The sequence below is a fragment of the Zingiber officinale genome, chromosome 2B, assembly GCF_018446385.1.
Source record: "Zingiber officinale cultivar Zhangliang chromosome 2B, Zo_v1.1, whole genome shotgun sequence".
Classification (NCBI taxonomy): domain Eukaryota; kingdom Viridiplantae; phylum Streptophyta; class Magnoliopsida; order Zingiberales; family Zingiberaceae; genus Zingiber; species Zingiber officinale.
In genome coordinates this window covers 110,317,501-110,389,589 of record NC_055989.1, presented here as the reverse complement: position 1 = coordinate 110,389,589, position 72,089 = coordinate 110,317,501, and the positions used below count along the sequence as shown (strand labels likewise).

At 37.4% G+C, this 72,089-nt stretch overlaps 1 protein-coding gene across 1 annotated transcript; it reads left to right on the top strand.

The window, feature by feature from the left end:
• Window positions 1-37,455: 37,455 nt before the first annotated feature.
• On the top strand, window positions 37,456-52,600 carry LOC122046778 (nuclear pore complex protein NUP155-like). The gene is made up of 13 exons (XM_042607640.1): window positions 37,456-37,728; window positions 40,596-40,765; window positions 43,420-43,546; window positions 44,348-44,610; window positions 44,726-46,331; window positions 46,399-46,611; window positions 46,841-47,097; window positions 47,651-48,062; window positions 49,505-49,698; window positions 49,804-50,161; window positions 51,144-51,362; window positions 51,511-51,839; window positions 52,230-52,600. The coding sequence occupies exons 1-13, from the start codon at window positions 37,570-37,572 to the stop codon at window positions 52,348-52,350; spliced, it is 4,428 nt and encodes a 1,475-aa protein (XP_042463574.1). The 5' UTR covers window positions 37,456-37,569; the 3' UTR covers window positions 52,351-52,600.
• Window positions 52,601-72,089: the final 19,489 nt, after the last annotated feature.

The window sequence follows — 72,089 nt, the reverse complement described above, 5'->3', positions numbered from 1 at the left end:
ACGCAGGAAACCTTGCTGGCATCTATTATGAACAAAGTCAACTTGACATGGCAATTATGCATTACAAGCAAGCTATCAACTGTGATTCTACCTTTATTGAAGCTTACAATAATCTGGTAAGTTGATAATGGTCTAATATGTCAAAATGTGGTATCCTTCTTGATGGTGAGCCAGGTTAGTTAATGATCGACTTTCTTGCACATTAAAAGGGGAATGCTCTCAAAGACGCTGGACATTATAGGGTGACTTTTTAATTTTGATATTTTTATTCTCTTAAGTTTTTTTTCCTTGTTGAATAACTTCATTTTAATAATTTTTTCCAAGTCATCCTTTGCTTTACAACCTAACCATCCACAAGCATTGTCAAGCCTTGGCAACATATACATGGATTGGTAAGCTTTAGAAATGTTTGATGACAACTATGTGGATACTTTATTTTTGTTTCTTAATGAAACTTCTCTTCATGCAGCAACATGATGAGTGTTGCTGCATCATTCTATAAGGCAACTTTAGCAGTTACAACAGGGATATCTGTAACGCTCTAAAATTCTTGAAATAATTTTATAAATATCCTAGTATTTTTCTGAAATTTTAGGATATTTTTACAGAATTTTTAGAGTAGCAGAAGTAGCAAAAATAAATAGAATCGTAAAATAACCTACACGGAAATTGAACCCGAGACCTATTGGGTCCTACGCCTTGTGGTGAACTCTAGTAACCAAGTGAACCCAGCAGGGCCGTGATGAAAGAAGAGGGAACCAATTATATTTATATTTAAGTGGGCCGAATTAAGCACTTAATATAAATAGGAGACTTAAGTGGGGATTGATTAATTTTAGTCGTTAAATTCTTTTCCTCAAACCCTCACCCGCCGACCCCTCTTCTCTCCCTCATCCTCTCGGCGCCCAAGCCAAGGAAGACTAGGGTTCCATTCCAAGGGTTCCAAGAGCACCTTCCGGTGATAACTCCGGTACGAGGACGCTCTCCACTATAAGAGGAACACGTAGACGCGAGGAGATCGCCGAAGGGATCTTCTCCACTAGAAATCTAGCGATCAGATCGTAAGGAAATCTAGTGCAGGAAGTAAGAAACCCCTCACCTGCAGTATAAGTAGTTCTCGTGTGATTTCATGCTTTAGTTTAGTAGTATATGGATTTGTGGCACATAGGGTGTGCAACAGCGCACGCCAAGTGCCCGATAGTATGTTCAGCACCGTTAAAATGCGACTTAGGCATTTTAATAGTTAGCTAAATGCGATAGAAGCATTTATTTAGTATATGCAGCTTTACTACAGCTTATATGAGACTACAATCCAATAGGTGAGCTCCCACAGTCGCCTCTAGGTTCAGATAACCTAGCTCTAGGTTCAGATAACCTAAAAATAGCAAGATAAGAAAATTTAGCTATAACCAGTATTTTATTTTAGCAGTGACACTGTACTAGATCAGATATCCATTGGGTTGGGCTCCCACAGTCGTCCCTAGGTTTAGATAACCTAGTAAACCCTACTAAATTCGGGACTTGCAAACCCGGGTCAAGATAGGGATGCGCGCATAGCAAGTACAGTTGTCGGGCCCAAACAACAGCATGATTATTATTTTAATCTATTTATGAAAATAGTTTTCAAAACTTCACAAATAGTTATGTGAATTCAGTACAGCTCTAGCATTAGTTAGAATTAGCTCAGCTCAGTTTTGTATCAGTTTAGTTTCCTATTGATACAATATGATAGCTTATGTTAGAACTTGTTGCCATGACTAGTTTGTTTGTATGCCATGCTATGCTTTTACCTGTTCAGCATATATTTCAAATAACATGTTTTAAAAACATAAATTGCATCGTATGCATGTTTTAGTGAGGTAGATGGTTTCTTACTAAGCGTAAAGCTTACAGATACTTCTTTCCTTATACTGCAGATAAAGGTAAAGGAAAGATGGATTAGCGGAGGCTGGAGGTTAATGCGATGAAGATGTGTGTGGAAGGAACCTGGAATGAAGATCTTGGATAAATTAGCAAACTAAGACTTTAGTTTTATATAGTGTTATTTTCCGCATTTCTAGTGGTTTTAATGTCTTGAATCGTGAAAGACTTGCTTAGATTGTCAGTACTTATACTCATAATCCTAGTTATGTGTTATTGGTATGTTCCCAGCTAATATAGAACTCTTGTAGGTGAGTTTGACACGAAACAGTGCTGAAATCAGAGCTTTGCTGTGAAATCAGAAACCCCGATCGATCAGTGGATCGATTGGGGGCCCTCAATCGATCAGCGGATCGATTGGGAGCCTGGTTTCGCGAACAGTAAGCTTCTGGATCGATCAGCCGATCGATCCAGTAGCATTCTGTCGTGAACAGTAAGCTTCTGGATCGATCAGCCGATCGATCCAGTCGCATTCTGTCGTGAACAGAGAGTTTGGGGATCGATCGTTCGATCGATCGGGAAATCGCTCCCGCGAACAGAGAGCTCCGGAATCGATCACTGGATGGATTGGCCAGTCTGGATCGATCAGCCGATCGATCCAGAATATTCCCCCGAGCACAGTAGCAATCTGAATCGATCCTTGGATCGATTCAACAGCTTGCAATCGATCGAGTTCAATCTGGATCGATTGGGAAGTTGGGTTTCGACCAAGAGACCTTGTAATTCAGCTTCTTGACCATAGGGGATGTAGGATATGCCATGTATACCTTAGATTGCATCCCTTAGCACATGTAGTACCAAGAACTTAGATTAGCTTAGCAAGGTTTTAAATTGGTACAGTTTTCCGCACCTAGACTTAGTAATGGTCATGGATATAGCTTAGCACAGCATAATGTGATGGTCCGGCCTTACAGCCTAGCCAGTAGAAGGTGGGTCGTTACAATATCTGCGCCCTTCAACAACTTGGCTATTATATACAAGCAACAGGTAGAGTACTATATCTGCCTTTTTCATTGCTAGTTTGAGAGTTACTGCATATTGCCTCATTTAATGGAAGAAAGTCATATAATTTGTCTATCATCTTCTTTGCTGTCTTTGCCCCTAGTTGGAAATTGATAGTTCTCTTGTATTACACCAGGGAAATTATGCAGAAGCGATAGCCTGTTACAATGAAGTTCTTCGCAGACTGCTGCTGATGGTCTTGTCAATAGAGGGAACAAGATGGCATCATAGGTAGTACAATAAATAGTACAATAAATCACAGAAATCACAATGAAGTTCTTCTGGTTGGTAGCAGAAATCACAGAAAATAGGGGGCTTAGTGCAGGATATTCAGGATACCAAGATGGCATCAGAGGTAGTACAATAAATAGTATATCTCTTCATCAGAGGTAGCTTTGTTCTTCTATGCTTCCTTCACTGGATTTGTTGTGTAGTCATATTTCTTTGTTCAACCATTATCATACCTAGTAATTTGTTGTATGATGCTGTCGGTTCTTATCAATCTGTACACTTGAATTAGAAGGAGCAAATTATCTATGTTATATTCTAAGCAGCATATACTAAGTGTCATATATGAAAGTTTTAGATTCTATGTTATATTCGTTATCTTCCACAGCAGCCTTTAAAAACTCAGTATTCTATTTTATTTGATACATGTACACATTTGTTTTAGTTATTTGACATATGGTGGATTTATGTGTTTTTACAGTTTACAAATCTCAAGTACTCCAGAGTTGAAATTGATGAAGTGCGGTTCGAGTGGGCTGAATGAATGCTAGATTACATTTGAAGTGCGGTTCTACCTTGATGTGTTAAAAGAATGTTCTACCTTGATTTTGATATCTATTAGCTAGCTTTTGATGTAAAAAGAATGTTTGGGTATTTTATGGATATTATTGTAAGAATATTATTTATATAATTTGTGAATATTTGTGTATTTTATGGATATTATTGAATGAAGAATATTTGTATAATTTGTGAATATTTGTGTTTTTTTTTGTTATTGTCGGTTTTTCATTGTTTCGGAAATCAAATTTGTGTTGTAAAAAATATACATATTACATCGATTTTCCACCGCTGCAAAACCGGTGTTATTAACTAATATTACATCGGTCATTTACCGCTGCCAAAACTGGTGTTATTAACATACAATATTACATCGGTTTTACACCATTGATGAAACTGTGTCATTAAGTGATACTACACCGGTTAATAACCGATTCGAAGACCGGTGTCGTTAAGTGATACTACACCGGTTTTAACCCGATGTCTAAAATGACAGACTTTTAACATCGGCTTCATAGACATCGGTCGAAAATGAAATAGACACCGGTGGAAAACCGATGTCTATGAAGGTTTTTGTTGTAGTGATTCTAGGCTATGTTTATCAGTTATTTGTTAATCATTTTCTATAATGACGCCCAATTCTCGTGTTTCAGCTGATGCTCTTCTACCCACTTTCATGTACAAGAATACAACTATGACCAAGTCTTTTTTGAATAATCTTGGAGAAAAATGGCTACAGGCTCGTTGAGCTAATCCTACTACCTTTACTTTGGGTTTATTATCTAAGGAAGAACAAACAGCAGAAGCTATTGCTTCTATGGAAGAGGAAGAGGAACAACCTTTTATTACTATACTCAAGAAACCCAAGCTTACCGAGGAAGTTCCCTTTTGTGCTACTTTTGGTACTTTTGTGCAGACCCCTATTGCTCTTTCACCTATTTCTCTTGAGAGAGGTAAGACACCAATGCTCCCTACCCACATTATTTCTAATCTTTCTCTTAGAATGATAAGATCGGGTCTACTTATTCCTTCCTCTACTGCTATTGTTTCAGCTACTTCTGCTTCTTAGCTGGCTACTACCACTTCGGCTTCCTCTTAACCTCTTTCCCTGGCCTTATCTCCTTTGGCTTCTGGAGCCGGAGCTAGAAGAACACCTTGCAAGAGATCTTCTCTGAGTCCAGGACCATTAGCTATCCATGCTTCAACAACTGAATCAACTTTTATTGCTTTGCCACCTTCCGTCCCCTCTAGTTCTTCCTCTGTTATTCCCATTTCTACCACTTCTCCTCTCTCTCTTCATTCTTCTTCTACCCGGCCTTCCTCACCTTCTGTCCTCCCACCTTTATTTAGACAGGTTGTGGGTCTGCCTTCTCAACTGGGACAAGCTTCGGACCCTTCCAGTTACGATTTTTTGCAGCTACAAGGCCCATTGGCTGAATCTTGGCAGCATAGCCAAGAACTGCTAAGGGGCACTAGTATTTCCAACCGTGTTGACAGTCATAGTCGTCAAGCTATTGTCGTAAGTGTTTTTCATCATATATTGTTATAGTATCATTATTTCCTACTAACTGCACTTATTGTTTCAGTTTCTTGTCTCCAGTCTTCATCTAGACCAACTAATCATTGCTTTGGAAAGGGAAAATGGCAAGTTAAAAGCTCAAGTAGAGGCACTGAAAGTTAATCTTCCTCCTTCCCACATTAAGATTACTCAGTTGCAAGAGAAGATAGCTTTACAGGCTCAACAAATAGAGGCTATGAAAAAGGAACTGTAGCATGAGCGACAGTCATTGAAAAACAAAGAGCTCGAAAGAAAAACCCTAGAGTTGCGAGTGGATCGGTTAAATTCCAACCTCTAGGTGGAATCTTCTTTAAAAGACAAAGTCATCTCAGATATTTCTCATAAAAACATTGTCTTAGAGAAAGTGGAGAGGCTTCATAATGCCTTTCTTTCTGAGCAGGCTCAAGATTCAGCCTCAAGAGATTTTGCTATTTTACAAGAGCAAGAACCAAGAAAGGCTCAGGATGCTGAGATATCCTCACTCCAGAACGAGATAGAGTAGCTTAAATCAGAAAGAGATGCTTTCAAAGTCCAAGCTGCCAAACTACAAACTGAATTTCAAAGTTATAAGGAGCAGGAGGAGGATCGATGGGAGGGCAGGCGCTTAGCCTATCTAAGGTCCCCAATATTTACTAATGAATATGCCCGCCGGGTCATAGGGACTTTAAACCATTCTGTGACTGGAGTTATTCAACAATTGAGGGAAGGTGGTTATCTACCTCGCGAACCTGCCCTTAATTCATAAATCGTCGCAGACTTAACCTTGAATTACCCAAAGACTTGATAGGCGATTTTAAGTAAGCATGCTTATGTACTCAAAAAGACTTGTAAATAGAAGATTTGTAATTAAGTACTTGCAATATTTGTAAAAATTCGTACTTACCTATTTTCCGACCTTCATTATCTGGCTGCTGCTTCTTGAGAATAAGTACTATCTTACTCAAAAGATTTTCCTGTTGTGGTATCTTAATTGATCATATGACTCTGAACAATAAGGCTTTTCCGCAAACTCTTTGATCTCTATTTAGGCTTGACTGTATATAAGGAATTTCAAAGACCTCAGTGCTTCCGAGGAATGTGTAATCTCGAGTAACCTTATCTGAAAAACTCCATAGAATTTATGTATTCTTGGTCAGGTGCACAATTCTGAGAGATTTTAAATAAAGAACTTTATATAATTGTAACTTCTGATGGGGAATGTAATTTTGAAGGATGATGTATATAAATAATTCCCTCTGAACTTTGAATCATGGTCAGGAGTGTAATACTGAGTGATCTTTATAAAGAAATCTAGATGACTTTGAATCTAGACCGGGCATATAATCCCAAACAATTTAATGTGAAGAATTTCATCAACCTTTGGTTGGGAGTATAATCTCGGTCGATTTAATATGAGGAATTTCATCAACCTCTGGTTGAGCGTATGATCCCGCCCGATTTAATATGAAGAATTTCATCAACCTCTGGTCGAGCGTATAATCCCGCCCGATTTAATATGCAGAATTTCATCAACCTTTGGTCAAGCGTATAATCTCGACCAATTTAACATGAAGAATCAACCTTTGGGTTTTCGGTCGGGCGTGTAGTCCCGATCGATTTAATATGAAGATGTTCATCAACCTCTGAGTTTTCTGTCGGGCGTGTAATCCCGAATAGAGTCCTGTGCTCTATCACATTTTGATTAGGTACTCAATCATGTATGACTTTGTTAATGATAGTTTAAAGTCTCCGGTTCCTCCCAGGAAGGCCCGTCCGGGTTGCTTTAAGAGATTTCCCGATCAACTGTATTTACGATAGTTTAAAGTCTCCGGTTCCTCCCCAGAATACCCGTCTGGATTACTTCAAGAGATTTCCCGATCGACTGTGTCTTATGATAGTTTAAAGTCTCCGGTTCCTCCCATGAAGATCCGTCCGGGTTACTTCATGAGATTTCCCGATCGACTATGTTTTATGATAGTTTAAAGTCTCCGGTTCCTCCCATGAAGACCCCTCCGAGTTACTTCATGAGATTTCCCGATCGACTATGTTTTATGATAGTTTAAAGTCTCCGGTTCCTCCCATGAAGACCCGTCCGAGTTACTTCATGAGATTTCCCGATCGACTATGTTTTATGATAGTTTAAAGTCTCCCGTTCCTCCCATGAAGACCCGTCCGGGTTACTTCATGAGATTTCCTGATCGACTATGTTTATGATAGTTTAAAGTCTCCAGTTCCTCCCAAGAAAACCCGTTCGGGTTACTTCAAGAGATTTCCTGATCGACTGTGTTTTATGATAGTTTAAAGTCTCCGGTTCCTCCCATGAAGACCCGTCCGGGTTACTTCATGAGATTTCCTGATCGACTATATTCATGATAGTTTAAAGTCTCCAGTTCCTCCCAAGAGGACCCGTCCGGGTACTTCAAGAGATTTCCCGATCGACTATGTTTTATGATAGTTTAAAGTCTCCAGTTCCTCCCATGAAGACCCGTCCGGGTTATTTCATGAGATTTCCTGATCGACTATGTTTTATGATAGTTTAAAGTCTTCGGTTCCTCCCATGAAGACCCGTCCGGGTTACTTCATGAGATTTCCCGATCGACTATGTTTATGATAGTTTAAAGTCTCCGGTTCCTCCCAAGAAGACCACTCCGGGTTACTTCAAGAGATTTCCCGATCGACTGTGTTTTATGATAGTTTAAAGTCTCCAGTTCCTCCCATGAAGACTCGTCCGTGTTACTTCATGAGATTTCCCGATCGACTATATTCATGATAGTTTAAGGTCTCCGGTTCCTCCCAAGAGGACCCGTCCGGGTACTTCAAGAGATTTCCCGATCGACTATGTTTTGTGATAGTTTAAAGTCTTCGGTTCCTTCCATGAAGACCCGTCCGGGTTACTTCATGAGATTTCCCGATCGACTATATTTTGTGATAGTTTAAAGTCTTCGGTTCCTTTCATGAAGACTCGTCCGAGTTACTTCATGAGATTTCCCGATCGACTATATTTTGTGATGGTTTAAAGTCTTCGGTTTCTTCCATGAAGACACGTCCGGGTTACTTCATGAGATTTCCCGATCGACTATGTTTTGTGAAGGTTTAAAGTCTTCGGTTCCTTTCATGAAGACCCGTCCAGGTTACTTCATGAGATTTCCCGATCGACTATATTTTGTGATAGTTTAAAGTCTTCGGTTCCTTCCATGAAGACCCGTCCGGGTTACTTCATGAGATTTTTCGATCGACTATATTTTGTGATGGTTTAAAGTCTTCGGTTTCTTCCATGAAGACCCGTCCGGGTTACTTCATGAGATTTTACGATCGACTATTATTTGAGTAAAATTAAAATGATTGTACTAAACTTGTGATGGTTTTAACGTCTTTGAGATTCTTTAAGGAAGCCTGGTTTGCCATTCCCCAGAGCTCCTAATCGACGAACATTTGAGTGGAATAAGAATGTTTGCCCGATAATCACCATGTTGTTTAAGCCGTGCTTATTTTTCTGGCGATACTTTGTCTGCACTGCATTTGTAAAATTAAATGAAGTACAGAAATTTCGAACATACTTGTTATCTTTCAGCAAGATCGAATGGAGCAGACTTGCTCAAAGTAAACTCAATCTATTTTTCTGAATGCGTTACATTTCTCGTGATTAATCTGCTCGTTCAGAGATATTTATGTTTCTCGAACGATATAAACCCATTACGTCCGATAGGGCTGTAAATGATTTGCACTCCATGGACGTTCGAGAATTCTTCCTTCTATATCTTGGAGATAATATGAACCCGATGCAAGTTTTTCTACCACCTTGTAAGGTCCTCCCCATTGTGGTGCTAATTTGCTAACATCCCCAGCGGGCTTAACACGTTTCCATACTAGATCTCCCACTTGGAAAAATCTTGGGATGACTCTTCTGTTATAATTTTACCTCATTCATTGTCGATATGAGGTTAGACAAGTTGCAGCTTTATTTCTGATTTCCTCTATCAGATCCAGCTCTATAAGTCGTCTACTAGCATTGTCTTCATCGTATAATTGTCTTCTGTCAGATTCTACTACCACTTTAATAGGAATGACAGCTTCTCCCCCATAAACCAGTTGGAATGGAGTAATCCCTGTAGCTTCCGGGGTGTAGTACGATATGCCTAAAGAACACTGGGCAACTCATCTACCCAGCTGCCACTAACATGATCCAGTTTGGTTTTTAGGCCTCTTATAATTTCTCTATTAGTTACTTCTGCTTGCCCATTATTCTGTGGATATGCCACAGAAGTAAATGCTTGAGTAATGTCGTAGCTCTTGCACTAGTCTAACATTCTGTCTCCCTGAAATTGTCTTCTATTATCATAGACTAATTTATACGGAATACCAAATCTGCAAACAATATTTCTTCACGAGAATTTAATAACTGCATCTTCAGTAATTCGAGCAAGTGGTTCTGCTTTTACCCATTTGTAGAAATAATCCACTGCTACTAATAAAAATCTTCTTTGCGCAGTTGCTATGAAAAATGGACCAACTATATCCATGCCCCATTGATCGAAGGGGCGGGAGACTATAGAGGTTCTTAATAATTGTGTGGGGGTGGTGTGAGATATTCTGATGTTTCTGACAAGAAATACAAGTTCTAACAAATTTAGCAGCATCTTCATGTAAAGTAGGCCAGAAATATCCTGCTAATAAAATTTTACGAGCTAAAGATCTTCCTCCTATATGACTGCCACATGAGCCTTGATGAACCTCTTGCAAGATAAATTGTATATCTTCTGTCCCAATGCACTTAAACAAAGGTCTGGAGAAAGCTCTTTTATATAATTGTTCCCCTATCATAGTATACTGAGCATCCCTCTTCTTAAATACCCTTGCTTGTTCTGCATCGTTAGGAAGAATACCCAGCTGCAAATACAATATGATTTGTGCCCTCCAATCACCTTGTATCTCTGCGTCAGCCTGTCTTTCAATACAAGATACTAATAATGTCTGCTCCATTAGCCGATCCAGGTTCTATGGTATCATAGCAGAGGCCAATTTAGCTAATTCATCTGCTACTTGATTTTCATATCGAGGAATTTTTTTGTATATTTACTTCTTGAAACTGAGTCTTCAATTTATCAAATGCCTCAGCGTATAACTTGAGTCTATCATTATTGATTTCGAAGTTACCTGATAATTGTTAGGATGCTAACTGAGAATCAGAATAGATGATAACCTGAGCTGCTCCTACATGCCGAACAGCTTGTAATCCTGTTATCAATGCTTCATATTCTGCTTCATTATTAGTAACCCTATAATTTAGCCTAACAGAAAGTTGAAGCCTATCTTCCCTTGGAGATATAAGGAGAACACCAATTCTACTGCCTTGTCTAGTTGAAGATCCATCCACATAAACTTTCCAAGTATTTTATTCTTCAGGACCTTGAATTTCTATGATGAAATATGCTAAAGCCTGTGTCTTGATGGTTGAGCGAGGTTGGTATTGTATGTCATACTCACTAAGTTCGGTCGTTCATTTGATCAACCAACCAGACGCCTCTGGGTTAAGCAACACCCGCCTGAGAGTATTGTTGGTCAATACAATAATTGCATGTGCTAAAAAAATATGAGTGTAACCTCCGGGCAATTAACACTAATGCATATGCCAACTTTTCGAGTGTAGTATATCTACACTCAGTTTCTTTTAATAAATGGCTGAAAAAATACACAGGTTGTTGCTCTTTCCCTTCCTGTCTAACTAACACATAGCCTACAACATTTTCATTGGCTGACAGATATACACATAGGGTTTCTCCCACTACAGGCTTAGCTAATACAGGAAGGGTAAACAAATAGTTCTTTAATTCCTGGAAGGCTTTGTCACATTCTTCATCCCACTGAAATTTGTTAGCCTTCTGGAGTATTTTGAAGAAATGGAAGCTATGATCGGCCGACCTTGAAATGAATCTAGACAAGGCGATAATCCGGTCGGTGAGTCTTTGGGCTTCCCTCATGTTGCGTGGTGGCTCCATGTTTTGAAGTGCTTTGACCTTGCTTGGGTTGGCCTCTATTCCTCGCTCAGACACCATGTAACCCAAGAACTTTCCACCTTTTGCTCTAAACAAACATTTGCCCGGGTTCAGCTTGAGCCTATACTGCCTTAATGTTTTGCAAGTCTCCTCTACATCCTTGCATAGATCAGTAGCCTGAAGAGACTTAATTAAAATATCGTCAACATATACTTCCATATTTCTTCCAATCTGTTTCTGGAAGACCCTATTCATAAGCCTCTGATAAGTTGCTCCTGCATTTTTTAATCTAAACGACATAACATTATAACAATAAGTACCTTCAGATGTTACAAAACTGACCTTCTCTTGATCCTCCTTAGCTAGAGGGACTTGATGATAGCCTTGATAGACATCCAGCATAGAAATATATTCACATCCGGCCGTAGAATCCACTAATTGATCAATTCGAGGTAAAGGATAATAATCTTTTGGGCAACCTTTGTCGAGATCATGGAAATCAATGCATACCCGCCATTTATTTCCAGGTTTGGAGACCAGGACCACATTAGCTAGCCAGCTAGGGAATTGCACCTCCCTGATGTAGCCGGCTTCCATGAGTTTAGCTACTTCTTCCTTGATGATCTGATTTTGCTCTGCACTGAAATTCCTTTTTCTTTGCATGAGGTCGAGCATCAGGGAAGACATGTAAAGAATGTTCCATTATTGAAGGAGAAACGCTCGTGACTTCTTTAGGCGTCCAAGCAAAGACATCACATTTTTCTTTAGGCATTGAACCAGCTCGGTCTTCAGCGTAGGGTCAAGATCGGTTGTGACATAAGTAATAGCTTCAGGTCGACCGGTTTGTATCTGGACCTCTTCCTTTTCCTCGTAGATTAGCACAGGTGGCTTCTCCTGAATGACATTGACCTCCATTCTTTAGATTTTTCGGGCGACATTGGCTTCAGTCCTGACGATCTCCACATAGCATTTACGAGCCGTCTTCTGATCACCCCGTACTTCCCCGACCTGGTCATCAACAGGAAATTTAATTTTTTTGGAAAAAAGTACAGACGACCACCCTAAACTCATTCAGGGTCGGTCGACCAAATATCACATTATAGGTGGACGGGGCATCCACCACCATGAAGCAAGATCTTCTTGTCCTCATTAGGGACTCCTCCCCTAAAGATATGACCAACTTTATTTGGCCCAGCGGTTGTACTTCGTTACCAGTGAATCCATATAGAGGAGTCACTGTCTGTTGAAGTTCGTTCAGGTTAATCTGTAGCTGGTCAAAAGCTTTTTTGAAAATAATATTCACAGAACTACCAGTGTCTATAAAGGTACGAGAAATGGTATAGTTGGCTATCACAGCCTTAATTATTAATGCATCATCGTGGGGTATTTCCACCCCTTCAAGATCTCTGGGTCCGAAACTAATTTCTGGCTCTGCTGCTCTTTCCATGTTACATCCTATAGCATGGATCTCGAGTCTTCGTGCGTGCGCTTTTCTGGCCCTGTTGGAATCTCCATCAGTGGGCCCGCCTACGATCATGTTAATGCTTCCCCGGGCAGCATTGCTTCTATTCTCTTCTTGTCGGGCGGTTATGGCCTCAGGTTGAGTCTTCTCAAGCACTTGAGTTGTACCGACCGGGATTGGTAACACACCTTGTTGAGGCTCGACCGGGCGATATTCTAATTTGAGTGGACTTTGTTACTTGGGATATTGCTGCTGATAATAGTTTTTCCTCTGATATCGATCCCTATTTGCTTTTCTATTTTTAAAAACAAAGCAGTCTTCTGTATGATGACTGCTGGTCTTGTGATAAGTGCACCATCTCCTTGGTGCTTCTTGTTGCATCTCCACATGTTGTACCGCTTGCAGGCGATATTCTGGATAACGATGGGGCGGAGAGATTACTCGAGGTCCCCTTGGTGGAGGAACTGGAGCGGGAGCCTTCTCCTTGACGGGAGCAAAAGAAGTAGTATCTTCTTTTCTGCGTGCAGCCTGGGCTTCTTCAACATTAATGAATTCAGTAGCATGCTCAATTAATGAGTCAAAATTGGCAAGACGATTTCTCGCCAGATCTTTAAAGAAATCATTATCATTCAAGCCTTGAGAGAGCACTTACTAATATTTCAGTAGTAGCATTAGGTACATGAATAGCTACCTGATTGAATCTCTTGATGTTGTTGGTGCAACATCCCTCAGGTCAAGGTTGACCTGGTTGACCAAGCTGAATCTTGGTTTGAGTTTAGAGTTTAGATGTTTGACAATAAGATATTGATTGAAGAAGAGTCAAGTAGGTCAAGGGAGTGACCGGATACTTGACTGGGAAGTCCTAGTGAGTGAAGCTAGGCAGATGGAAAGTCCTAGTGAGTGAAGCTAGGCAGATGGAAAACCCTAGTGAGTGAAACTAGGTGGAAGTCCTAGTGAGTGAAGCTAGGCAGATGGAAAGTCCTAGTGAGTGAAGCTAGGCAGATGGAAAGTCCTAGTGAGTGAAGCTAGGCAGATGGAAAACCCTAGTGAGTGAAACTAGGTGGAAGTCCTAGTGAGTGAAGCTAGGCAGGGAAATCCTGGATGATGAAGCCAGGCAGTTGGGAAGTCCAAGTAGGTCAAAGGATTGACCGGATACTTGGCATGAGGAAATCCAGATGGGTCAAGGTTGACCAGACATCTGGTGGAAGTCCAAGTAGGTCAAGGAGGGCCGGATACTTGGCACGACTAGAAAAGTCCAAGTGGGTCAAAGGGATTGACAAGACACTTGGTGGGAAGTCCTAGCAGGTCAAAGGGTGACCGAATGCTAGGCATGATGTACCAACGGGTCATGGTTGACCGGTGTTGGTTTGGTAGGCTTGGGACTTGGTTTTGGGCAAAATCATGACCGGATCGATCGATGGATCGATCCAAGCCTTTCTGCGCGATAAGCATCCGGATCGATCCGTGGATCGATCCAGATGTCCCAATCGATCGATGGATCGATTGGGAGGCCGCGCGATAAGCGCCGGATCGATCCATGGATCGATCCAGCGTTTCGCGCATAGCAGCCTGGATCGATCCGTGAATCGATCCAAAGCCTCCCGATCGATTGGGAACATTCAAATCGGGATCCGACCGCTGGCGTCGATAAAGGCCGCAGCGCACGATTCCTTCGGTATCTCTTCTCCGATTCACTCGGATCTTTCGCCAACTTCTCCACAGCGCTCAAAAATGATCGCCAGTTCTTGAAGGATCTTGGAAGCTTTCCAAGTCAAGAGGCGGATCAAAGGCAAGAAGAGAAGCTAGGGTTAGGGTTTTCTGTACTCATTGTAAGCTTTGCGCTTGTATTTAGTTTCCCTTTCCTTTCTTCTTGTACTGAGAGTCTTGTGGGGCTTCTCCGCCCTCGGTAGTTACCGAAAAGGAGTGTTTTCATAGTGGAGGGTGCGTGCGTGGTGTGGATCCTTGGATTAGTCACCTCTTGTGAGGTGGATACCAAGTAAACCAACCTTGTTAGCGTTGTGTGTTTGTTTCTGTTATTTTCCGCTGCATATCCTTGAAGAAACAAGCCACGCCGAGCGACGAGCACGCGACGAACTATTCACCCCCCCCCTCTAGCTACTTTTGGTCCTAACAGATGTAAGCTCTGATGGACTCTTTAGATCCTTGTTTAATTGAGAATAAGCTCCAGGGGGTTTTATGATACCTCTTGTTGCTGGAAAAATGATACAAGAAAACCTTCTTGAAATCCTTAAACTTCCGAATAGAATTCTCAGGCAATCTCTTAAACCAGCGTTGAGCAGCTCCTCCGAGTGTTGTAAGGAACATCCGACACTTTACTCCATCGGAAAATTGTTGTAATAAAGCTATGTTCTCAAATTTCAACAAATGATCCTCTGGATCTGTAGTTCCAGTATACTCACCAATCTGAAGATTTTGATACCGTTTAGGAAGCGGATCATCCAGCACACTTTGAGAAAATGGAGAAATAACTCTTTTCGATGAGCTATCACTAGCTATCATTATCTTAGCTTTGCGCTTCTCTTTGGCTGGTGCCTCGCCAGAGGATTCCTGAAATACAGGTCTTCATCCTCCCTGTTCCAAAGGAGTGCGAAGGAAAGCTTGAGGATGCCTAGTCGGAGAAGCAGTCGCCGACGGGAAATATGCATGATCTTCTTCTTGCGGCTCCTTTCCCCTTCGGTGCTCAGTAGTCGAGATCACCGGATTATGAGCTACTAGCAGAGTAGCTCCAATATGAGATTGTTGTTGTTGCTGTTCTTGTAAAGCCTTCTGTACATGAGTGTTGATGAGGAAATCCAGATCTTCACGACTAATAGTGAGTAGGTTCGATTTTCCAGCGTCTTCCATCTTACAATCTCAGATTCAGGTGAAGATTCCCACAGACGGCACCAAATTTAATCCTGTCTGAGAAGCTGTACAAAATGAAAAACTGGGGAGAGAACCTACTACTGATGAAGAATAATACCTGTAGAATACCGATCCGAGAAACCCAAAACGGATCTAGGAGAATAGAGTCACGGAATGCCCTCCTCGTGCGAAGATCCAAAGACGAAAGGAAGGATTCAATGAAGAGAACCAGGATCTGGAGCTTCCAAAACTTCCTGCGCACAAGAGACCAACCAACACTATTGTCAGTGACCTAAGACCTGGGTGGGAATCCCTGACTAGGCCCTCCGACTCTCAAGTCAGTGATCTCTTTTACTGTGGACGAAGGAAGAAGATGAACAGTAACTGAAAATTAGGGTTTGTAAAGTGGGTTGTGAGTGTGAGCCTCCACTTACCTTGCTAACGGAGATGATTCCCCCTTTTATACCACTTCATATAACCTCCGTAGTCATGAAGTGGACCCTAGTTTGTTAGAGTTTGTTGTGAGATGACGTAAGCTGTGTACTTGTGGAAAATAGCTTTTAAGGAATCTTTTTTGTACCCCAGATGTACCGTCTTTGTTGTCTAGTACCTGCAGAAAAGTCTAGAAGCATTCTTCTCGTCAAATTAGTCAATCTGTCATATAATCACATAAGTTATTTAAGAATATTCTTGAAACATTCGTTCTCGCCCTGTCTTATATCGAGTTATATTTATCGCTCATGTTTGCTTACCCTGTCTGCACTACGTTGTGGACAACCCGATATTATACTATGATTTATATTGGACAGAATTAAGCCTAAATTATGTCCGGGCTGGTTATCATTATTGTTCAACGTAGGTCCTAATCGTCCAGTAATATACTGTAAATTTCGTAGAGCCTTGTATCTTTTCATACCCAAACGATCATATACACCCAACTAATACTAGTCTATGTTCAGATGTGCTAACTTAAATAGTCTTGTCTCATCTATCTGACCATGCTTACTCCCGGCCGATATTAGCCTACCTGCTTAGGGTATTATCCCGAGCGAGATTACTCTATCTTTCTCAAGGTATATCCCGACCGATATTACTCTATCTTTCTCAAAGTACATACCGATCGATATTAGCCTACCTTTCTTAATGTATGTCTCTACCGATATTACTTTATCCTTCTCAAGGTATATCCCGATCGATATTACTCTATCCTTCTCAAGGTATATCCCGACCGATATTACTCTATCCTTCTCAAGGTATATCTCGACCGATATTACTCTATCCTTCCCAAGGTATATCTCGACCAATATTACTTTATCATTCTCAAGGTATATCCCGACCGATATTACTCTGTCTTTCTCAAGGTATATCCCGACCGATATTACCCTATCCTTCTCAAGATATATCTCGACCGATATTACTTTATCCTTCTTAATTCTGCTATTTCCTTTCTTCCCACCGGGGATCTACTAAACCTAACCCATATCATCACCCAATCTAGGTTATCAATCATATTGCTCTTATGAGTGACTATGAGATGGTTGATTGAGTTTTATGTAATTTTAATTTTAAATTTTAGTTCGCTTAATTCCTTGGGGTTGAATTAATTAATTTAATTTAATTGATTTATTAAGTTAATTATTTAATTGATTTTGATTTATTAAGTTAATTATTTAATTGATTAGATTTATTAAGTTAATTGTTTAATTGATTTATTTTGAACTAATTTTTTTTATTTACCTAAGTCCACCTCACCCTTTTCTAAATTGTCAATCAAGGAACCTTATAGGTTTTTGTGAGATTGTTAATTTTATCTTTAATTTAGATTATCATCTAAGGATTGATTTACATTTGAATTAGATTAAGGTTTAACAGTTAGTCAATTAAATAGTTATTTCAACGATTGACTTTCAGACTGTGACGAGGCACTAGATCTTCTTATGTATGAGATCATCCACTACTTCTACCTCTCAAAGAAATTGAATATTTAATTTTCTTTCTGAAAATCCTAGGTCTAACTAGTCACGTGTGAATCAAGCCTAGGTCCTTATCTACCCTAGTCTAAGCATGTATAGTGAAAGTAGTAAAGCAAGCATCAAACAAATTTATCTAATGATAACAATGGTCTTTCTATTGGCTCCTCTTGGATCATAGTCTTGATAGGGTTTATCAAGGTAATGAATTTGATCCTTAGGGATCCAATATTGACCAAGTCCAACTTGATTAATCAAGTTATACTTGGGGACCAATGCTTGGATTGTTCTTCTATTTGTTATGTTGACAAGAGATAGGTATGATTTGAATTTATATTTAGTCTTGTATCCAAGTCCAAATCGATTGTATAAAGCCCTTTGTTTTCCAAGAATCAGATCAAGATTCTTAGAACCCAAGGTGAATCGTTCCAATGTTCCCTTAGTTCTTTGACTTGATCTTTTAGACTGAAATTTTCTTTCTCAAGTTGTTGAACTTGAGTTGAAGTTCCGGTTTGAATAGGTTCGGTCAAAGAGCTTGGGCTAGTCACTTCTTTAAAGGTTGTTACCTCCTTTTAGAGTGACTTGACTTGGATATTTGACTTGGCTAATTTTCGCATTAAATAATTAATTAAATTGTACAAGTTATCTACTTGAGAAGGTCTTACAGCGCTGTTTGGCCCTTCGAAAATGGATACAGATCCGTAGCTTCTCTCGAACTCGGCTTCAAATTCACTTTCAATATCAGACTCGTCAAGTTGTTCTTGTGCCGGGAGTGCGAGGAGACTTGTCTGCTCGAGGTCCTTGTCAGAGTCTTCTGATGAAGATTCGTCCCATGTTGAAGCGCATTCTTTTTCCGTTGCTTCTTTATTTCCTTCTGGTTTGGACAGTTTACTTTGATGTGTCCCTTTTTGTTACAGCCATAGCAGATTACTTCTGATTTGATTTTAGGACTTGGTTGCGTTATTTTTTATTAGATCACCTTTTTTATCTCCTTTTTGGTGAATCATTTCTTTTTCTTGTATAGTCTTCGGACTAGGTTTATGAGTTCGACAGTAATCTCATCATCGTCTTCTGAGTCCGGTTCATCTTCGGATTTGGGTTCAGTATAGCGCTTGAGCTTTAGTTCTCGTATTCTGCTTACACCTGCAATCAAAGCAATACCTTTCTCACCTGGCAATGCATTAGTCTATTCATGAAGTTCAAGTTCTGAAAAGAGTTCATCTAGTCTAATTAACGAAAGATCCTTGGATACTTTGTAGGCGTCTACCATTGATGCCCACAATGTATTCCCTAGAAAAGCGTTTAGTGTGTACCTTATTACGTCACGGTTCACCACTTTCTGTCCGATTGCGTGGAGTCTGTTCAGAAGATCTTGTATGCGAGCATGAAGCTAGCTCATTGACTCACTTGCCTATATTTTAATATTATATAATTTATTTAATCTTAAGTCTCGTTTACTTACCTTCATGTCGGAAGTACCCTCGTGTAGCTCGATTAATTTTTCCCACATCTCCTTTACACTGTTGAAAGGACCAACCTGGTTAAGCTCTTCTTTAGTTAGGCCGTGTTGGAGAGTCTGTGTTGCTTTTGCATTGGCTTCAATCTTCTTGTCGGTTGGTACGTCCCATTTGTCGCAGGGGACAAGGATGTCGTCTTCGATGGGAAATGTGAATCCTGTCTGGATTATTATCCACATTTCCACCTGCGTCTTGAGGTGGTATTCCATTCGGCCCTTCCAGTAGTCAAAATCTTCACCGGAGAAAAGAGATGGGTGAGCTGTGCTATAGCCTTCTTGATGGGCCATTAAAAAAGAATCTCGCACAAAAAAACAATAACAAATGTTCCAAAATTTGGTCTTGGATTAGTAGTGCGGGGAAAAAATAAATATAGCAATTCACTAATTTAAAAAAATATTAATAAAATATTAATAAAAAATATTATTACAAATTTTGGTAACTGTGATATTTTGCTAATACTAACCAATGGTGAAAATATGAAAAATAATTTTGGAGGAAAAAAATGAAAGGTGTAAGAATATTTAAAAAACAAAAACGATATATAATTTTCTTTCAAAAAGAACCCCTCTGCTCGATTGATGGTTTCACCAATTTAGAGCGACCTCACTCTTATACCAATTGTAGGATCGATGATGTGCTAGAAGGGGGGGTGTGAATAGCACTTGTGGCTAATTCGTTCGTCTCGGAAAAGTCAGAATAATGCAGCGAAATAACGCAATCGCTAACAAGTTTCTTTTACTTAGTTCGGAGCCTGTGACGACTCCTACTTCAAGGCCCACGATCGTTGATCGCTTTTTGTGGGTAATCACTAATAGTTTAGAAATCTTTTACAAGTAAGAAATTACAAGTACCAAAAAAACTAAGTATACCGACAATAAGGAATTAGGAAGATGTTCGTCGATTTGTTGGAACAACAGCTGAGCATTGTTTAGTCGTCTCAGCGTAGCGCACAGCTTCACCGATCATTACAAATTTAGTTGTCTGAAGTAGTTGGTCGAGACCCCTTTTATAGCCTCCTAAAACCTTATCCAGATCCTCTAATATCGGGATTAGGTTTGACTCAACCCGGATCGGTCGACTGATCCCTAGGTTTGGTGGACCGAACCTATTGAATCCTCCCGACCTTCCGTCCAGATGTAGCCTCTCCGGATATCGCCTTCATTCGGTCGACCATCTCATCATTCGGTCAACCAATTAACTGATGATCTTCGCCTCATCTAATCTGATCAACCTGACTCGACTAACTCTCTGTCTATCCTCGGTTTGGTCGACCGATCTCGAGGTTCGGTTGACCGATCCCTCGATCGAACCCAGTCTGATCTCTGAAAATTTGATCCTATTGTACTAGGGTTAGGTCGATCGATCCAGACATTGCATCGATCAATCAAGGCTAAGTCCGACCCTGCAAAACTTGTTAATTTCCTACAAAACAGAGTTAGACAAATCGTAATTAATATGTAAATAAATAACTTGACAACTTTCGGACTATCCGGTTCTGACTTCGGATTTCCTTCAAAAACCCTAGGTTGAACAGACGCCTATTGTTCCCTCGGCGGGGAACGCGTCCTCACTTACTCCTCTCAAGAGAAGTTATATGTCGCTAGACCGGTCCTCCAGACCGACTGGACTTTTGCTCAGTACTCGAGGCTTCAGGACTTTCTGCTGAACGCCTGCTCCACGACCCGTTCATTCTTTCACCTGGTCCGTGACCACCAGGATTTTCACCTAGATGCCCCTACTCTAGGGTTTTGCCCAAAGCGCTCGACCCGCCAAGACTTTCTGCCTAGGGTTACCACCCCCTAGGATTTTTTCACCTGCCTAACCATAATTAGGACTTTTACCTAAGAACACTTAGGACTTTCCTGTAAGCTCATTCAAACTTGTTAGACAACAAATAACCTTAATTTTGAACCCTTTGCCATTATCAAAACATAGGTTAGATTGTCTGATGCTTCCCGCACCAACATTACCTACATGTTATTCATAACTTCACTTGTTGCTCATAACATCACAATGAAAGTCTCATACCCTTCATTGTGCCCAAATGCTCATCCTAGAGCATACATAACAACCAAGGTTTAAAAACCTTCCATTTGGTTGTAAAAAAATCATGTCTTTAAGGAGTAGCTCTCCCTCAAAATATACTCTAAACTTCTATCATCGCACTAACAATGATTTGGAGTTCCTAAACCTTTAGGAAACCCAAATTTTGAAGTGTCAAGGTTCAATAATCAAATTGAATGTAAACATCATCCTAAACTTCAACTTAGTCTTCTTTAACAAATCATTTCTTGTTTCAACAATAAAACTATCCTTAAATGCTTATCTAAGCACTTCCTAGGATTAGGAATGGTTAACATGATTAAACATGACTTATTCAACTTAAATAAACTTATTTAAGATGAAAATAAGATCTTAAGCGCCTAAACAAAGCTCTTAATGGCTTAAGACCAACCGTAATCAATTGAAATTAGGATTCAATCGATTCCCGAGTGTTAATCAATTGATGCAATCGATTAAGACCTTTAATCAATTTCTTGAGCTACTGTGCTCACAGGAATTCGCCTAATCAATTGATCTGATTGACTAGATGTGGTAATCGACTAACTTAGTTGATTTCCATTTCTAATTTCTGAAATTTATTTCAATCAAATTTTAGAAATGCTCCAAAGATTCTATAAAATTATAAAAATTATGAAAATTCTTGTAGACATTATTTAAGACATATCCTATCATGGAAAAATAGTTTTGTATGAAAATACATCCCTTTTTTAAAGATTGACATAAAATTGGAAACTTTTGAAAACTTTAATATTTCTTTCAAGTTTGTGTCTAATTTTTTAATGGTGATTACGATCAACAAATAGTCTTCATCAAGGTTTTCTAAAATTATTTTGAAATGATTTTCAAAAGCAAAATTTTCAACCACACTCTTTGGGCTAAATGCACATGACTTGTACATTTACTTTCCCCATGATTGGATAACATATAACTATATCTTTTGTTGAACATAAACCTCAAAAGAATGCACTAAATCAACATCTTAGTTGTGTTCATCCTCCTAACATCTCACATGTATCTAATATATACTAAAACACATACAAGTCAAGTTATAGTCTTTGTGAGATATAAACTTTGGTTTTACCCTAATCTAAGGGTTCATGCATATCTATCTAGGCATTGTAAAATTGATCATTCACCTAGGATGTCACTTGTTAATAAATGTCATTGTCCTTAATTGCAAGAAACTTAAATAATGCATAAAAATGATTATGGCATACATCAAAATGAATAAGTTTCAAAAGAAAACTTACTATAACTATATGATGTATGTATGATATGATATGATATTTTTATATATATTTTTTTATAATAAATATGAACGTGAAATATGATGCACAGCATATGATGGGTAAACACTCATGACAATTTAGCATAAATAAACATTCTTAGATTATCTATCTAGGTATCTCTAAGTATTTGCTAAATTAAAATTAATCCTAAATTGCCCTCATCTCCCAAAGAGAATACCAAAATCCTAAGTTGGCATTTCTTTTACTTTTCCTATTTGTGTCAATTTTAATTAAATCCAACTCCTTAAATTTTGGTACATTTTATTCTTTAAAGGAGTAAACAATGAATCCTTCTCATTTTCAAGGAGTGCAACCACCTTGAAAATGTCCTCCAAGTGTCAACCTCACCAAGGTTGGGTTAACTACCCTTCTAATTAGAGTTGACACTCTCTAAACTCATCTAGGGTGTAGAGAACACACTCTTAGGAACCCAAAATCTATTAGTGCTCTTTGGGTATGCTAAGTACTCACTAGGGATAACTTCCCTAAGTACCTTCCTAATGACTAACCTTGGCCATGCTAGACTCCTCTGGGTCAACTCTAGGGATAACTTCCCTTGTGACCTTCTTAGTGACTTTTTTAGGCTTCTTAAAAGCCTTAGCCAAATTGGTCCCTTCAAGGGTAACTTTAGGGATAACCTTCCTTGTAGCCTTGACTTGACCACTAAACTTAGGGTTGGTTCCATAACCATATGGAACCCTATGACATGATGTCACATCCTTCTTGGCTTTAGGTTTGTATCCTAAACCTTTATGACCACTGGATGACTCTTACTTTCCTAAACCTAGATTTTTATTCTTGGACCCTTGTCCTTCATTTGTGATTTTTCTAAAGGTCCTTTCTATTTTATCAAGTCTTGACCTCAAAACTTGATTTTCACTCTTTAATTCCTCAAACTTTGATTTTTCATTAAAGTCTTGAGTTTTCTTAGCATGTATCTAAAATCCTTAGAATTATTACCTAATTTGTTATCTACCTTCCTAACCTTAGGTGAGATAGTCTTAGCATGATATGCTACATATTTTTTCTTAATTCTATCATGCTTTCTAAAGGTCCTTTCTAATTTATCAAGTCTTGACCTCAAAACTTGATTTTCATTCTTTAATTCCTCAAACTTTGATTTTTCATTAAAGTCTTGAGTTTTCTTTTTCTTAGGCATGTATCTAAAATCCTTAGAATTATTACCTAATTTGTTATCTACCTTCCTAACCTTAGGTGAGATAGTCTTAGCATGATATGCTACATATTTTTTCTTAATTCTATCATGCTTTCTAAAGGTCCTTTCTAATTTATCAAGTCTTGACCTCAAAACTTGATTTTCACTCTTTAATTCCTCAAACTTTGATTTTTCATTAAAGTCTTGAGTTTTCTTTTTCTTAGGCATGTATCTAAAATCCTTAGAATTATTACCTAATTTGTTATCTACCTTCCTAACCTTAGGTGAGATAGTCTTAGCATGATATGCTACATATTTTTTCTTAATTCTATCATGCTTTCTATTTTTATGATAAATTGTATATATTGAAATTATATAAATTATTTCTAACATGCTTTTTATCATTACTTAAAGGAATTGTATTAATAAAAGATACCATGGGTTTGCTCTTAAGAGCTCCCCCTTGACTTGCGCTTCCTCCTTTAAGTTTTGTTGATTTCCTCCCCTTAGGACATTGACTTCGATAGTATCCTTTTTGATTGTATAAGAAACACACGATGTGTTCCTTGCCTTGGCATACCATGGGGTCAACCTTCTTAGGCTTCTCCTTACCCTTTGGTACCACTTGGCCTTTCTTCTTGGCCAATTTGTGACACTTACTCTTGTAATGTTCTTTTTCCCTACACTCAAAATAAATGATATGATCTTTATTATTAACAATTAAAATTTCAATACCTTTACTTATAGGGGTGGAACTTTCTTCATTTGATCCGGATGAAGAGACTTCTTCTTGAACTAGTATTGATGATCCATGCTCCCCCTTAATCCTAGAGGTGGAGGTCTCTTCATCTTCATTCTCATACATGTGAAACAAGGAGTACACTCCTTTGCCTTTGTCTTCATGCTCTCTAGAGGATGGACTTTCTTCTTCTTCTTCGGATGTTGAGCATCTCTCAACTTCCGACTCCTCTTCTTCTTCCTCTTGATCCAATGAGTTGTCCTCTTTGGATTCTTCTTGATTTGGTGCAGTGGAGGATTCTTTATGGATTATTTTCAATTTGCTCCAAAGCTCCTTGACATCCTTAAATTCTCCTATCTTGCTCAAGATATTGCTAGGTAATAAATTGACCAATAGCTTGGTCATTTTATCATTAGCCTCACATCTTTGGATTTCTCTTGACTCCATTTGATCCTTTTGATAATCTTACCCCTGTCATTTGTTGGAGCTAGAAATCCTTCCATTAGAGCAAACCATTGCTCTATTTCCATCATGAAGAAATTTTTTATTCTTGATTTCCAAGAATTGATGAATGTCATTGTGAATGGTGGAGGCACCCTCGTGTCGAATCCGAGTCTATCTCGAAAATCCATCTTGAAGTTGAGCTTTTGAAATCTTTGACTTGTTGACTTTTATGCTTCAACTTCTTTTTCCTCTAGCTCGTTTCCCTTTCCGGAGATGAGTCCGGTGAAAAGCGACTTCGCTCTGATACTACTTGTTGGGTCACTTCGGACCTAGAGGGGGGGTGAATAGCTTCTCATGCTTTGTTGATGATGATGTGCAGCGGACAAACTTGATGCAAAGCTCTCGAATGCTAACAAGATAGATTTACTTGGTATTCACATCAAGAAGAGGTGACTAATCCAAGGATCCGACCATCATGCACACTTTCTACTATGAAACACTCCTTAGAAACAATCCGAAGGCAGAGAAGTCTCATACAAGCTCACACACAAAGAAATACAAGAAGAGGAAAATACAAGCTAATACAGAATGAATTCTTACAAGATTACAATCATGAAACCCTAGCTTGCTTCTTCTTCTTGCTTGGGAACACCTCTTGACCTTGGAAGTGCAGTAGTACTTGTCTCCAAGAAGCTTCAAGAATCGACGGTGATGACCTCTGAGCTTTGTGAAGAAAGTGGGAGCGGAGATCGGTTGAACAATACATGTGAACCCTTTTTATCAGGCGCACAACGGCTAGTTTTCAACCTTAAGCGATTACTCTAATCGCTTAAGGGTTCTTAATCAATTAGTCGAGTCAATTAAGAGCCTTTTTGTTTGTGCGAGAATAGACCATAAACGATTAAGCTTTCCTGCTTAATCGCTTACCGAACTCTCTGTACATTCATGAAATCCAGGCTTAATCGATTGTCGTAATCAATTAAGCATTTGTAATCGATTGACCAAATTCGATTACGAACCTCTTTGTGCATTTCGTGGAAACTGCTTAATCGATTACCTTAATCGATTAAGCTTTGGTAATCGACTAACCTAGTCGATTATCTAACCCTAACTTTCAAATCGAAGTCTAGGATTCCTTTACTCAGCATCTGGTCAATCGTGACCTGTTGGGACTTCTCATTACTTAGCATCTAGTCAACCTTGACTCGCTGGGACTTCTTCACTAAGTGTCTAGTCAATATTTTGACCTACATGGACTTTTCTCCTTATGTCAAGTACCTGGTCAATTCTTTGACTTACTTGGACTTTCATTTGTTTGACTTCACTCACCAGGACTTTCATCTGCCTAGCTTCACTCACTAGGGCTTTTCACCTGGCTTCACTCACCAAGATTTTTCCACTACCCGGGTTCACTCACCGAGACTTTCATCTGCCTATCTTTGTAGGATCGTAGACGTGCTAGAGGGGTGGTGAATAACACAATAACATGCGTTACTTTTTCACTCGCTTCAGAAAATACACAAAATACACAGCGAAATAAAGAATGAAAAGACAAGTAATGCTAACAAGCTTTCTTTTACTTAGTTCGGAGCTTGTGGCGACTCCTACTCCAAGGCCCGTGATCGTTAATCGCTTTCGTTGGACAATCACTATAGATTCAAAAATTGAGTACAAGTACAAATATGCAGCTTACAAGTATTGCTCAAAATTAAACTTGTTACTGACGACTTGGAGAAATAGAACTTCTAGCTTGATCGTCGTCGAAGTAGTGTTTAGATGTTTTCAGAGTGCGCACAAAAGCTCAAGTTATTCTTAAAGAATTATTGTCGAAGCACCTGGTCGAGCCCTCCTTTTATAGATGAGCTTGATCTAATCCAGATCCCATGATCTCGAGATCAGGTTTGACTCATCGTCGATCGGTCGACCGATCCTCCTAATCGGTCGACCGATCCCGCCTGAATCAGTCCGCTTTCCGATTCTTCTGCTCGGATATACTTTCTTCGTTCGTTTAACTAATCCCGTCATTCGGTCGATTGATCCCAGCACATCTGGTCTGATTAACTCGACTCGACCACGTCACTGCTTATCCCCGATTCGGTCGATCGATCCTAAGGTTTGGTCGACCGATCTCGAGGTTTGATCGACCGATCCCGAGGTCGAACTCGGTCCACTCGCTGGAACTCTACTATGTTTGCTTGGAGGTTCGATCGACCGATCCCCAAGTTCGGTCGACTGATCCAGGTCGAACATCAACAAGCAGAATCATTAGTCTTCCTACAAAATAGAGTTAACACATAGTAGATAATATGTAAATAAATAACTTTGACAACCTTCGAAATATCTGGTTCTGACTTTGAATTTCCTCCAGAAACCTTAGGTTAAACCGACGCCTACTGTTCTCTCACCGGGGAACACATTCTCACCTACTCATCTCAGGAGATATTACCTGTTGCCAGAAAGTGAGTCAGCTTTTAAAAAAAAACTTAGTTAAACTTAGCTTTTAAAAATAATTGCTTTGAAGCACACTTAGCTAATTTAGAAATGTTGGGAAAATACTTAGCTTTTTCTAAAAAATAACTTAACTAAATTTTAACTCTGAAAATAATTGTTTTGTCAAGTACTTAGCTTTCAAAAGAAGTTGATAAAAATTTATCTTTAATATTTTATCTTTATAGAGGTTTTGAAAAAGGCTTAGTCAAAAGTACATAGCTTAAAAAGGATTTTTGATTAAAGCTTAAAAAAAATTTGATAAAAACTAAGTTAAGTACTTAGCTTAAAAGGCTTTTGATAAAAATACTTTAGTTTTAAAAATATTTTGATAAACACTTAGCTTTAAAAATATTTTGATAAAAACTTAGCTTTAAAAATATTTTGATAAACACTTAGCTTTAAGGATATTTTGATAAAAATACTTAGCTAAGTAACGGATTTCTTCGAAAAATACTTTATCCAGAACTTAGTTTTTGTCTTTTCAAAAATAATTTATTTTATTTTCAAAAATAGTTTTTTTCTTTAAAATAAATTTGCTCCTTCAAAAGTATTTTGAACTTTTGAAAAGTTTAACTTTTAAAACCAATGTTAAATAAAAATTAATGTCTTAACCTTCCTTTCACTCCCCCTTAATTAATGTAAAAAAATGTTTAAGGGTCCTAAAGTCCAAGCATGTAAAATAAACATAAAAGTTATTATTTTCCTAATTTTTCATCTCACTCATTCTATGTTATCAAGTATGTTCAACTTATGAGTGTGTGTGAGATGAAATTAAGTTAAGTTGATTTTATCTTTAACTTTGAAAAATATTTATGATATAGAAGTATATTTCAAAAATAATTTTAAGTTAAATTTAGATTTAAAAATATTGAATTTGAGATTTAAAATATAAATTTGAATTTGAAGATTTCAAAATGTTGAACATAAAAGTATTTTAAATTTGAGTTTCAGAATAATTAAGTTTGAATTAGAAAATATAACATTTGAGTAATTAAATTTTAAATTTTAAAACTTTTTAAACAATATTTAAAAATAATTATGATTAAGATTTTAAAAATTAAATTATTTGAAAATAATTTACTTTGATTAAAGATTTTAGAATTAATTGAAATTAATTATACTTTTAAAATTAATTATGATTTAAAACTAATTAACTTTTTGAAATTAATTATGATTCAAAAATAATTATAATTTGAAAATAATTAACATTTTAAAATTAATTATGATTTTAAAATAATTAACATTTTAAAATTAATTATCATTAACATTTTGAGATTAATTGAAATTTTGTAATTAATTAAATTTTAAAATTAATTATGATTTTATAATTAATTATGAATTTTAATTGAGTTAGATTTAATTTAATTAACTTAAGTTTGGTTAACTACTTTAAACCTACGCCCATCTCACCCTTTTTTTTTTTTTTTTTGTAGATTTTCAATCAGAAAACCTTAATAATTTTGTAAGATGGTTGATTTACCTTTAGATTAGCATCTAAGGAATTGATTCACATTTGAGTTAGACTAAGATTTAATAGTCAGTTAATTAAATATCTATTTCAATAATTTGCTTCCAGGTTGTGGTGAAGCACTATGCTTTCTTTGGTATGTATCATTTATCACTTCTAGACAAAGTTTTTTAAAGGAATTAAATATTTAATTTCCCTTCTGAAATTTCTAAGTCTAACTAGTCAAGTGTTAATCAATTCTAGGTCCTTATCTACCCTAATCTAAGCATATATAATGAAAAAGCAGTAAAACAAACATCAAACAATTTTATCTAATGAGGATGGCCTTTCTTTTGGCTCCCCTAGATCATAACCTCGATAAGGTCTATCAAGGTAATGGATCTGATCATTGGGGATCCAATATTGACCATGCCCCACTTGATTAATCAAGTTAGACTTGGAGACCCATGCTTTGACTATTTTTCTATTTGTTCGGTTGACAAGAGATAAGTATGATTTGAATTTGTATTTAGTCTTGTATCAAAGTCCAGATCGATTGTATATGACCTTTTGCTTCCCAAGAATTAATCAAGATTCTTGGAACCCAAGGTGAAATGTTCTAATGTTCCCTTAAGTTCCTTGACTTGATCATTCAGACTGGAATTTTCTTTCTCAAGTTGTTGAACCTGAGTTGAAGTTCCAGTTTGAATAGGTCCAGTCAAGGAGCTTAGGCTAGTCACTTCCTTAAGGGATGTTACCTCTTTTTAAAGTGACTTGACTTGGATTTTTGACTTAGCTAATTTGTACATTAAATAGTTAATTAAATTATACAGTTTATCTACTTGAGAAGATCTTACAGCGGTGTTTGACCCTTCGGAAACGGATACGGATCCATGGCTTGTTTCTAACTTGGCTTCGGATTTGTTTTCGGTTTCAGACTCGTCGAGTTGTTCTCGGGCCGGAAGTGCAAGGAAATTTGTCTGCTCGAGGTCCTCGTTGGAGTGTTCTGATGAAGATTCGTCCCACATTGCTTGAAGCGCCTTCTTCTTCTATTGCTTCTTTGTTTCCTTTTGGTTTGGACAGTTTGTTTTAATGTGTCCCTTCTTGTTGCAACCATAGCAAGTTACTTCTGACTTGATTTTTGGGCTCGGTTGCATTGCTTTTGATTGGATCACCTTTTTGGTGAATCATTTATTCTTCTTATATAGCCTCTGGACTAGGTTCACAAGTTTGGCAGCAATCTCATCGTTGTCTTCTGAATCTGGTTCATCTTTGGATTCGGGTTCAGTATGGTGCTTGAGCTTTGGTTCCCGTGTTTTGCTTACACCTGCAACTAAAGCAATACCTTTCTCGACTAGAGGTGTATTAGTCTGTTCATGTAATTCAAACTCTGAGAATAATTCATCCAATCTAATTGAGGAAAGGTCCTTAGAGATCTTATAAGCATCTACCATTGATGCCCACAAGGTATTCCTAGGAAATGCATTTAATGCATAGCTTGATGACGTCGCGATTTTCCACATTCTGTCCGATTGCATGGAGGCTGTTGAGAAGGTCTTATATGCGAGCATGTAGTTGGCTCACTGACTCACCTTCCTGTATTTTTACATTATATAATTTATTTAAAATTAAATCCCTTTTACTTATCTTAGTATCGGAGGTGCCCTCATGCAGCTCGATCGATTTTTCCCACAACTCCTTTGCACTGTTGAAGGGACCAACCTGATTAAACTCTTCTTTGGTTAAGCCGCATTTAAGAGTTTGTGTTGCTTTTGCATTGGCTTCAATTTTCTTGCAAGTTGGTGCATCCCATTTGTCGCAAGGGACAAGTGCTCCGATGTTGTCGATTAGTAGGGAGAAGCTCGTTTGAATGATGATCCACATCTTTACATCTATCTTCAGATAGTACTCCCTTTTGTTCTTCTAGTAGCCAAAGTCTTCACTGGAGAAAAGAGGCGGACGAGCTGTGATGTAGGCTTCTTGGTGGGCCATTGTAGAAGAAAATCTCGTAAAAGAAAAAAAAAAGAAACAAATATCCCAAGACTTTGTCTTGAATTAGTAGTGTCGGAGAAAAATAAAATTGACAATTTACTAATTTCAAAATAATAATAATAATAATAATAATATATTAAAAATATTAATAAAATATTATTATAAATTTTAGTAATTTCGATATTTTGTTAATATTAACTAATGGTGAAAAGATGAGAATGACTGTTTCAAAATAATTTTAGAGGGAAAAAACAAAAGGCGTAAGAATCTATTTTAACGAAAAACGGTATATAGTTTGTTTTTCAAATAAGAACGTCCTCTGCTTGGTGGTTTCACCAATTCAGAACGGTCTTGCTCTGATACCAATTGTAGGATCGTAAACGTGCTAGAGGGAGGGGGTGAATAACACGCGTTGTTTTTTTTTCACTCGTTTCGGAAAACACACAGAATACGCAGTGGGATAAAGAATGAAAAGACAAGCAATGCTAACAAGCTTTCTTTTACTTGGTTTGGAGCCTGTGGAGACTCCTACTCCAAGGCCGGCAATCATTGATCGCTTTCTTTGGGCAATCACTATAGATTCGGAAATTGAGTACAAATACAAATATCCAGCTTACAAGTATTGCTCAAAATTAAATTTGTTACCGACGACTTGGAGAAATAGAACTTCTGGCTTGATCATCATCAGAGCAGCGTTTAGACATTTTCGGAGTGCGCACAAGAGCTCAAGTTGTTCTTTAAGAATTATTGTGGAAGCACTTGGTCGAGCCCTCCTTTTATAGCCGAGCTTGATTTGATCCAGATCTCCTGATCTCGGGATCATGTTTGACTCGCCGTCGATTGGTCGACCGATCCTCCTGATCGATCGACCGATCCCGTCTGAATCGGTCCGCCATCCGGTTCTTCTGCTTGGATATACTTTCTTCGTTCGGTTGACTGATCCCCAGCACATCTGGTTTGAACAACTTAGCTCGGCCATGTCACCGCTTATCCCCGATTCAGTCGACTAATCCTGAGGTTCGGTTGATCGATCCATCTGTCAAACCCGGTCCACTCGCTGAAACTCTACTATGTTTGCTTGGAGGTTCGGTAGATTGATCCCTAGGTTCGGTCGATCGATCTATGCCGAACATCAACCTGCAGAATCATTTGTCTTCCTGCAAAATAGAGTTAACACATAGTAGATAATATGTAAATAAATAACTTTGACAGTCTTCGGACTATCCAATTCTGACTTCGAATTTTCTCCGAAAACACTAGGTCAAATCGATGCCTACTGTTCCCTCACCGGAGAACGCGTCCTCACCTACTTCTCTCAGGAGAGATTACCTGTTATCAGATCGGTCCTCCAGACCGACTATACTTTTCGTCTAGGGTTACCACCCCCTAGGACCTAGGGTTACCACCTCCTAGGGTTTTCCATGACCTAGGGTTACTAACCTCTAGGACCTAGGGTTACCACCCCCTAGGGTTTTTCACAGCCTAGGGTTACCACCCCCTAGGACCTAAGGTTACCACCCCCTACGACCTAGGGTTACCACCCCCTAGGGTTTTCCACCTACCTAACCGCAGCTAGGACTTTCCATCACCTAGGGTTACTGCCCCCTATGACCTAGAGTTACCACCCCCTAGGGTTTTCCGCCTGCCTAGAATCCACTAGGACTTTTGCCAACTTAGGTCTTTCCTGCAAGCTCAATCAACCTATTAGACAACAAGACATCTTAACTTTTGAATCATTTGTTATTATCAAAACACAAGTTTGATCGTCTGGAGCTTCCTGCACTAACAAGCTTCACTCACTAAGGCTTTTCACCTAGCTTCACTTACAAGGATTTTCCCACTGCCTGACTTCACTCACCAGGACTTTCACACTGCCCCGCTTCACTCACTAGGACTTTCACACTGTCCGCTTATAACTCAGCCGAACGACTCAAGAGTCTAGAATATAGGTGCAAGAGCATGCTCGCTTACAACTTTGTTGAACGGCTCGAGAGTCTAGGATATAGGAGTGAGAGTATACTCGCTTGTAACTCGGTCGGATGGATTGAGAATTTGAAATATAGACGTGAGAACATGCTCGCTTATAACTCGACCAAACAGCATGAGAGTCTGGGGCAAAGGCACGAGAGCATGCTCGCTTTGCTTATAACTCGGTCGAACTGCTCAAAAGCCTGGGACATAGGTACGAGAGCATGCTCGCTTATAACTCAGCCCAACGGCTCGAGAGTCTAGGATATAGGCGCGAGAGCATGCTTGCTTATAACTTGGTTGGATAACACGAGAGTCTGGGACATAAGCGCAAGAGTATGCTCGCTTATAACTCAACCGAACGTCACGAGAGTATGAGATATAGGAGAGAGAGCACACTCGCTTATAACTTGACTAGACAAATAGAGAGTCTGGAATATATGGCTTTTAGGATAAATTCGCCTATATTTTCATTAAGTATAAATATTTAATATGATACACTAGTTTGTTATAAGTGTACTCTTAAGCGCTATAGGGCTGCAGATGATTGACGCTCTAAGGCCACTCCAAATTCTTTCCATCTGCATCCTGAAGGTAATAGGAGATTTGGGGGGAGCTTTTACACCACTTTATATGGTCCACCCCATTGTGGCTCTAGCTTGCTGACATCACCAACCGACTTGATCCACTTCCAGACCAGGTCCCCTACCTGAAAAACCCTTGGGATAACTCTTTGGTTATAACTTTGTTTTATTTATTGATGGTATGTCATCATCCAAGTTGTTGCCTTGTCTCTGACCTCCTCTTCAGATTGAGCTCTATGAGGCACTGACCGACATTGTCTTCGTCGTATAATTATCTCCGATCAAACTCTATGCCAACTTTGACCAGGGCTACTACTTCTCCACCATAGGTAAGATTAAGGGGGGGCTTATACCTGTTGCTTCTCGTGGAGTAGTGCAGTAAACCCACAATACACTAGGTAATTCCTTGACCCAACTTCCTCCAACATGGTCAAGCTTAGTTTTAAGTCCTTTGATGATTTCTTTGTTAGTGAGTTCTGCATGACCATTACTTTAAAGATAGACTACCGATGTAAAAGTTTGTACGATGTCATAACTTGCGCACACTTCCTATATTTTTCGTCCCTAGAACTATCTTCCATTATCTGAAACTAGCTTATATGGAATCTTGAACTGACAAACAATATTTTACAGAGGAACTTGATGATCACGCACTCAATTATCTCAATTAGTGGCTCAACAACTTTTGAACAATTTTGAAATCAATAATGAACGACTCAAGTTATATGTGAAAGCATTTGAAAAGTTGAAAGCAGAATTTAAGAAGGCAATCTTATAGAAGATCCCCCAATCGAAAAATTAAAAGACAGATGAGTTATCCAAATTGGTTGACTCTTTAATCCCATGGACATTGGACAAGTCTATGGAGCAAATGTTGTTAATAGCTCATATTGAAAGACAGACCAAGCTGGAATTACAAGCCGACTGGAGAGTGTTATTAATCTCATTTCTCTAACAAGAAATCTTACCTGCCCACCGAGCAAGCTCATATGATCAAGAAAAGGGCTAGTCAGTTCGCTTTGATTGGGGACCACTTATACAAGAGGGTCTTCTCCCGATCTTTGCTCAAGTGCATCGGGTTAGAGGATGCACAATATATTTTACAACAGTGCATCAAGGTTCCTACGGAAACTACTCGGATGGTCGATCATTCTCTCGAAAGATCTTACTGGCTGGATAAATTTGATCTTGTTTGAAATTAGGGGAGATGACGCGTGGGGTGGCTCTAATGTTGAATTTGAATCGGAGGAAAGATGACACCCGACACTCATTCTTCTGCACACCATAAAGAGAGCAAATGGAAGTGTTAGAGCTAGAATCAGGGAGGGGGTTCCTGGTGTAAGCACCCGATGCGCAAGTTAGTACTGTATCCGAGGGAAAAGTAGAGAAGATGAACAGTAGATGCGTGTATTATATATGTAATGCATACCTAACTAACCGAGAAGACTCCTTTTTTATATCGCTTCTTATAACCTCCATAATAATGAGGCGACAAAGAAATGCATGACGTCATAACATGTCAAATAAGGGAAGATGTACAATCATCCTCCAAGAAAGCTTCTGTTACATGTATATGAACCATTTTTCATAACCTCCACAATAATGAGCCGACTGAGAATGTCGGCTGTCAGGTAATGGAAGGCGTATGACCACCCTCATAGGAAGGTTCTATTGCATGTGTATGTTAAAGTAACAGAATATTCCTTAACGAATAGCTGTTATTCTTTGACAAATTATTACGATTCTCTGACAATGTTATCCCCTGAAGGTAGTCCGACCGAGTCTATATTCGACCGACTGTATGATGAAAGACTGACACATGAGAAGTGGGGAGCTTACCCCATAGGTCCGCCCGACACTTTAGGTCGACCGACCATATACTGGGTGTTGTATTATATTAGTGGGGAGCTGGATCTTGTATGCTAGACCGCGCGCTAGGGTCATCCGAGTTTATTCTGTATATCTTGGCACTGAGTAGTGGGGAACCGAGCCTTGGTGAAAATGATTCGTTCAACTGTATATACCCTAACTCTGACTACCACCTCACTTTGACTTTGATTGTCACCTCACCTTGATTTTGATTGCCACATCATTTTGACTTTGATTGCCGCATCACCTATGGATCCTCTCACAACATACCATATCAACAAAACATCTTACAAATCTTGCATTAGAGATGCCCTAAGTACATGACAAGTTCCTATTTATAATAGGAAATGAAACTATCTATAACACATTAAAAAAGGTAGATCCGCTACTTTAACAACTCCCTTAGAATCGACCCCACGGATATGGAGGGAGGCTCATGCAAGTACATAGGCGTTGAGCGCATGGTGGGATCGACCATGTCGGCTATCACCCTAGGGGATCGATACTTGGCCATTACGCCAGAGTTGTCATGCACCCACCATCCGTGCTATGTCCTGGGGGCCATCTATAGCACATTAAAGCTTCTTAATCATATTAACTCTTCTTGACAACTTTATGAGATAATTCTCTATTAACTCTTGATGACTTCTCGAAGCAATTCTTCATTTCGGATCATGCTTTTTAATGTAGTTCTAAAATAGGATAAATTGTCATAAACTCCCTGCATACTAATTTAATTTCCTCTTCAGTCCTTGCGTCATAAAAAATTTATTCTCACTTTTTACATGTAAACTTTTTTTACTTCAACTCCCTAATGGACACCGATTTACCTAATTATCCTTATTTTTTTAGGTACTAAAAGTTGAAAATGAGATATAATTCATTTTAAATTCAGTACATTTAAACTATAATATAATATATTTTTTATCAAATTAAGTATGACTTTTTTTCCGCATGACCAATCGATTGATAGACTCGATTCCAATTAAATGGTACTAAACTTATGAAGAATTATACTATTATTTTTAGACCAGAATCTCTCGTTATTTTTTATAGTTACAAAAAGTCTAACAAGAGGTATAATTGTTCGATCATAAATTCAATATTATTTATCTAGAATCAAGTATATCAATAGATTAATCAAGTAAAAAAAAATTATGTTCAATGGAAAATATATTATATTTTAATTTAAATATATTGTACTTAGGAGGAATTCTATCTCATTTTAAATATTTTATATTTAAAAATATGAGAGAGGAATTATATCTCATTTTAAATATTTTATATTTAAAAATATGAGGGAGTTGAAGTAAAGAAAATTTTATAGGTAAGAAATGAAAATAAAGTATTTCTAACGTAGGAAGAGGAAGTTGAGTCGGTTATTAGAGATTTTGGAATAATTTAGCATTTGAAATAATGTACTCAAATTAAATTTTGATTGAGAAGTGAAGGTTACAAATTAATATATAATCTAAGTTGGCTACTCAATTTAAGATGCCGACCTTTATATGGAGCTGGCTCAAGATGCTAATTCTTGGAGACCGGAGAGGAGTGAATCTGAGATGCAGGTTTTTGGCCGAGAGTCTATTCGACTAGTTTTCCTTTGAAAGTTAGAGATATTATTTATATAGTATAAGATAATCAAAAATAGAATGTCTGGATCATAATCTAAATGTGTCATGCTATTATAATCCCGGACACTATTTATCTAACAGAAGAGGTATTTATATTTCAGGATATCAATGAGCTTCAACTTAGCAATGCCGCCGTTGATGGAGCTTACTGCTCGCAAATCAATAAACTAACTTAGCAATGAAATTCTTCTTGGTCAAAAATCAAAATAACTTCAAGACGAAACGACTTTGATGCCCGCCAAAAACTCACGGGCCGATCTATATTGACGGATTAAAAAATCTCCGATTCAACCTAATCTAACATGGATTGCGAGTTGGATAAATCAGTCCATCGAAAAAATATCAAAAAATCTTTATAATTTATTGAATTTGATGATTTTATAAATAAATATTTCTAGAATAATCCCTATTAAAATTCTTAATTCTTATTACTTATATAACCAAAATAATAAATATATATGGGTGAACTAAGTCTTTTAGGATTGACTCATCAATTTTTAAGTAGTTTTAATTTTGATTAAAACAACTCGACTAATTGAATCGAAATACTTAAAAAAAAAATAGAGTCAATGTAGTCAAAATAAATTATATAGGGTATTTTGATAACAAACTTTTGGTAGGATATTTTAATATATATATATATATATTTATTTATTTATTTTCTGGCCAATAAAATTATTTTTTCCCCAGCTCGGCCGCTCCTTTGCATTGATTGGTTGTGTATTTAATTAATCATTGACGTGGTCGTCGTGGTGTTTCAATTGCCGTAAATTCTTGCAGCTCTTCCTTCCCGCTCGCTAGGGTTTACGGCAGCTGCCCGTCCATCTCCGGCGATCGTGTGATGGCGTGGGGCGACGAGACCGTGGGGCTGGATGTGGCCTCTGCCGGTCTCCATATCAGCGAGCGCATTGGCAGGGACGTCGCCGGCCGCCTCGACCTCGAGGAGGCTATCGAAGCCTCGCGCTACGCCAGTCACCCCTACTCTACCCTTCCCAAAGAGGTATCCCCCAGAGATTTAATACATTCTCTCTCTCTCTCTCTCTCTCCGTTGGGATTCCTAGAGGAAGTATTGTTGCCTAGGGTTTGATCAAGTTGAGTATGTTGTTAACTTAAGATATTGATTTGTAGACAGTGGGTGTTGATTCTGAATAAAGCTTATCGTACTGAATATGATAATGTACATCGAGTTTTAGATTAGGAACTCTTGTTCTTTTACGAAAAAGAATATTTTGGAGAAGTATATTCTTTATATAAGTTACTTCTGTCAGAAAGGTGCACTTGGTTGGTTCTTGTTTATTTCAGTTTCCAGAATTCCAATCGCCAACTTCTGTTGTGTTGTAGTTTGTGGATTCACTAATTTTGGTAGGATAATCCAGGCAATACTAACACTAAGAATCACTTTGCTACTCTTGAAAATTATTAATTGTTTCCCTATTCATGGACTGGTGTTGATCAAGTTTGGTATTAGTCTATTCCAGCCTGATAGTTTCTACCTTGGCTTCATCTCCCTAGTAAACAAGTGGAGCAGGTCAGGATGCCCTTGAAAATTGATGTTTTTGATGAGTGGTCAATACTTTTAATCTGTCATTCAGTTAATAAGAAAAGGAATGAAAGGCGGTTTATGGTAGGTGATGCTATTGCTAGATCATATGGAGACGAAATTAGTGAAAGATGTAGGAAGAGAATGCAAAAGAGGAAGTAAATCGTATGCATCCATTATAAAATTTATATCAATGTAAAATAAAAAAATGGGGTTAGGAGTATATTCTGTAGGGATCCAAGATTTTCTAGTTTAAGCGTTCTCGAAGAAAAGAGCTATGTATTATATTTTGTTTACATGTTAGTTTAAATATCACATTTCTGTAACTATATGTTATATGCCACATACCTAGATATATTCACATGTAAATCACTTGGTAGTATTGAAGTGTGTGCCTCATTTCTCCAACTGTGTGCTTGTGCCTAGTCCTTACAACCTCTTAGCACCTCGTTGTGCTTAACACCTTCAAAAACATTTGTTGGCAAAAGGTTACACTAGTGCATTTTGAATATGTTTTAAGGAGACACGAAGGTTGCCAAGGTTTACTTTGTCATTTACCTTTATTATGTTAATGATGTACCTTGTTCATAATTCACCAGCGCCAAGTAATGTACACAACTGGTTTATATATATATATATATATATAGACACACACATCATGGTATCAAAATTATGGTACGGACCTTAGGATCTTCCAACCCCCACAGTTCAAATTGGCTGAGATATTATAAGTTGGCTTATGATCTTATGAACCCATGTTCTCTCATCAGTCCTAATAATATTTAAATCTTGACTACCTTGATTTAGTTGAATGTTTTTAGGCTCATCAAAGCTCATTCAAATCTTGACGTTCATTGAAATAATCAAAGTTTTTTTTTTTTTCATAATTTTAGTAATTTTAATTGTATGAGAATTCCTTCTAACTTCTAACCAGAAAGATTCTTTAGCCTTTAACATTGTTATTGAGTTTTTAGAAGCTATTACCTGCTATACAAAAATGCAACACCTAAATCATTATGTTGCTTTGAACATATATTTACTACATGAATAAATTTAATTATATTTCATATATTAGAATAATGCATGTGGCAATGCTCATCTAATATTAGTCATTTAAAATTTATGTGCCTAGTATCTCAAAAAAACTAATTTTCTTAAATTTTAGGATCTTATGACCTTGTGCTTAGGTCCTGTTGTTGATCTTATGAACCGTTCACTAGGTAGTATCCCTAACAAACTTGATGCACATATCTCAACTTGGACTTACTTATGCAACTGATTACATTTAGCTATTTTCTTAATATATATTTAAACTTCGATCAACCCATATCTCTGTTTTTCCCATTTGTTATAACTTCATATATGCACAATAGCAACTATGTGCTTTAATACTTGAGATTCCCTTTCCCTCCACCTTGTTTTTGGTTGTCTGCATTTCTTGCTCTATAATGTTGTAATACTTTAACACATGTTGCTCTTTCTTATCCAAGATAATAACAAAATGTTTAGAACAAATTTATCTCTTCTTGACAGTGTTGTAAATGGCGGTAGGCGGTGGCGGTGCGGACCGCTTCGGCCACCTAGGTGGCGTCTAGGTAGTGCGGCGGTTGATTTTTTTTTTTTTTACTATTTTTATACATAATTAAATAATATATTAACTAAAGGATAACAAATTAAATAAAGAATTAAAAATTAAAAAAAATTACTATAGAATATATTAATTTAAAATAAAAAATTAATCTAAATTTTTTTTTTAAAAAAACAAATAATAATAAAATTTTAAATATTTATTAAATTAATAGGATAATTTTATTGAGCTTTAATTAAGCCTATTTAAATTATCCTAATCATGATTAAAATTATTAATTTAAAGTTTTGATTAAATCCTAAGTTAAAAAAAACCTATTCTATTCGATAATCAACTTCGGTGTTTCGGCGTTAGACGTGTCACCAGACGCGTCGTATCTAGATCTGTTGCCTAAGCTCGGCGACGAGTTTGGACCCATCGCTGGGGCCCGACAACGAATCCGGACCCATTGCGCATGCTCGGACATGTCGCCCGAGCCCGGCGACATGTCCGAACGTGTCGCCCGAGTTCGAATCGGAAACGCTTTACCACCACCTAAACACAAGGTGGTGCGGTTGAGGTCTGCCTCCCGCCTAGGCGGTGTCTAAGCAACCGCCTCAACCACCATTTAGAACACTGCTTCTTGATCTCTCTTATATATATATATATAAAGTTTAATTCCACCATTTGTGGAAATGGTTTGTAGTTTTTTTTTTCTTTTTACTTACTTTTGTTATATTAACAAGTAATTTTGCCACAGTGGCCTTCTATAGTTGAAGTTGCAGATACACGTGAATTACCTCTGGCTCTAATTGAAAGATATAATGCATCTGGTGGTGAAGGAACAGCCATTTGTGGAATTTTCCCAGAGATACGAAGAGCTTGGGCTTCAGTTGATGATTCTCTGTTTCTTTGGCGTTTCGATAAATGGTATGTGTCATAGTTTAATCCTTTTGGGATTGACCATTGTTTTGAAAATTCTCAGCATATGCCTATTTTTGAGGTCAATTTATAATTTTTTTGCTTATATGGATTGCATCAGTTGGGTAATATCCATTGATATATGTGTGTGTCTTGCATTATATGTAATAGCTTCGGTTCATATGAAAAAAATTTAAATAAAAAATAATTGTTAAGGATGATTAATTTAACCATTTAAGTCATAGACTTGAGTCTTATTTACATTGATTGCAGAAGTTGTTTAATGTGATATATTTTATAGATGCATGTTTACCTTTTTAACATGTGATATTAATAATTATTGTGGATATAACTAACTTTCCAAAAACATGGATGCATGTGTCTGTGTACCATATGTATCAATGACAATTTGCTTTGTGTGGCGTTAACTATGTCATAAAATTATATTAGATATCATTAAATCAATTATATATATTTTAAAACAACTTTATAAGGTGTAAGATCAACTAAATAATTACGTTACATGAAATCAAAGTTATTAATATTTTTTAAAATGAAGTGTTAATATTAAGGTGTAAGATCAATTATATATAACATGTTGTGTCACTTTTTCTTTTGTCTTTTGTTAATTGTGTTTTATGTTGGGTCAGATCACATTGTGTTAGCAGGTTGTGCCTAATTTTGCTAGCTTTACACGTGTTATGCAATAGCTCAATCCTCCGTATTGCTTGTTATGTTTTTGAAATATTGGGTTGGCTATTCAAAGAAAGTCTAATATTCTTTTAGGTTGAGTTTCCTATAATGGGTAGAAATGGAGGAGAAAGAATTGCCGCTATTGAATGAAAGTGGATATAAGAGAAAGAATAGGATGATTCCTTCGTGTTGTTTCCTTGAGGGGAAAGAAAAGTACAAAACTTGCTTTCCCGTTATTTCCTTGGAGTTTATTTTGTAAAATTATTATTATTTTTAAATCTTGAAAGAGACAACTAATAATCATTTAAACAAAAAACTAAAATTTTATTTTATTTTTAAAATAATTGGTTATCATTCTTTGCTTGATTTGGATGGAACTGATTTGAGGGGTAGGAAGAGAAATCAAATCTCTCTCCCTCTGGCTTTCCCACTTTCTTTTCTTCCCATGGAAATGGAGGGAAAACACATTTCCTTCTCCACCTATTTGTTTCTCATGCCTTTTCTCCCAAGCCTTAATCATGGTCCTGGAAACCAACTAAAAAAGGGCTCTCAATCATAATTTTCTAGAGCTCCACTTGCAAGAGGCAATTTTTTTAATCCTTGGGAACCTATAGAAAAACAATGCACTCCATTTCAAAAATAAGTATGAATGATTCCTTTAAAAGTTAAGGCTCAATATTTTATGCACACACGTAAATAATGTATATAGAAAAATTAACGATGTAACCGTGCGGACTTCCTCCGTGCCTGTACAGTTTTCATTTTTATTATTATTATTTTTGAGCTCCTAGTTATGCCAATGAGATTTTACTTTAGGGTTTACGGGTTGGGTTATAATATTAAGTAAAAAAAAAATATTTCAAATCGAAATGCGGCATAAGGTCCTTAGGTGTATATATATATATATTGGAATTTTTGTGCTGTGTTTGTTTTTTAATTTATTTTGTTACTCCCTCTTTCACAGGTTTCTTGCGTCTAGAAACATCCATTTAACTGATTATTTTTCTTTCCATCTGACTGATTGCTCATTAATTATCTTTTATCTCCTACACCCAACATGAAATCACTTCTAATAGAAGAGTTACATTGTGGGATGTTGTGTTGTCACTTCTTTATCTCCAGAGTGTGTTCTGCATTAACACCTAAGTTGTCTAGCATTTAGAAAAAGACATGTCAAAAAACCTGTTATCAAATTGGATACATTTCTAGATTCAATGTTTGTTCATCTACATGATTTAATGAAACTAATATATCCTACCAACATGCAGATTAGTATTGCGAACAAAGCATAATGCAGACCAACTTTGTCTCTATCAATATACTGAATAATTGTCCAAACAATTAGAAGGGACAGTATAAAACCATTTTCATAGAATTCGCAAATCCCTGAACACCTCCTATTAGAATTAACATTTTGTTCATAATTTTTTTTTCAACTTCTGATTTTGGATGGTCCTGAAAAAGAACATCGGCCAAGACTCGCAAAATGCAATGCATCTTCTCATTTTCTGCATACAGAATCGTACATTTTTAAAATCTTTCCGGTGTTGATTGTGTAACTTGGTTACTAGTTAACTACTACTTAGGAATAGGCTCATTGTGAAATGTCTATGTCTAATTTGCTTTCTATTATATCCAGTAGTATTTTGGTGCTTATTATTGATTTGGTGTTCCTTTCTATGTGCCCTTTGAAATTTTTTGAATTTTGCTATCTATTGTGAATCTTATTTAATTGTAGACTAGAATCACATTTATATAATATCAGGTTCTGCTTTTTACTATGTGCTACGATTCAGTTACCTATATATGTGGTGTCAATTTAACATTGGCCTTTGACTGAATTGTGTGAAAATTTATTTTCTTTACTTTTAATTAACTGGTTTTGACCTTTAACTCAATGTTTAGTTGAGCCTTTTTTTTTTTCCACTTACACTTGTTTGTCTGATACTATGCATTTTCTCCATGAAAAGGGATGGACAATGCCCTGAGTACAGTGCTGATGAACAAGTTATTTGCGCTGTCAGCCTTGCCAGAACAAGGCCTGGAATTTTTGTTGAAGCGATACAGTATCTCTTAGTGTTAGCAACTCCTGTTGAGGTAAGAGAACACTGTTATCTTCTTTTGCTAGGTTCTTTTGAATTCAATGGAATATGTTGTCAATTTATTCAATTATGATATATCAATGTTCTTAGTATTCCTCGAGAAATTTCTCAGAAATAATCAATAAGCAGTGCACTTGTAAACTGGGATGTTTTTTTCTTGATTTAAAACATATAGATGTTAAGATTGGGCAACTGAAGGAATTGCTTGACTTGGAAAGATGTGACAATAATGTTGTATCTATAAATTCTCAATAGATTAGACATTAAACAAAACTTGTGAACTTTATATTCTATTCAAGTATGAAAGAGGCAAGTTTACTATTATTCTTGTCAATTTCATATTGAGTGCAACCTTGCTATATGATACAATTTCATTGCTTTTGTTTCTGACTTGAGTTGCAAAAAGTTTAACCTTGTATATTCTTTTCTTTGGGTTAACTTCCACAAAAGACTAGAACCACAATTAAACAGAGATATGCACATAATGTTGATATTCTAGTACATTCCATATGTATTATCTCCATGGTTGCTTTGGCTTCTCTTCAATTTTCCTCCATTTCTCAGAGTGATTTCATGTTTTAGACATGCTAATTGTCACTATATATGGTTATAAATTTGAAGTGTAGGCAGAAAATAATTTTTTTTTTTTAACTTTTTCTCTGCCTATCAATTGTCACTGGATACACCAGTAAAGTACAAGCTACAATGGTAAATTTGGTTTTCTTTCTTTAATTTATTTTCATCTTAAGACTTATGTACTTCTTTCAAATGATGCTAGTTTTTACTTGTCTTACAGTTGATTCTCATTGGAGTATGCTGCATGGCTAGTGGAGATGGATCAGATCCATTCGCAGAGATTTCACTGCAACCATTACCTGAGTATAGAATTCCTTCAGATGGAGTTACTATGACCTGCATCACATGCACAGATAAAGGGCGTATATTTCTAGGTGGTCGTGATGGCCATATTTATGAAATGCAATACTCAACTGGCTCAGGCTGGCGTAAACGCTGCCGGAAGGTTTGCCTTACAACTAGTTTCGGAAGTCTTCTATCAAGGTGCATCATTGGTATATATTGATTAGCTAAAATTTGTTGTATGTTTCTTTAATGATTGTGTTTTATATAATTGTCCTGAAAGTGATCCATCAAATATCTTTCTGCATATGTTCAGATGGATCTTGCCAAATGACTTTAAGTTTGGGGCTGCTGATCCAATAGTGGACATGGTTATTGATAACGAGAGGCATATCCTTTATACAAGAACAGAAGCTATGAAACTGCAAGCATTTGATCTTGGAGGAGATGGGCAGGGTCTTGTATCAAAAATTGCTGAAGGGAAAAATTTTATTGATTCACGTGAGACACAGCATGGAGCTAGACGGTCTACTGGATCAAGAGCTGTTGCACGTGGTGGAAAACCAACAATTGTTTGTATAGCTCCATTATCTACGATTGAATCAAAGAGGTTGCACATGATTGCTATTCTGTCAGATGGAAGGAGACTATATCTCTCTACTTCTTCAGGTGGAAATAGCTCTTCCATTGGTGGTTCTTCACAAAGGCCTTCAAGTCTAAAAGTGATTGCGACTAGGCCTTCACCTCCAATAGGGGTGGGTGGTGGGCTTAATTATGGTACCACGCCCACATCTGGTAGGGTTCAACCTGAGGATATGACTTTAAAGGTGGAAGCAGCTTTTTATTCAGCTGGCACTCTGGTACTCTCAGATTCATCAGCATCAAATATGTCTTCTCTTCTGATTGTGAATCAGGATTCCAGTGGGCAACAATCTGCTTCTAACAATTTTGGGATGAATTCAAGAAACAATCGTGCTTTACGTGAATTAGTATCATCTTTGCCTATTGAAGGGAGGATGCTTTTTGCGGCAGACATTTTACCCCTGCCAGATATTGCGCTAACGGTGCAATCTTTATTCTCAGACGCAGAAGCTTTTGCTGGTTTGTGTGAATCATCTGAAACAGCTTCTGGGAAACTTTGGGCCAGAGGAGATCTTCCCACCCAGCATATCCTTCCAAGGAGAAGGGCTGTGGTATTCAGTGCCACAGGTCTAATGGAGTTAGTATTCAACAGGCCTGTTGACATTCTGAGAAGATTATTTGAGTCTAATGTTCCACGATCACACATTGAAGAATTTTTTAATAGATTCGGATCTGGAGAAGCTGCAGCAATGTGTTTAATGCTGGCAGCAGATTTGGTATTCACTGAAGGAAATCTTCTAAGCAGTACTGTTTCTGAAAAGGCAGCTGAAGCATTTGAGGATCCTGGGTTGGTTGGAATGCCACAATTTGATGGTACCACTGGTTTGACAAGTGCTAGGTCAACATCTGGAGGTTTTAGCATGGGCCAAGTTGTGCAGGAGGCTGAACCCTTGTTTTCTGGTGCACATGAAGGACTTTGCTTATGCTCGTCTAGGCTGCTCTTTCCTTTATGGGAACTGCCTGTCATGGTAGTCCGTGGTAAAGTAGGTCCTGATGGTCGTTATGAAGAAGGGGTTATTCTCTGCAGACTTTCAGTTGATGCAATGAAGATCCTTGAAATTAAAATTCATTCTTTAGAGCAATTTTTAAGATCTAGAAGAAACAAGAGAAGGGGATTATATGGTTATGTCGCTGGTATAGGAGATTATTCTGGTTCTATTCTCTATGGAGAAAGAAACTGGTTTGGCGCACAGACAAGAAATGCTGATTCTGGAAATGTTAGTGCAACGAGTAAGAGGCAGCGGCTTTCTTATACTCCAGCAGAATTGGCTGCCATGGAGGTAAACAGTTAGAAATTTTGATAAGATACCTTTTGTTTGTTTTTTGAAAATTTAATTAATATTGCAGGTGAGAGCAATGGAATGTCTTAGGCGTTTGTTGAGGAGATCTAGAGAAGCACTTTTCTTACTTCAAATACTGTGCCAACACAATGTTGCTCGCCTAGTTCAGGGTCTTGATAATAATGCCCGTCAGAAATTAATTCAGTTAACATTCAATCAGATGGTGTGTTCAGAGGAGGGTGAGCAACTTGCCAATCGACTTATTACTTCACTTATGGAGGTAAAGTCATGATTTCCACAACTTTTTATATTTTTTCTCTTTTGTCCACCGCTGCGTATGTAACTGTTCTTGGTTGTAAAATGCAATACAAGCTAGATCTTTTTGGTTTTTTTTTCTTGTCCTCTTATTTTGATTTTCTTCAAGTTGAGAAACTCATCTATCATGCTACCATGTATAAAGATGCCCTAGTATTTGAGCTAATATTTTCTGACTTGTTTATTTGTTCCAGTACTACATTGGCCCAGATGGCAAAGGCACAGTGGATGAGATCAGTGAGAATCTAAAAGAGGGTTGCCCAAGTTATTACAAGGAGTCTAACTACCACTATTTCTTAGCAGTGGAGTATCTTGAGAAAGCTTCTGTAACTATGAATGCACTTGAGAAGGAAAGTCTAGCAAGGGATGCTTTCAAACTCCTTATAAAATGTCCAGAATCTGCAGATCTGGCCCATCTTGTTACTATATGCAAAAGATTTGCAGACTTAAGGTTAGTTATTTGGCAATGCAGCTATGGTTTGTGGGTAATCTTTGTATACAAGGAGCAATTTTATGAAGTTATGTGCTATCTTAGAGCTTTTTTGTTCTAAAACATTTAAAATGTTCCTTGTACATTTTGTTCCAACCCCTTTGCAGTAATCACTATATGGACTGTGTATACCCTTTGGTATGCTCCAAAGCCATTTAATATCAATAGCCTTTCTCTTTGTCTCTCTTGTTATCTATTTCTCTCTCCTTTCATCTGTATTTTTTTTCCTATTCTCATTCACTCTCTCCTTCTTCTCCTTGATTCCTCTTTGATTGCTGCTTTTCCTGCTTCCATTTCGGCTTGTGACCACTGACATGTTCAATGCTTTTCCATTTCTCAGTACGATGCAGATACAATATTTTATCTTGGTTCTGAATCAATGTTGGTTCCCATAACATATTGGTTATATGATGTAAAGTATCCAGCATGCGCAGCTGATAAAAATATCGTATTCTTTTGCATTGTCTATAACTGTTAAGTAAATATGACAGTGCCCTTTTAATCTGCACTGTAGATTTTATGAAGCTGCAGTCCGGTTACCTCTGCAGAAGGCTCAAGCTTTTGACAGCAAGGCTGACATGGTCAACCTCAATGGTGATTCAGGTCATCTAGTTGATAAACTAGTTCTTCGTGAACAATGCTATGAAATAGTAATGGATTCCCTTCGTTCATTAACGGGAAGAAATGGAAACAGTAAGGAGTTTAACAGTTCTCAAGTTGCATCTGGGCCTTCACTTGATCAGGCTACTCGGGACAACTATATTCGACAAATAATTCAGCTTTGTGTCCAATGGCCTGACACAGCATTTCATGAACATTTATATAGGACCCTAATTGACTTGGGCCTTGAAAATGAGTTGTTAGAGTATGGGGGTTCCGATTTGGTCCCTTTTCTACAGAGTGCTGGCCATAAGCTTATACAGGATGTATGTTCTTCTCGTGAATCTTATAGTTTTGTTAATCTGCATTCTGCTGTTCTTTTTATTCATTTGCTCCATCCATATAAGTATGGAGAAATATGAGAATGGATGCCCTTGTATGTTTGTAAAGTGTTAACTATTTTGTTACTGGTAACAAAGATCAAATTAAGCTGCTTGGTTATAGAATAGGATTTCCACCCCACTGAACAATGATCATGTGCATTAATCATTCTGACACAGTATGCTACATAGTCCAGATGAAGTGTAAACATTTCACTATAGTAATATGCTATATAATCCTAATGAAGTGTAGTGATCACTCTGAATTCTATATACAATAATATGGTAAAAATCCAGCTGACTTATGAATCCGTTAGCAAGGTGCCATTGCAGTATTCATGTGATCGTATGACGTTAGAATGGATATTGTGTTTAACTACCTTTGTTTGATTTTTTAGGAGTTCCTTAAATTTTCATATTTTGTATTCTTTTAAGTTATTTGTTTTTCCTTTAGGGTGAAAGGTGAACTTCTATGACTTTGGTACAACCAATTGTGTACACTATGGCCCAGAATATTGGGTAATTAGGAAACAGCACAAACATTATTGCAGTAAGGATGAGAATGTTAAGATGAATATATCATATTAGTAAAGGGTAGTCCAGTGTACGAAGCTCCCGCCATGCGAGGTCCCGGGAAAGATCCATTGTACGCAGCTTTACCTTGTTTTTTGCAAAAGGCTGTTTCCAGGATTCGAATCCGTGATCTTTAGGTTACAAAGCAACAACTTTGCCGTTGCGTCAAGGCTCCCCTTCAATATATCATATTGGTAGAATGGTAAAATAAAAAAAAATACTACTAGTTAAGACAACATTAACGTATTCAAAGGCAAATTATTAAATTCTACAATTAGACAAGGTGAACTGGTTAGAGTTAGAAGGTGAGCAGAGCAGTGAGAACGATGGGAATGAGAACTCTACTTAATGGAATTTTTATTCAAAAGATTTGTATAGGACTAGTGTCATAGCCTTGCATAAAGTCAACAGCCGGATAGCAACGCAGCTTATCTCAAATAGTTGGGAGCAGCATGGCTCTTCATGTTAGATGTTCTTTTTGGTTATCTTATTTTCATGAGTGGGTTGATGAGTGCTGTATATGCATTTACAGCATGCACAGGTTGGGCATTATATTGTCTCTCGCATGCTTTTCATGTCAGTAGTCTTTGACATCTTTGAAATTGTATTATTTTCTGATTGGATATTTGTTGTAGAAGGAATTCTTGCCAGCATGAAGGCGTAGATGTTGTTAATATTGATTTTTTTAAAGAACGTTATATTTTTTTAGGTAAATTAGGGTTTCCTTTGTTGCTTTTAGCACTATTAGATGCAAATTCTGAAGTTACATATATGCAGACTTATGTTTTCTTAGTGTTATTTACATTTTTGTTCAGGTTCAAGCTGTCAATGCTGTAAGATCAGCATCACCTTCAGTAGGAGATCCAAGGGCACCTAGTCAGGCCAAATATTATAATCTTTTGGCAAGATATTATTCCCTCAAGCGGCAGCATCTACTTGCTGCTCATGTGCTATATAAGTTAGCAGAAATGGGCTCCGAGTCTGCAGAGTCCCCTACTTTGGCTCAGAGGTTAGTGTCTGATAGCTTGACTGTTAATCATGTAATGCAAATCCTGAACCATTTTTAGAAAGATTTAAAATTTATTCTTGCTAATACGTGCTTTCTTGTAACTAGACTTCTATATCTTAGCAATGCAATTATTCAAGCAAAAACTGCAAATAGCACTATTAGTTCTGTTCATTCAAGCACGGATGCCACAGATGATGGCTTACTTGATTTGCTTGAAGCAAAGCATGCCGTTCTTCGTTTCCAAATCAAAATTAAAGAGCAGCTGGAACCGATAGTATCAATGCTAGAAAACACTCCAGGGAGCAGTGAAATTGCTCCGGATGATCCATCTCCCTGGAGCAACCTCATAGTCAATGAGAACATTGCTGAGAGTGCCAAGGAGAGGGTAAAAGAGTTATCACAGGAGCTGAAGAGCATTAGTCAACTTTATAATGAGTTTGCCATTCCATTTAAGCTTTGGGAGGTACTCTCTTGATTCAAAAATGACTTTTGGTTAATTTGGTGTTTTTGAGCTATGGTTTAATGTTTAATTTTGCCCAATTGGATGAACTAGGAGGAAGATACTTGAGGAATAGGGAATAACGATGATTTACTCTGACTTCTGAAATGCTATTAACTGGAAATAAATGTGACTCTTATCATAAACTAGACCTAATACTTGACATAATTGAAAAATCATCTTTTTAGATAGCGTGTCTATTTGGTAATGTAAATTTGAAGCAGCATTTTTATCTAGAGTAATATTTCTGTATTTATTGATTACTTTTGTTGATTAATTTGTTCCTTTAGTGAAATCTTCATGGAATAACTCATAATTAATATTTTTACATCTTAACTTTTTTTCAGCTTTTTTAGGGCTTTGTGTCCGTAAAACTGATAGTGGTACCAATAAAGAAAAATGTATGTAAAGAAAAATGTATTAGTGATTTTGCTATAATAGATCAGTGATTCTGTAAAACTGATAGTGGTACCAGTAAGCCATCACCTTCTTTCAGCTTTTTTAGGGCTAATACAATATATATGTATCAATAAAGAAAAATGTATGCAATATTTTGTTTCAAAACATGATTTTGGGATATTAGAGTGGGATGAAAGATCTTGGTATTGCTCTATAGATTTGAATTTGCACAATTCGATGGTTGGAAAACGTACATTAATGTAGTTGCTAAATAAGACATTTCAATTTAATCAGTGTTTTTATCAGTATCTATAATTTCTTGGATGATGCCTTGATAAACACTAGTTTTGTATTCTTGTCTTGTGTGCATTTGCATGGCATGTATGTTAGTCAGGCGTTCCTCTTTTTTTCCGTGATACTTTTGAATTCTGTAAATGAAAATTGATAAAGAAATTTTCTCTCAGTGATTTTGGTATAATGCTTTATCTGTAATATTCTTTGAATGTAGTTTAGCTGTCTCATGGTGCTTATAATGCTATAATCGTAGATATGCCTGGAAATGCTCAACTTTTCAAATTACTCTGGCGATGCTGATAGCAAAATTGTTCGGGAGACCTGGGCAAGGCTTCTTGATCAAGCTCTTTCTAGAGGTGGAGTTGCAGAAGCATGTTCTTCTGTAAAGAGGGTTGGTTCAAATATCTATACTGGAGAGGAAGGTCGGTTACCTTTAGAGATTATTTGTCTTCATCTTGAGATGGCTGCTTCGGTAAAATTTGTGCTCTCATCTTGATGCTGTTTATCAAAATTCAATTTTCTGTCAATATTTGCATATCTTTTCCGCTTTATTTGTATAGCAATATACATTATCATACTAGCTTCTGCTGATTTTGATGCTCTATGGACATCTTTAACAGGAACGTGTGACTTCAGGAGTAGAATTTGTTGGTGATGAGGATATTGCTAGGGCACTTCTCACTGCTTGTAAAGATGAGCCGAAGCCTGTTTTAAGTGCATATGATCAGCTTTTATCAAATGGAGCTATTTTACCTTCACCAAACCTGAAACTCCGTCTTCTGAGATCTGTTCTAGTGGTTCTCCGAGAGTGGGTTAGATCTGTATTTGCGATTACATTAGGAACCACAGCTGCTGGTGCTGCTTCAATTCTTGGCGGAGCACTCTCATTACAACAGAAAGCAATCATCAATCAAGGCGCTCGAGATAAGATAACAAGTTTAGCAAACAGGCAAGCTTTCCCCCCCTTCAAACAGTATGATTTAAATTCTATACTACAACAGTTCAGATATATACATCTGTGTTTAAATGCAGAAATTCATCCCCCCACCCCCATTCATTTTCCTCTTTCCTATGCTAAGTTGTTCTGATTGTATCTCATAGGTAGTTTCATTATTGTGACCAAAGCCGAATAATAAAAAATTCCAACTATTGATTCACAAGGTTAATAAATAAATCTTGATCGATTCTCTTCGCTGATGTGATTGCAGCTGATTCCTACTTATTCTCTTTTGAAGATATTAGAATGACCTAAATTCTAGGGTACTAAAAAGGATTTGCCAAATATTTACTTGCTCCCTCAAAGCTTTCTTTCTTGATAATCTTTAACTTGCACTGGCAGGTACATGACTGAGGTACGCTGCTTGCCACTCCCGCAAAATCTGATCGAGCCAGTTTACAAAGGCTTTCGAGACCTTGAACAAGTTCTTTTTTCCAACGACTTTCAGCAACACTTCAGGTGATACTGTGCATCATAGGGAGAATTGTGAGTTGGGCTGTGCCACTTAACAACAAAGTTGCAGTTTTATTTTCCTACAACTTCCTGCGGCTCTTGGGTTTTTGCGTACCATAAGGAGACTTTGTATTCTGTTGTCGCACACTACCTTGTATCACATTTGATCAAGTAAATTTTTTACCTGAGGTATTTATTCTGCAACAATGAACGTTTAGTCGCTCTTCTTCACCATTGGTAAAATAAATTCTTCGATACCACAGGTAAGTTTACTAACCAAATAAATATCGATGTTTTTAGTAAATGTTGGATAACCTTATTGTTCAAATATTGTTTTGGTGCATGATATCCTGTACTGCAATTTTTCATACCACACATTTAACTTTAAGAACTACTTGAAATACATACCTAACTTTTATATTTATCATAGAGTGCATTAGTTTTTCTAATCGTGAGCATGTGCAGTTGCAAAATTGTGGCCAAGTGCGGCTGCGAAATGGTGGTCAGCCAGTTGCAAAATTGCGGCTAGCCAACCGACTGTCTGGCTCCTGTTTGTGGCAATTGTGATTTCATGCCCAGACTGTAAGCTCATGGCCAGTTTGGCTGTGATTTCACACTCGCGGCCGTGCTTGGTTGTGATTTTGCCGCAAAGAATAATTTGTTTTATTAGTCATCTTCAAGATGACAAAACATGACAATGACCACCACCCTTTCCCTATCAAAGCAAGAAAGCCATTATTGCATAATATATATAATTTTGAGGAAAGAAATCTTTCTTACATAATCCACAATCCAAAATATGTATAAGAATCTTGGTGACCTACCAAGACAATTTTTTTTATTTAAAAAGTCTCATTGTCTGGACACAAAATACAACCACCAAAAGAAAAGTTAAAGGTGTTCATCATCAAATAATAGCTTTACATGATTAATAATACTTATTGTTCTTGGTCCCTACAGGTGAAGCTAACAAATCCTCTATTTTATTTTATTTTTCTTCCTGTTTCTCTCAATTCATATCTCGATCCAATTAAATCATTCTATTGCAATTTTTTTCCTTCCAATTTTTGGCTGACCTGGCTGTGCAATCTTCTTTGATTATATTTGAGAAGCTGGTGCCATCTAGAAAATGCTCCTGAGCTGTAGAGATGAATCCAATTAATAATAACATGAAAGCTCAAAGATTCAATCTAGATATCAAATTTGAGAAAACCGTCAGCACAATCGAAAACCCTAATAGTATGCATTCAAGTTCTTGTCCACTTTAACTGTATTTATTGTTCTTGCTTTATGGAAGATGTATTTTTGAATGAATTCAAACAGATGAGAGAAAGGCCAAGCTTACAGTTTCAGACAACTTTCTGGATGTGGAATCTTGCCATCAGGAGACTGCTTTCCTTGCCACTCTTCTTCCGAGTTTGGAACAGCGAGCACAGACGAAAACATAGGCTGCTGCGTCACCATCTAACTGGTTCAGCATGCTGGATGCTCTTAGTCCTCCCCTTGACCATATCAGCCATGTACTGCACCATAGCCTGCCATAGAGGAAAATACAAAGTTTTGTTTGAGAGTTGCCTGTCAGGCAAATTGACTAGACTGCTGTATGTACATCTTAGCTTAGCTATTCATGTGCTCCTAGCTTTACGATGTATGTTTCTTGGTGGTATCTCCAGTGGAGTCTCGTCTGCATTGAACACTCTGCTTTGACAAAAGCCTGAAGGAGTTGGGCAACACTCTTATCTGGTTGCTGCTTATGTCTAGCTCTTCCAGCATCTCTAGGTTCCCAAATTGATCTTGATATGCCTTCAAATCTGCAAAGTTTCTTCCAACTCCCAACTTTACTAGCTAGACTAGTGGCAAAGTATAGGCTCTTGGGAATAGACTCGAGCTTGTTGAAGCTCACGTTGAGCTGTTTTAGTTTAGTCAGTGAAGCCATAGCGTAGCCAAGGATTTAACTCTATTGTAGTGCAATGTGAGGACTTGCAAGTTTTCAAGCTTTCCAACTGCTTCAGGCAGTGTTTTCAGCTGACTGAAATCCACCCTCAGCTCAACCAGTGCAGTGCAGTGCATGATCCAATTGTGCAAGGAAGCTCTTCAAGATTATTGGTCTTGACATTCAACCATTTGTATAGCAAATGATCTACTAGTTATCTACCTTGCTAACAATGATTTTTCTTGAACACTCAGATTGTTTCAGATATAAATCCAATTTGGTGATCATCGACGTTTCAAACATGTTATCCGGCACAATTCCTCTTTGGCACAACTCCTGCAACATTGATACAATGCATTGAACTGTTGGTTATTGACTTCAGCTGGAATGAATTGTTAGGTGACATACTTAGTCGATCACACCAGAACTATCATCATTAAGAGTCCTTTTTGTTTTTGAGGTCAAATAAGTTCACCGGTGGGATTCCATCAGAACTCTCGTTGATCCCTTCATTCCACTCCTAGATCTTGCTCACAATCTTTTCTCTAGTTTGTTGCCTCTAGTTTTGGTAATTTCACAGCCATGAAAACAAGCCAGAACCATGAAATGCCTTCACCACCAGAAGATGTTCGCCTTTATTATATAAAGAACTTCATTATATTTGCCGAAGATTTACCACTTGTTGTCACTACTAGGCTTTCACTTGTCAAGAACATTGACCTCTCTTCCTTAACTTATCTGCCAATTACAATTCAGGACAAATACTAGAGAAGATTGGTCCTATGACCAATTAGAATCGCTTGATCTTTTGTCAAGTAGAATTCCTTCGAGTATCTCCGTGTTAACTTGTCTTACAACAATCTTGTTGGGAAAATACTGATAGATCCTCAATTTCAAACCTTCACCAACTTGTCTTACATCAACAATCCTGAGTTTTGTGGGGAGCCACTCCAAATCGATGCCTAGGCGACAACTGAACCATTGATAATAGAGTAACAGAAGAAGAGGATATGCATGCATGAAACTTCAAATCTTCACCAACTTATCTTACATCGGCAACCCTAAGTTTTGTAGGGAGCCACTCCAAATCAGATGCCCAATCGGCAACCCAACTATTGATAATGGAGTAGCAGTAGAGGACATGCATGAAAAATAATGAATATGCAAGAATTTGATATTTCATTAGCTTTGCTCGTGGATTTATTTTTGACTTCAGGGGATTCATGTCTACAATTATGATAAAAAAAAAGCATAAGAATCAAATACATTTTACTCATCAATAGTATAATTGGTGGGTTTATATATAAAAGACCAAGCTTGAAATAAATTTAAGTTTGATATTGATATTTAAGTAATGAATTATTATATATAAAATGGACTCGTCTAAGCTTTCTGTTATGCAAATAAAATTTTACCTTTAGAGTTGGATTATAATAATAAACAAAAAAAAAATTAAATTGAAAAAATATTTGGGATTTGTACGAAATTTATATGATAAGATTTTAAGGTAACAAAATCCTCTATATATATATATATATATATATATATATATATATATATATATATATATATATCTCCTGTGCATCAGATAATGCGTGACTATCCGCGCATGATATCATCTATGTTTTTAATTTTTTTTAATCTTTGAATTAAAAAAATATTACACACCCTAAATTTTATATCCTAAACTCTAAATTTTAAATCCTATATCCTAAAAAATATTAAAAAAGTTTACACACTCTAAATACTATATCTTAAACACTAAACCCTAAATTCCAAATCCTAAATTCTAAATTCAAAAGTTAAACAAAATCAAAACAAAAAAAAAATTATGCACCATAAATATATACTATACGTTGTGAGTATTTAATTTTTTTTTTTATCTTGAACACTATAACTCAATTCGTGAACTTGTGCCTCCAATACATTCGAGGCATCACAATTGTTATGAGAGTTTTTTTGTTTGCACGTTGATTTTTTTTTTTCATTTTTTTCTTTATTTTTTTATTTTAGTTCAGGGTTAAACCAATTAGATTTTGTCTTTAGGATTTAGGAATTGAGTTATAGTATTCAAGTTAAAAAAATTTAAAATGAAAAAAATTTTAGATGCTCGCAGGGTATAATATATATTATTTAGGGTATATAATTTTTTTAAGCTTTGGGTTTAGGATTTGAAATTTAGGATTTAGTGTTTAGGCTATAGTATTTAGGATGCGTAATTATTTTTAGGATTTAGGATTTAGAATGTAGGGTTTAATCTATAATATTTTTTTACTCTATTTTTTTTTTAAAATAAGAACATAGCTGATATCCTACGCGTGCACAGTCTCGCATTATATATATAGGATTGTTAGCCAGCACAACGCGCGTGGGTGTCTCTCATGTGGGGGAGACGTCTCTGATCATTGGAGGCGCTCACGCACGTTGCCCACACACGTTGTGCATACTAACAATTTACTTTGTGTGTGTGTGTGTGGTAGATTCTTTTCTTGATATGTCACAAATGAACTCCCAAATTGATATGATGTTTGAAAACCTTCAACTACACAGAAAAATAATATAGCATAGGGCCCAAGTCAAATCTCACGAGGAAAACTAATAGTAGAATGTTGGTTTTAAATTTAAAACTCTTTTTGGAGGTTTCTTGTAAAATTGATGGTTTGACTTTGAGATTAAATCCTAGATGGGAGATTGAATGGCAAACTAACAAAATTTATTGCAATGAAATAAAATCTATTCTAATACAGAAATTAAACCTAAGCCAGAAAGTAACTAAGAAATATGATAATTGACAACTAGCTTAACTAATCGTTGATGGAATTCAACTATTTGCAACTTAAGAAACAAAACCTAAACTACATGGAGCTAAGTGAAACTTGAATTAAAATGTAACTAAATTCTAATCTCAGAAAAGAAACAATCTGAAATGAAACTAAGCTTTGAATCAAATACAACTAAACCCTTAACACTAATTCTAATTAGACAAAATTGAGACATGCTTGACCTATAAAACTAGCTCATCTAATTGACAAACGAAACCCTAGATGATTAATCGAAAATAGAATTTAAAGAATGAAATTTCAGAAACTAAAATTGCAGAAAATGAATGTTGCTGTGCAGAACCAAATTTGTGAAGAACTAAATTTCATAATTGAAGCTACGAAACTGTAAATTGCAGAATGCAAATTGCATAAACGAAATTCCATAAACTAAAGAACAAATGCAAAAAGAAATCTAAACATCCCTACGCCCAATCACAGTTCAATTCCTCTTTTCCTTGCTGTCACACAAGGAACCACAGAGAACACTCCAACTGATGTCGGGGAAGAAATCTTCAGCTCCAAGCTCAGATCCAGAATCACTCAAAACACCGAAAAACCCTTGAGCAAGCTTGAGCAATCTGAAGCTGTCAACTATCGAGACTGGGATTTCTAAAACTGGAATCGCTACTCCGTTGGGGGTTGCGGATGATGGATGTTGTCAGGAAGGGCATAGTATCACCGAAGGAATGTCACCGATGTTTATTGGTGTGAAGAAGATCCACTAGCTCGAAAGAATGCTTTTGATCAGTGGCGGAAGCAGAAATCACAGCAACATAGTTACGCCGAAGAGAACTCTTGCCGGTGGTTCCAAATGATCGAAAGTTGATTGCCAGTTGTTGAGGACTTCAACTTTTATGAAGATGAACAAGTTTTTAGGGGCTGACTTAGGTTCGGTCTAGTGGAGAAGTAGGGTTTTAGTGGGAGGATTGAACTTGGGTTGAGCTCATTGGGTTCGCCCATTGATATCGGTTTGAATCGAATTGAACCCAAGTAGGGTCTTGAGCTCCTTTACTTGGTTGGATGAAGACTTATTTTGGATTGGGTTGCTTCCTCTTGAATTGGCTTGACTTCAATCAAATCATGTATCAATTTTAACATCCTACAAGACCAAATTCAAATTATGAGGAACAAATCATGAATTAAGAGAAAAACCATTATTAAGCTCATAACGGACCTTGTTTTGTAAACATGATAAAAATTATAAATTAAAATATGCAAATGTATAGAGAACACCACATATCAACCTAAAAATAATATATATAATCATTGCTTATCAACTCCCCCACACTTATTCTTGCACACCTCCTGCAAGTGAACAAAACTAAAGGAAATAACTAAGATTGTACCCCTAACCATTCTCAATCATATTTAGAAGATTGCAAAAGTAAGTTACCTAAAATTATCAAGTTTCACAAACTTAAGTATTCATGAACTCCATTTTTACCTTGGTTAACCACATAATGATTTCATCCATCATAAATAAAATGATAATGATAACACAACTAATTCTTACAAGGTAATTTTAAGTGGCTCTCATCCTAATCTCAATTTCATGCAATGGTAGAGATCACTCAAGCTACTCATGACTCAAGCATTACCATATGCTTGCTTCTCATCTAATTTTCACTACAATCACAGATATCAAGATGCACCATTATGAAGATTTATAACAATTGTAAAGGAAAGCAAAATCAAACGTAAATGAAAGAATTAATGCTGGAGAAGTAATAAGGAAAACAAAGTTTCAAGTAAAGGTGGAAGACATGGAACTAGAATACTATGTGATGATGACTTCCGACCATGGCATTAAATTCTACATTTTCAATCTTGACCGTGTTGTTGCAAATTTGGCTTGGAAGGCTCTCCAATCAGCATATAACCTTTAAGTCTCCACTTTTATTTTTAGAATTCAACTTCTCCTTTTCGAGTGCGTATCGTATCGCTCACATCATTTTCACGGGCAAGAGTCCCCCGACTCGGACATAGTCAGGGTCAAGATCATTTTGTCTACGATATCAACCTCCTCCTTGCATAAGGGTCGAGTGCATATCGTATCTCTCACATCCTTTTCAGGCCCAGACTCCCTCGACTCGGATATAGTCGGGGTCGATATCCTTCCGACTACGATATCAACATCCCTTTTGCACAAGGGTTAAACATATATCATATCGTCCGTGTCCTTTTCAGGGCCCATATTCCCCCGACTCAGACATAGTTGGGGTCGAGATCCTTTTGGGTGTGATATAAGCCTCCCCTTTGCATAAGGGTCAAACATATATTATATCGTCCGTGTCCTTTTCAAGGCCCAGTCTCTCCCGACTTGGATATAGTCGAGGATCGACTTATTCTCTCTCTGACTTCACTAGTATTCAGACTCCATGGATATCGGGAGTTGCGAGATTGAGTTTACTATTATCTCCAGACTCGGACATAACCGCAGATCAATTTATTCTCTCTTCGACTCCATGGGTACTTGGGAGTCGTGAGATCGAACATATTATTTTCTCTCCGACTCTACTGGTACTCGAAACTCGTGAGATCAAGCTTATCATTATTCTCTCTTGACTCGAACATAATCGTGGATCGAGTTATTATTTCTATGATTCCACTGGTACTCAGAAGTTGTAACATTGATCATTATTGTTATCTTCCGACTTGGACATAGTCGCAGATCAACTTATTCTCTCCCGACTTAGACATAGTTACATATTGACTTATACTCTCCCCGACTCCACGGGTACTTAGGAGTCATGATATCGAATTTATTATTATCTCTCGACTTGGATATAGTCGCGGATAAACTTATTTCCTCTTTGACTCTACGAGTATTTGGAAGTCGTGAGATTGAGCTTATTATTCTCTCTCCGACTCTATCGATACTCAGGAGTCATGAAATCGATCTTATCATTATTCTCTCCCGACTCAGACATAGTCATTGATTGAGTTATTATCTCTATGATTCCACTAGTGCTTGTTGATCCAGAGAGCACCAGATGATCGAATCTGTGTTTTAATTATCGCAAAGGATTCAAAGTTAAGATTACTTGTTGTTTAACAAATGTGATTGAACTTGCAGGAAAGTCCTAAGTGTTCTTAGGCAAACAGTCCCAGTAGATTCTAGGCAGGTGGAATATCTTAGGGGGAGGTAACCTAAGGTCATAGGTGATGGTAACTCTAGGTTATGAAAAATTCTAGCTGCGATTAGGCAACGAAGTCCTGGTCAGGGGGACTGGGCGAAGTCTTGGTGGGTCGAGCACTTTGGGCGAAATCCTAGAGTCGGGGACTCTAGGTGAAAATCCTGGTGGTCGCGGATTAGGTGAAAGTTTGGACAGGTCGTGGAATAGATGTTCAGCATGAAGTCCTGAAGTCTCGGACGCTGAGCAAAAGTCCAGTCGATCTAGAGGACCGATCTGGCAAAAGGTAATTTCTCCTAAGAGAAGTAGGTGAGGACATGTTCCCCGTTGAGGGAACAGTAGGTGTCGGTTCAGCCTAAGATTTTTGAGAAATTTTAAAGTTAGAACCGGATAATATGAAGACTCTCAACTACTTTATTACTCATATTTTATCGGATGAACAGTGTCCATGACGCCTCAGGAGCTGTTGGAGGCGCCTTAGGTGCCTTAGCCAAAGCTTCGCGTAGGTGGGAGCTGGAGGCACCTTCCAGGTTCTTGAAGGTGACTTGGATTAGGGATGGAAGGCGTCTTCTAGGAGCTTAAAGACGCCTTTGACCGAATAAGTTTCACAGATTATGAAAATTATCGTCTTTGACGCTACGGGGATAAACTTCACAGCTGAAGGCGCCTTCAACAGCTTATAATTGTCCTCTTCGAGTAGTGCATAAGATATAATGATTCTAAGCAACTTCCGCTTCTGTGCGCTGCTCCGATGAAGCCTCTATGACGCCCAAAAGCTTCGACGATGAATCTATTGAAGATTTCATCCTACAAAGTCGTCAGTATTCTTTACTTTTCAAATTGCTTGTAATCATTTAAGATTGTACGTATACTCTTTACGATTGATTAGTGATTGTCCATCGAAAGCACTCTCACGTGCGGGCCTTGGAGTAGGAGCCGTCACAGGCTCTGAACCAAGTAAATCTTGGTGTTTGTGATTGTTTGTTGTCTCTTTATTTCCCCTGCGTCTATCTCCGATTGCTTTAAAACGAACATGAAAGCCACTAGTGCTATTCATCCCCTAGCACACATCGATCCTACAGCACTTAGGAGTTGTGAGATCGATCATTATTATTATCTTCCGACTTGGACATAGTTGTGGATCAACTTATTCTCTCTCAACTCGGACATAGTCACAGATCAACTTATTCTCTCACCAACTCCATGAGTACTCAGGAGTCGTAAGATCGAGTTTATTATTATCTCCCGACTCATACATATTCATGTATCAACTTATTGCCTCTTCGAGTCAACGGGTACTTAAGAGTTATGAGATTTAGCTTATTATTCTCCCTCTGACTCCATTGGTACTCGGAAGTCATGAGATTGAGCTTACCATTATTCTCTCCCGACTCAAACATAATCGTGGATTGAGTTATTATCTCTATGCTTCCACTGGTATTCGGGAGTCATGAGATCGACTATTATTATTATTTTTTAACTTGGACATAGCTGTGAATCGACTTATTCTCTCTCAACTCGGATATAATCATAGATTGACTTATTCTTTTTTCGACTTCATGGGTACTTTGGAGGTGCGAGATCGAGTTTATTATTATCTCCCGACTCATACTTAGATGTGTATCGACTTATTCTCTTCTGACTCCACGGATATTAAGGAGTCTTGAGATCGAGCTTATTTTTCTCTCTCTTACTCCACTGGTACTCGGGAGTCGTAAGATCGAGCTTACCATTATTATCTTCTGACTCGGACCTGGTCACGGATCGAATTATTATCTCTATAAGTCCACCGATATTATTATCTTTCAACTTGAACATAGTCGCAGATTGACTTATTCTCTCTCCGATTTGGACATAGTCGCATATCGACTTATTCTCTCTCCAACTCCAAGGGTACTCAGGAGTCACAAAATTGAGTTTATTATTATCTCTTGACTGGTCATAGTCATAGATCGACTTATTCCCTCTTTGACTCCATGGGTACCAGGGAGTCGTAGGATCGAGCTTATTATTATCTCTCGACTTGGACAGAGTCGCGACTTGGTAAGATTTTCTCCTCAATTCCCGGTCACTTGGGAGTGCAGGTAGAGTGTGATGGTATATATGTTGGCGAGCCCCCTCTGAGCACAATGTTGATAAGTCTCTCCTTGACTCTGTGGACTCTTGGAGTCGCGGATTGAGCATGATGAGATGTTGAACCAACTCTCTCTACTCCACCTTACAACAGACTCGGATTTCCTTACAATAGGCCCGATAGTTTTTCTCTAACTCCTCAGTCAGAGGTCATTAGCCTTACAACAGGCTTGGAGTCTCTAGTTCCATGCTAGCCATTAGCTTTCATATAGGCTCAGAGTCCTTAGCTCCTCACTAGCGACTCACGTTACAACAGGCACAGAGTTTCATTTCCTGACTTCTTAGTCGGAAGCAACTCAACCTTACGATAGGCTCGGAGATTCTATTCCCGACTCCCTATGTTGAAGACACTCAGTCTTATGACAAGCTGGGAGCTCCTGATCCTGTATTGGGGATTTGCCCGTATTGGAAATTCGCCTTGCAATAGACTCAATGATACTTTCATCCTAAACAGTCTAGTCAGTCGGACTCATGCTTTCTTCGACTAGACCTGAGGAGGAGACTTATGATGTGGGAGTAGATAAGGAGGCCAGAGGTTAGAAGGGTCATTTGCCCTACCTAGGGTTAGAGGTTCATGGGAGACAAGAGAGGATTATTAAGGGAAAAAAACCAGTTCTTGGGCCCCGCTAGGGCTCTCCTCACACATGAGTCTCTCTCCCTCTCACACACTCTCTCTCCTAGGATGCTTGATCCCCTTTCTTCATGGCTGATCATGTCACCAGAGGATCTCCTCCTAAGCCACCGATTGTCAGATCTGCTCCTATAGCTGTCAACTTCGTCGGATCTCTGTCAGAGGTTGCCACTTGTCCTAATTTTTATGCACACCACGCCGGAGTGCCGAGGGGGGGGGGTGGATTCATTCTAGCCACTGCCTCCACTAAGGGGAGAACAACCTCACGCCTTGTCACCTCCGCTGACCACGGCACCTGCAAGGATGCTCCAACGTAGGCTTTGGCCACAGTATTAACCCCCTCCTTCCTCTTCGATGTCCATAACCATCGTCGACTCCATCACCCCTCTGCCAGCCATGCCTCAGTCGACCACGCCTCAGCCGACTTTCGTCACCTCCTCCAACTTCTAAGATGTCTCCCCCTCCGTTGATCTCGTTGCCTCCCTAGCACTGCCGCCTCCACCGCGACGAGGAGGCTGCCATAGCCGCCTCCCTAGTGTCACCGCTTCCATTTGTCCTCTCGCCGACAACCCCCTCGCTCCACCCGACACCACCTCCTTCATCACCTCAGTCGTCGCTCCCCTTCTTCCCCTCTTCCCCAGCTGTTGGCGCTGCTCCACGGCCCCGATGAACAGCCCCCTCACTTTAAGGCCACCATGGTAGCCCCCTTTGCTGTCGACACTACAACGCCTCCTCTTGACCGCTGATGCCGTCCTACTCAACTTTGTTGTTGCCAGTAGCTCCGTTGTCGACCACAACTTTGAGCCATAGTCGCTGCATTGCCACACTCCGCCTCTATGGTCTTCGGTTGTCGATCAAGCCTTCGAGTCACTGTCATGTTTCGGCCTTCGAGCCGCTGTCATGTTCTCGCCTTTGATCTCCAGCTCCGTGCCGCTTTCGAGTCTGTGTGGCCTTAGGCCTGCTCTCACGGGCCTGGTATGATTTTACATTCAGTCTTTATATACTTCATTACAATACTATTTACTTACTTCATATACTTCGTCGGAGCCTGACTTGAGCATTAGAGTGGAATACCGAGGCAATCTGGTCTCCATTCTAATCCCCTCTTCGCTCCGTTACTCCTAGTAGATAACTTCGATGGCCCCACCTGTAAGATATCGCAAATAAATAATAAATGTTATTGGACAAAAAATTCTTATTGGATTTTTCAAGAATTTTTAGAGATTTTTCAGGATTTAAACGGAGTTCGTATGACTCGTTTTGAGGGGATGAATCGGTGGGGCTAGGTGGAGGCCTATTTGGATACCCAATTAAGTTGGGAGTTGATTGAGAAACTAACTTAGGGCTTAATTAAATATAACCTAAGTATTTAATTAAAAACCTAATCTCTAAATTCTCAATTTCCTCTCCTTATCCCCCATTCTCGTGCGACCTCCTCTTCCCCGACGCCGACACTTTTCTTCCCCGACCCTGGTGCCGTTCGACGCACCACTAGCCGAGCCTCCCTCTTTCCTCTCCTGCTGGCAGCGTGGAGCCTTTTCTTTCTCCGATTTCTCTCCTCACGTCCCAGACTCTTCCTCATCGCGGAGCACTTCTTTTCCCCTCTCCCTCATGATTCCTTCCCTAACCCGCGACACCGACCCCGTGCTGCTCCGATTCACTGATCACCGGACACCCATGAGCAGCCGATGCTGGCTACCGCTTCCTGAGCCCTAGCTTCGGGTCCGTAACCTTCTTGATCCAAGACGTTGACTCAGCATGGCTTGATCTTGGACAAGAGCAAGAATCAGAGCCTTAGCTCTCGTTCCTCGTCGCAATACCTGTGCACCGCATTTCCAGGCATCCTCCATTTCCTTTCCATGACTGACACAGACTTGATGTAGCCATGCCCTAGCTCCGGCCATCATTTCCGTCAGCACTCTTCTCCAACAGCGAACCATTTGTTGGGGGCATCTGGATTGAGGTAAGATAGGTTAATTTCATATTTGAAACAATCTGAATTCCATTGTTGCATTAAGAGGTTTATGATTTGGGGTGTTTATTTGGATGACAAAAACTTTCACCTTCCTCCAGTTATAGTTTCCGACAGTGAGCACTTTTCCGGTTGTGAATCAATAGAGAGGTCTCCAATTTGGGTGAGTTGTTAGAACTAAATTATGTTTAGCCTTAATCTAATTGATTATGAAATTGGTTGGTGTTGTCTAACGGATGGATTATTGGATTTAGTAATGAATTCATGTTTAGCCTAAACTAAGGTGATTATAGAATGTTTAATCTAAGGTAGTTGTGGTTGGTTATGGATGAGTGATCTGTGGTGATTAATTTTGGGTTGGATTAACTGAGGTAGATGAATTATGTAAAGTTGATTTTGGATGTTTGGTAAAGATGATACCATGGATTGATTAATAGATTGTGGATTATGTTTGGATCTAGAAGGAGTTGGATTAAGGAATTAGGTAAATTATTTCGATTAGGGTTTTCCCTAATTTGATTGGGGAGTTTATTTAGTTATTTACTGTATAAGTAATTAGCTAAATACATTATGTGATCGCAGGACTTTGTTTCGAGGCGAGCGTCTCGACTTGAGATTGGTTTATTTGACACGGTCGACAGATAAAGGCATGTATTTCTTTCTTGGCCTCTATGTAGATTTTCTTGTACTTAGTGCATGGTTATTATTAGATGGATTAGGTTGTTTCACCTTATATCATGTTCGTTTGTTGTTTTCCTGCATGATACTTATGCTTGACCCTTGTAATGATCTATTTAAATTCATATACAGTCTCAACTCTTGATATCTACTCTATTGTGATTACACATGTAGAGTATCTCTTGTAGGGATTGTCGGGCTGTTGGTATTACTATATTGATTGTGCATATGATGTGGATTGTACGTAGGTTGGTATGTGTTATAGGAGTCATCATGTTGACTGTACATTTACCTGTTGAATGTACACACGTATTTGTTATGTACTTTTGGAGGAGTTGTGTTGATTGTGTATGGATGGTTTATACACGTGCCAGATGTGTTTTTACTGGAGAATACATGTTGATTGTACCAGTGTTCTATGTATATGTGTCTAGTGGGATTATTAGAGATTTTTGGTTGATTATACATATGTAGTGGTGTACATGTGTTTGGTGCGATATGTGGAGGTATCGTGATGGTTATACCTATGTTGTGGAGATATTTATGTTGATTGAGAGTTTATATTGATGATGTCGATGTTTATATTATGATTATCACATCATGACATCATATATTGCACGCTGACGACCATTAGCTCCCTTGTGGTATGAGATAGTCGCCAGTCATACTTGTGGATTATTTGATGACCACCAGCTCCTTTAGGTATGAGCTAGTCATTAAACATATTAGCTGTCCATTCGACCACTGTTGGAGAGTGGTAGCTAGGAGTGGAGCTAGTCCTGTTCTGCTCACTAGGCTGCTTAGTGCGTACTCTGTCCGCCTCGACCACTCTTGAGTAGTGGGTCTGGAGGGTTCAGTAGTTAGGGGGCTTGTGTTGTGAGTAGACAGGTACCCTGATGCTACGTAGTTAGATAACTACTTGGCATACTGAATGCCTTAGCCGCTCTATAGCGGTTACGTGCGTGAGGCTAGTATGGTTTGTCACGGACCCAAGCCTCTCGACCATATAGGGGTCATGATGTTTGGAGAGGTGGCGGGGGTGACCATGGAGCATGCATACGCATACGCATATGCATATGCATATGATGCGCGGTGCATCTGTGGAGTTATATTTGTATACATGCCTAGTAGATACTAGTTGCATGTGATTGTGGTTGTTGCACTTGTTTGAGATATGATTGTTGCATATGATTACCATGCTACATACATGTAATTTATTTTACATGTATATGCAGTTGTATTTATATTGCACAGGTGTCATGAGTGGGTTTGTCGCAGATCCGGTGAGTTTACTGATCATTGTACCATGTGTCGTTTCCAGATTGAGTATGTGTTTATCATTTTGTCAGTTGTAGTATGTGCAATTTTTGTATGTCAGTTATGATCGTTATACCATGTGAGATAGACTGGTACTGGTAGTTGCGTTTATTGACTATATTAGTATGATTATGTTCTTTATTCTCTACTGAGACTGTATACCTTTGATCTCCATGTTTATTTATAGATTATGCACTATCCTGTCTATTACTCGCTGAATTACCTATACTCACCACCGCATATATATCTTTATGTTTTTAGGTAGATGGTTGGAGTGCGGCTTGGAGTATCATGTCTGTCGGGTCCTACGTCACATCCGAAGACCGTTTTGGGTTTTGTATATGTTTTATTTGTACTTGGTATTTGTTGTATTTGGTGTGTTGTTGTATTTGTTGTTGTGGTTGTTGTATAAAGCCTAATCGGCTAGCAGTGTGTTGATTTGTTTTGTATTGGGCTTTCCGTTATCGTTTTTCCGCTGTGTTAGTTTTTAGTACAACCGAGAAGGCTGTTTAGGATATATATAACTGCGTGGTTGTGTTTATTCTGTTTCAGCCGAATGGGCTGATTGTATATACTGCGTGGTTGTGTATATATTCCAGCAGTATGTGGCTGATGTATATTTTGTATGTATGTATGTTTCAGATTGTTACCGGTACAGGGGAGATGTCAAAATTTTTCGGTAGAGACTCCTTTGGGGGCGTGACACCACCTCCCTCCAGCTCACACACACACACACACACACACACAATATATATATATATATATATATATATAATTTTTTGGACCGACTAATCCTAAAGGTGACCGACCCGATCCTACAAAAGTGTTCAACCAGCCACCAAGATAAATTGGAAAATGCTAATAGAAATCCATCAAAGTAGCCAATATTTTTAGGTCTGCTTCTCATTGGAGGAAAAATCCTTTGTAGTGTGCTACAGTTAAAATTTGAATCTTGGATCTCTTAGTTATCCGTTGGAGGGCCTAACCATTGGACCATTACCCCGAGGATGACTAATTAGTAATATTGTAACAAAGGTGATTACACTCGCTCTAGACGTCTCTCACAGTCCGTCCCCAGGTTATGTGAAGGGAGGTAAATCACGGGGTCAATTTATAGCCGACCGTCAAATGTCTAGGGGTGGGAGGAGTTTTTTTTCCAAGGGCATCCCAATCCCATTATAGTAAATCTGTCATCCTCTAACCAACTAAACATCTCGTGGGGACAAATATTGATAATTAAGATGGTTGATATGGTTAAGGAAATAATTAATCAGTTTAATTGATTAATAATTGATATTAACTAGTTTACTTAGTAAATTAGATAACTTATTAAGTTACTAATTAGTTTAAGAATTTATGAGTTAATTAAGAGTTAATTTTTTTTATTATTGAACTTTATTGATTAATTGATTTATTAAATTGTTAATTTGTAATTAATTTAGATAAATTAATTAATTATATGATTGATTTGGATTATGTAATTAATTAAGTTTAATTGATTAATTAAGATGTTAACCTATAATTTGGATCAATTAATGAATCGGATGATTAATTTAGGATTAATTGAATCATTAGCAAGATTGAATAGATTGGTTAGATTGATTATCAGATTGATAGGCCCTTAGATTCTTTCATATCCTTTAATTCCGGGATTCGAGTTTGAAGTGCATTTGATGGGAAGATGATCTAAAATCAAGGTAGGTAGTTCTTTCTTTGACTTTTATTTTTTATTTTTAGTTGGTACTAGGTATCCAACTTATGTCGACTGATTTTGGGATGATCAGTTTGGTCTCATAGAAATTTTTAATTATTTATCAGGGTAAATCAGAAAGTGCTCATAGCTGATAACCAATCAATCCAACATTGTTAGGTCAATCACTAATTAAGGAAAATTCATATGTTAATTCGTCGAAGTTGGGATTTGATTCTTGGATTCCTGAAAAACTGAAAAGGTGTCTTCTCACATGATTCCTATTACTTTTATTAATTAGAAAGTATTTACTTATTTACCTTGACTTCACTCTAAGCTAATGCTTAAGATTAATTCTTGTAGCTCTTGTTTTATTCTACTTTGATATTTGTACAATCTCATTGTTATCCACACTATTTATTGTTATTTATATTTATGATTTTATGTTAGTGATACTTACGATAGCATAGATGTAAAATATTCTACTAGATTAGTGACTCAATATTTATACTCATGCTTAATATGTTAATGATAACATACCGTAGTATAGGATATCAAATATCCTACTGAGCCCTTATTGGTTATTTAGACTCGTGCCTATACGTTAGTGAGATCGTACCTAGTGTATGTTATCGAATATCCTATTAGATCTTTACTTGTTATTTAGGCTCGTGCCTATACGTTAATGAGATCATACTGCAGTGTAGCTTAGCTTGTCACTACAAAAAACCAATGAATTAGGGACGAAATTTAGTGACAAATAATTTTCATCCCAAATCGACAATAAATTTAGCGACAAAATAAAAATTCTTCCCAAATTAACAACTAACTTTGTAACCAAATATTTTCATCCTAGAATTAGCAACAAATAATATTTCGTCGCAAATTTCGTTACCAAATTGCAATGAAATTTAATTCACTCCAAATTCTGCGATAAATAAAATATTCATTGACAATTTTGTAACAAAAATGAGATTCGTTGCAAATTCTGCAACAAATTAATAATCCGTTGCATATTTTATGATGAATTAAAAATTAGTCGCAGAAGCTTAATATTTTAATGAAGCCAAATTTAGGACAAATCCAAGATTCATTCCTAAATCTGGAATGAATCTAGGATTCATCCTCAAATCTGGGGCGAATCAAGGATTCGTTCTAGAATTGAAAAAATAAAAAAGAAAAAGAAAAAGAAAAAAGAATCAAAAGCCATAAATATGAACTTAGAGATGTCGAAATTTCATGAAACAAGTTTCTAAGTATTCATATTATTTTCATTATCATAAAAATATCCTCATATATAATTTTAACCTAATATATTGAGTGTGGTATTTTTTTTTTAACAAGAATTAGATTAAATTCATATTAAAAAATCACTACACTCAATATATTATGTCAAAATTATGGATGATGATATTTTTATAACCAAGAGAATAATATAAACAAATAGAAACTTATTTAATGAAATTTAGACATCTCTAGATCCATATTTAGGGCTTCCATTTTTTTCCCTTTTTTTTTTTTTCAATTCTTGGACGAATCCATGGATTCGTCCCAGAATTAAAAAAAAATTTAAAAATTGGAAGCCGTAAATATGGACCTACAGATGTCAAAATTTTATGAAACAAGTTTTTATGTATTTGTATTATTCTCCTGATTATAAAAATATCCTCATTCATAATTTTAACATAATATATTGAGTGTGGTGATTTTTAATAAGAATTTAATTTAATTTATGTTAAAAAAAATACGACACTCAATATATTAGGTCAAAATTATAGATGAGGATATTATAATGATCAGGAGAACAATATGAGCATATAGAAACTTATTTTATGAAATTTTGATATATCTAAGTTCATATTTAGTGAAACATATATAGTTTACTACTAATTAAGAAAGTTAATGTTCAATGTATATTCGTATATGTGTCTGAAACCTTAAATACAAACACAAAGAGGTAGAAATTTAATGAAATAAGTTTTTATGTATTTTTATTATTCTCTTATTCATAAAAACATCCTCATCCATAATTTTACCCTAATATATTAAGTGTGGTAATTTTTTAACATGAATTAAGTCAAATTTGGATTTAAAAATTACCACACTCAATATATTAGGTTAAAATTATGGATAAGGCTATTTTTAAGATCAGGAGAATAAAATAAATATATAGAAACTTATTTCATTAAATTTTGACATCTCTAGGTCGATATTTAGGACTTTTGATTATTTTTTCTTTATTTTTTAAATTTTGGGGTGAATCCTGGATTCGTCCTAGATTTGGGGACGAATCCATGGATTTGTCCCAGATTGGGGGATGAATCAATGGATTCGTCACCAATTCTGGGACAAATCCAGGATTTGTCCCAGAATTAAAAAATAAAAAAAAATAATAATAATTGAAATCCCTATTTATAGACCTAGAGATGTCGGAATTTTATGAAACAAGTTTCTATGTGTTCGTATTATTCTTCCGATCATAAAATGTCCTCATCTTTAGTTTTGACTTAATATATTGAATGTGTTGATTTTTTAACATGTATTAGGTCAGATCCAAGTTAAAAAACCACTACACTCAATATATTAGGTTAAAATTATGGATGATGATATTTTTATGATCAAGAGAATAATATGAATACATAAAAACTTGTTTCATAAAATTCTGACATCTCTCCATATTTAGGCTTCCAATTTTTTTTATTCTGGGATGAATTTAGGATTCGTGCTAAATTTGGAGATGAATCCATGGATTTGTCGTCAATTTTGGGATAAATCCAGGTTTGTCCCAGAATTAAAAAATTTAAAAAAATAAAAAATAAAAAAATAAAAAAAAATAATTGAAAGCTCTAAATATGGACCAAGAGAAGTCAGAATTTCATAAAATAAGTTTCTATGTGTTTGTATTGTTCTCTTGATAATAAAAGTATCCTCATTTATAATTTTAACCTAATATATTAAGTGTGGTGGTTTTTTAACTTGAATTTAACCTAATTCATGTTTAAAAATTACTACACTCAATATATTAGGTTAAAATAAAAGATGAGGACATTATAATGATCAGGAGAACAATATGAATACATAAAAACTTATTTCATAAAATTTTGATATCTTTAAGTCTATATTTAGTGAAACATATATAGTTTACTTCTAATTAAGAAAGTTGATGTTCATTGCATGCTCGTATATGTGTTCATATTAATATTCTAATCATAAAAATATCCTCATCTAATCTAATATATTGAGTGTGGTGATTTTATAACTTGAATTTGACCTAATTCGCATTAGAAAATCATCACACTCAATATATTAGGTTAAAATTATGGATGAGGACGTTTTTATGATCACGAGAATAATACGAACACATAGAAATTTGTTTCATAAATTATGACATCTCTAGGTTCATATTTAGGGCTTTCGATTATTATTATTATTTTAAAAT

What these genes read in the sequence shown, in the direction of transcription:
- LOC122046778 (XM_042607640.1), top strand. Translation starts at nt 37,570, where the DNA reads ATGGCGTGGGGCGACGAGACCGTGGGGCTGGATGTGGCCTCTGCCGGT. An exon ending in CAGAATTGGCTGCCATGGAG is followed by an intron (nt 46,332 to 46,398) that starts GTAAACAGTTAG and finishes TTAATATTGCAG; the next exon opens with GTGAGAGCAATGGAATGTCT. An exon ending in TTCCATTTAAGCTTTGGGAG is followed by an intron (nt 50,162 to 51,143) that starts GTACTCTCTTGA and finishes CTATAATCGTAG; the next exon opens with ATATGCCTGGAAATGCTCAA.